The sequence below is a fragment of the Prionailurus viverrinus genome, chromosome C1, assembly GCF_022837055.1.
Source record: "Prionailurus viverrinus isolate Anna chromosome C1, UM_Priviv_1.0, whole genome shotgun sequence".
In the NCBI taxonomy this organism is placed as follows: Eukaryota; Metazoa; Chordata; class Mammalia; order Carnivora; family Felidae; genus Prionailurus; species Prionailurus viverrinus.
The window spans coordinates 189960935-190018355 of NC_062568.1; the positions used below are offsets into that span (position 1 = coordinate 189960935).

At 47.7% G+C, this 57421-nt stretch overlaps 4 protein-coding genes and 1 long non-coding RNA gene across 8 annotated transcripts in view; 2 read left to right on the forward strand and 3 right to left on the reverse strand.

The window, feature by feature from the left end:
* The window catches only part of ZBTB8B (zinc finger and BTB domain containing 8B), a 22898-nt gene extending 15421 nt beyond the window's left edge, over positions 1-7477 (reverse strand). The window contains exons 1-2 of the mRNA XM_047872324.1: positions 7376-7477; positions 48-1063 (exon numbers count right to left, since the gene is read on the reverse strand). Of these exons, the coding sequence (XP_047728280.1) occupies positions 48-1023 (976 nt within the window). The 5' untranslated portion in view covers positions 1024-1063; positions 7376-7477. The remainder of the gene's footprint in view (positions 1-47; positions 1064-7375) is intronic.
* A 6693-nt stretch (positions 7478-14170) lies between these two features.
* On the reverse strand, positions 14171-24985 carry LOC125172342 (uncharacterized). 2 transcript variants are annotated; one of them, XR_007154694.1, is made up of 3 exons: positions 24921-24985; positions 15171-15348; positions 14171-15052 (listed from the first exon to the last, which is right to left on the reverse strand). It is a non-coding gene; the product is annotated as an uncharacterized LOC125172342 (long non-coding RNA). The 2 variants fall into 2 exon arrangements; XR_007154693.1 differs by lacking the exon at positions 24921-24985 and adding an exon at positions 23430-23513.
* Positions 24986-25078: 93 nt separating this feature from the next.
* On the forward strand, positions 25079-50372 carry BSDC1 (BSD domain containing 1). 3 transcript variants are annotated; one of them, XR_007154692.1, is made up of 12 exons: positions 25424-25462; positions 25729-25789; positions 30650-30766; positions 33822-33989; positions 35644-35698; positions 38371-38486; positions 38918-38986; positions 39148-39226; positions 40526-41005; positions 41091-41166; positions 47515-47618; positions 49075-50372. XR_007154692.1 is itself a non-coding variant. In XM_047870263.1 (11 exons), coding segments are annotated over exons 1-11 (1284 nt in total). In that variant the 5' UTR covers positions 25079-25148; the 3' UTR covers positions 49108-50372. The 3 variants fall into 3 exon arrangements, 2 of the variants coding, with proteins under 2 accessions (XP_047726219.1, XP_047726218.1); XM_047870263.1 differs by lacking the exons at positions 25424-25462; positions 41091-41166 and adding an exon at positions 25079-25150; XM_047870262.1 differs by lacking the exon at positions 41091-41166.
* A 397-nt stretch (positions 50373-50769) lies between these two features.
* FAM229A (family with sequence similarity 229 member A) lies at positions 50770-54232 on the forward strand. The gene is made up of 3 exons (XM_047870265.1): positions 50770-53532; positions 53614-53760; positions 53968-54232. The coding sequence occupies exons 1-3, from the start codon at positions 53396-53398 to the stop codon at positions 54068-54070; spliced, it is 387 nt and encodes a 128-aa protein (XP_047726221.1). The 5' UTR covers positions 50770-53395; the 3' UTR covers positions 54071-54232.
* TSSK3 (testis specific serine kinase 3) lies at positions 51192-52784 on the reverse strand. Its single transcript, XM_047870264.1, has 2 exons — positions 52640-52784; positions 51192-51913 (listed from the first exon to the last, which is right to left on the reverse strand). Exons 1-2 carry the CDS (start codon positions 52782-52784, stop codon positions 51252-51254), a joined length of 807 nt encoding a protein of 268 aa, XP_047726220.1. The 3' UTR covers positions 51192-51251.
* Positions 54233-57421: the final 3189 nt, after the last annotated feature.

The window sequence follows — 57421 nt, forward strand, 5'->3', positions numbered from 1 at the left end:
CGCGTGCTAAGTGACCGGCAGAGATGCTGAAGGCGAATGGAGCTCACCTGAGTCCTCTCCATACCAGTCAGTCTGGACATCCATCACGGCACTCATGGCTCCTCCCGCACCCTCTGGTCTTCCCTCCAAACTTCGAGAGAAGTGATGGTCCACGTCACCTTTGCTCTGGACGGCACCGTTGCGCAGGAGTGCCTCCAGGAACTGCTTCACGTGGTAGTTACCATAAGCCAAGTCGATGGCCTGGCCACCGGGCAAACCCTCGTCCATGTGGGCCAGGCTGAGTGGGGTGGCATACGGCTGCAGCTGTTCGCCCAACTCCACCTCCACCTCGTCGGCATCAAACTCCACCTTGGGCTCTATCTGTTTGGGCAGAATAGAGAGGTCACTGTCAGCGGGGCCACTGCCCTGGCCGTCCTTCGCCGCCAGTTCCAGTGGGTGGCAGCCTCTGCAGTCACTGCGAGGGGGCTCTCGTGGACAGTCCACCCTCTCCTCTCCCTCGGCCGGAGAGGGGACCACGCTCTTGGTGTCACAGGCGGTCCCTTCCCTGCCTGAACTGGGGCTTCCGCCGTCCACCTGATGAGCCGCCACCGCCGCCGCGGCCGCCGCCGCCACCGCTGCAGCCACGGCAGCCTCCTTCTCCATCTTCCGGCAGATATCAAGGGACGACCTGATGTAGGCCTTGCAGAAGTTCACCACGTCGTTCATCTGCAGGTAGCTGGCCGCCGACATGACTTCAATCACGTTGTCCCCGCACAAATCCAGCTTCCCAGAGTACAGGAAGTCTAAGATGGTGGAGAAGGCATCGGAGGTGACTATGTCCAGGGAGGCGGTGCTGTGCCGCCCGCTGTCCTGGATGTAGTGAATGAGCAGGGCTCGGAAGTAGCCGCTGTTGGCAAATAAAATGTTCCTGTGGGCCTTGAAGATCCGCCCTTCCACGATGATGCTGCAGTCACAGAAAAAGTCCCTCTTTCGCTGTTCATTCAACTCCCCCAAGAGCTTGGCATGATAGGACTGCATCTCCATGTCTCCACCAGCTGCTGCTGCTCTGGAGTAGCCTGAATCTCTGCCAAGATTGTTTTTTTGAAGTTAATTTACCAATTACTTTTTCCTTTTGTTTTAAAGTTTATTTTTGAGAGAGAGAGTGAGAAAGCATGAACGGGGAGGGGCAGAAAGAGAGGGAGAGAGAGAATCCCAACTGTGCTAACAGCACAGAGGAGGGCTCCATCTCATGAATCATGAGATCAGGACCTGAGCCAATATTAAGAGTCAGACACTGGGGCGCCTGGGTGGTTCAGTTGGTTAAGCGCCCGACTTCGGCCCAGGTCATGATCTTGTGGTTTGTGGGTTTGAGCCCCATGTTGTGGGTTTGAGCCCCACGTCGGGCTCTATACTGACAGTTTAGAGCCTGGAGCCTGTTTCAAATTCTGTGTCCCCCATCTCTCCCTGCCCCTCCCCCCCAAAATAAAATAAACATTAAAAAAAATTTTAAAGACTCAAAATATAGATAACACCCAAATCTAAGACTTATAGTTCAGTCCTGATACGGAACTCAGAGACCATACTTACCAGTCTGGACACACACCTATTACTACTTTATGGAAGCATTTGGTGGGCTAGCCAGCATACATTCATCATTCTTATGGTTTTGGTAGTTTTTCTGGCTTTGATAGAACCACCCTTCCCCCATTCTTCACCAATGTGTTTTTAATTTTTTTTTTAATTTTTTAATCTTTATTTATTTTTGAGAGAGAGAGAGAGAGAGAGAGAGAGAGCGATTGGAAGAGGGGCACAGAGAGAGGGAGACACAGTATCCAAAGCAGGCTCTAGGCTCTGAGCCATCAGCACAGAGCCTGATGTGGGGCTCGAACTCATGAGCGGTGGGATCATGATCTGAGCCAACGTCAGACGCTTAACTGACTGAGGCACCCAGGTACTCCATTGGCCAATGTGTTTTGCATCAAGCTGGCCCCATCCCCAGGCTCTAGATCTAATAGAGGCCACCACAATCAACGTGTCCCACCTTCTGACCACAGTGATTAGCTGAGAGATGGCCATGTGGCTTGGTCAGAGCAATGAAAAGCAATGAAATGTTTACTGGGGCACCCAAAGAAGAGCACTCTCTACTCGGTGGGCATGTGGATGTCAAAGATGCTGCCTCACAGGGGTGTCTGGGTGGCTCAGTCGGTTGAGCGTCCAACTTCAGCTCAGGTCATGATCTCGCAGTTTGTGAGTTCGAGCCCCGCGTCGGGCTCTGTGCTGACAGCTCGGAGCCTGAAGCCTGCTTCCTGAGTCTGTGTCTCCCTCTCTCTCTGCCCCTCCCCTGCTCATGCTCTGTCTCTCTCTGTCTCAAAAATAAATAAGAACATTAAAAAAAAAATTTTTTTAAGATGCTGCCTCACCACCAAGGGAACCGCCCAACAAAGATGACAGTTCAGTTCAGACAGGAACAACAGGTGCCCCGAGGACACCATCTGGGCCCCAACTCATGCTGTGCCAGAGGCCAGTTAAGTCCCTTTTTGCCTTAGCTGGTCTGAGTTGGGTTTTCTATCTCTTGCAACTGAGAGACTCTTAACGGATTGACTCCACTATCCTTGGCCCACTCCTCCAAACTTTAGGTCCTGGCCCTCATTGGTCAGGGGACTAAAAGCCTTGGAAGGTACAAGCCACATCTTACTTCATTTGCTATCCCCCGTAACACCTGGTAGAGTGCTTTGGACAAAGTAGGTTCGGTAAGTAGAAAGGAATACTCCTTTCTTAACTGCTAAGTAGAGCAGGTATAAATCAAGTTTACAATCCTTCTGCTACTGAGAAAGACAGATGCTGACCTTCCCCGAGCTCTCTCTCTTCCATCTTTTCCCATCACACAAACCACAGAGCCAACCTGCAACAGCACTCCAGCCTGGTCTTAAGGGTCAACCTACTTCAAGTTAACACACTCCTTGCTTGCTGACTTAAGGCCCTTGATCTGTAACAGAACTAATTTACTTTCTTTTAAGACTTGCGGACCACTGGCCTTGGGGAATGAAGGACCAGAACTCTCCTAGGCCACAAAGGCCAGCAAGTCTGTTTGAAGCCACCTCAGCTTTCTGATTAGCCCAGAAACATTGAGCAAAATGTTTTTCTTCTTTAAGGTCACGCAAATGACTTTGCTGACCTCCCTTTACACATCTGCAAACCTTGCCCTCCTTTCCAGAAAGAACAGAGTGCTCTTGCACAACCCCCGGGTAACCAGGAACCAGACGTTCTTGCACAACCTCTGAGCACTGAGATAATTCTGTAGCTGGCATCATCAAGTCCTCACACAATCAAGAAATGTCAAAGACCATGGGACTCTGTTAACTGATTAAATCGCTTTAAAAATCCCTGGGTCAGGCAGAAACCTCGGTGTTGGCTTTTGGACAAGAGTCCGCCTTCTCCCCAGGTCCCTGGGCTTCTGAACAAAACTCACATTCTTTTTCAGTCAAAACTCATCTCTTGAGTATTGGCCTTTAGAGCGACAAGCAGCAGAACTTCGGTTTCCGTAACAATCCATTGACTACCCCTTTTCCGTATTGACCCACTGAGCACAGGGAAGTTTCTAGAACCAAGTCCATCATCCCTCTACTGGAATCACAAAAGGCCTGGTTAGAGCTGCCAACCACAACTCACAACTCCTTAGTGCTCTTCCTTTCTACAAATGCAATGCCACAATACCCTAACCAGCCAAAAACCAGGCACTTTCTCCCCACAAAAAAGGCTCTTCCATTGGCAAACTTGATTCCCCATAGTCTGTGTGCTAACTACACGGACTATACTCAATAAAGACCCACAAGAACCTTATTAACTGGCAGTTCACACTTACTTTATACATATTTATAACAAGTGATGCATTTCACTTGTTTCAGTTTAGAAACTAGACAACCAATTAGGGAGAGAAGTAGAGAGGGTCCTCTATAAGATAGTAAACTGACAAAAGTGAGAGTTGACAGCTAGGAAAAGGTAAAAAATGTTTCTTAAAAAAATAGACCCAGGAATTTTTTCAAAACATCAGCCTGAGGCCATTTAGCTAAGCAACATTAAATGCTCCTACATATTCAAAATGGCCTTAGGACAGCACTAAATTATAGCCCAGGGCTATAAGTGATGGGCTTAAGTCCTCAAGAAGATTCTTATCTGTTTATATTCATTTTAAAGCCAAGGAAGTTATATCATAATTTCTGGAATTTTTTCATCCAAAGTAGTTAAAATTAACATTTGCTTCAGAAAGGAAGAAAACTGTTAGATATCTGCAAAATTCTACGATTCCCAAATAAATCAACCCTGAAAGTTGTCACAGGACTAAGGCTTCACTGTCATTCCCACCTCTTCTGACTTTTCCAGCCAAGTCTTCCCAGCAGTTCCTGCTGCTGCCTTTGGCAATCAAAATACGAAGGGAGGGGCACCTGGGTGGCTCAGGTCTTGATTTCACAAGGTTCATGAGTTTGAGCCCTGAATCGGGCTCTACGCTGACAGTGCAGAGCCTGCTTTGGATCCTCTGTCTTCCTCTCTCTGTCCCTTCCTGACTCACACGTATTGGTGCACACTCTCTTTCTCTCTCTCTCAAAATAAATTAAAAAAAAAAAAAAACTTAAAAAATATATAAATGGGGTGCCTGGGTGGCTCAGCTGGTTAAGGGTCCAACTCTTGATCTCAGCTCAGGTCATCAGGTCATGATCTCATGGTTCATGAGATCGAGCCCCGCCTCAGGCTCTGCCACAGCTCAGGGCCTGCTTGGAATTCTCTCTCCCTCTCTCTCTGCTCCTTCCCTGCTCATGCTCTCTCTCTCTCTCTCTCTCTCTCTCTCTGTCTCTCAAAATAAATAAATCAACTTTAAAGAAAAAGAAAAAATATGAAGGGAAAATCAAGATATAGGAAAATACAACATTTCAATACCATAGTTTACTCCCTTCCTCAGAACTGAAAGAAAACCTATCAGACTGGTAACATCACATTTTTCAACTGTCATGTGCTAATATCCACTGGTGATGCAGATGTAACTTGGAACACCATTCTAGAGAGGAATTTTGCAATATTTATTAAAACTTAAAATGCACACTTCTTTTGTCCCAGAAATATCAATATAAAAATTTACCCTTTTGGATGTGTTGCCAAAAAATATCAAATTACAAGTTCAGAGATGTCCATTCACCAGGCTTTTATATGAGCACAAAAGTATAAAGAATGTCCAACAGGGGACAAGTTAAATAAATGAGGTGCAATCACACAGGGGAATACTATGCAGCCACGTTTTTAATGAGCCAGAGTTGTGTGTGTTTGTTATGGATAGGTCATCAAGGTATATTGAGAGAAAAAGACAAGAAGCAAAACAAAATGTACCATATGATTCCATCTGTATAAGCATGATTTTTTTCAATGTAGGGTTACACAAGCAAGAGTTAATAGCAGACACCCTTGAGAAGAGAGATTAAGGGTAAGAAGTATGTGAAGGGATCTCCACTTTTCATTTTCAACCTGTTAGAATGTTTCACTAAGTGCATGTACTGCTTTCATTTTTTTCTTTTTAAACAAAGGGGGTAAAGGAGGAAGGGCAGAGGAATAAGGAGTTGGCCAATCAGGGAGATAAACCGGTGTAGGCCCAACACTTCTTAGCTGAAGAACAGTTTTATCGACAGGGCACTTCCATCTTTCACTGGAAGATGCTCCTTTCCAGCAACAGTACCCCAAACCCATTTCCTTTGGCTTTCTCTCTGCAAATAATCCAGATTCTGTCGGGTCGTGTCAATACTCCTTAACTTGGCAAAAGTCTGTCCACAACCCTTTCCCCAACCCTGTATTTGGCATATAATGTGGAAATCCTTATTCATATCACTTGCCTTTGGTGCCCTGCAACCGTGGGACAGGCTGAGGATCACTACTTCTCCTTGGAAAGAAGTTCTCTGGATCTACTGCTCTCAGAAGTACATTTAGCCTCACCGGTTAGGGGAACCCCCAGCCCTCTGACTGTTGCAATTCAATTCAACAGTTACTGGTTCCATACAAGGCAGGTGCCAGGAATAGAAAAATGAGCCAAGTACACCGTGCATGTCCTCCGGGAGAGAGCAGATGCCAACACTACTCTCTACAGCACACTCCCACGTTCCCCTAGGGAATGCTACCCAGATCACATGACTGCCTTCATGCTGGCACCAAAACCAGCCTTGAATTCCACCCGCCAACTCTGCCAAGACTCCTTCAGTCTCACCAACCTGAGAATAATGAAAACCTCCTCATCCATTGCTAGCATTTACTGAACACCACTCTTCATGAAGCACTGTAGACAGTACTTTACAAGCATTAATTAACTTTTACCTCACAATAACCCAATGCAGTAGATATCATTGTTATACCCTCTTTTTTACGGGAGGAAATTGAAGTTCAGATTTATAGCTAACGTGTGCAAGTCAGGACTGAAACCAAAACTGGTTTGATTCCAGGGTTGACATTCTTTTTTTTTTTTTTTTTTTTTTTAACGTTTTTATTTATTTTTGGGACAGAGAGAGACAGAGCATGAACGGGGTAGGGGCACAGAGAGAGGGAGACACAGAATCGGAAACAGGCTCCAGGCTCCGAGCCATCAGCCCAGAGCCTGACGCGGGGCTCGAACTCACGGACCGCGAGATCGTGACCTGGCTGAAGTCGGACGCTCAATCGACTGCGCCACCCAGGCGCCCCCAGGGTTGACATTCTTAACCGCTATGCCAACCTGACTCCCCATAGGGTTGAGGAAGTCACTCCTCTCCCAACGCATGGAGGGAAGGGGAACGACACGGGAGAAGAGTTTCCATTTTCACAGAAAAAAATTCAGGGTCAACTGCACCTTGGGTTCACCCGCTAAACTGTTCCCAAGACAAGGGGATCTCCACCCCTTCCCCACCTTCCAAAGACAGACGACCCTGCGGAGATCACCGGAACCAGCTCCTGGACCGGTCTTTGGCTCCTGAGGGTGGGAAACAGGGGCCCTACCCGTCTCGTTGCCTCCTGCAGACAAAGTGACCATCGCTGCGGTGGGCATTGCCCCAACCTGGCCGAGCCCTCGCGTCCCAGCACCATCGCAATGGGCGGGCGCCAGGACCACCAGGCTGGACGACGCGGCGAGACAGCCCAATACCAAGGAAAGGGGGACAGCTGCCGCCGCGCCGACGCTCCCCACTCTGGAGGGAGGGAAGGGTCGGTCATCCAGCTCAGGTCTGGGTGGCGGGAGGTCTCGGGAGCAGCCAGGGCCGGGAGGTCCGAGGGAGGCCGACCAAGAGGGGAGCTCTCTGCCCGCTCCCTCCACCCAAGGCGGACCTCCTGGGGCGCCCCGAATGTTCCCCAAACCAATGAAAGAGGTAGCGCGAACCCGCTTCTCGACTCTCACCTTTCAGCGGGATCCAGCCTTGCGGCCGAGCTACCGCACACCGACACGCCCCTCTTTCATTCACCTGTCGCCCCCTCCGTGAGAAGCGAGGCAGCTGACCAATCACAGGGGCTCCTAGGCTCAGGAAGGCGGACCCTTCGGCCAGCGGGTTAGTCAATGGCGCCCGTGCCCCCTCCTGAGGCTGCGCTCTGATGGCGCCAGTCCTCGCGCGGTGACGGGAGTTGTGGTCTCAGCGTTCGTTTCTCCAGCAAAGATATAGTGGACAAAACTACAAGTCCCGAGATGCCAAAAGGGGCAAGAACGGACACTAGCAGAAGGCTGGAGCTCTGTTCGGTCTTCTGAGTCCCACTCGAGGGACCTGCGAAGTGTCGGCGTCTTTGTCCGGAGAGCTGAAAGCACGACGTGCATATTAAAGTCGCCCGGAGAATGAGAGCTCTGACCTATCAGTCCGCACACATTGTACTTGCCGGCGCTTCGCAGAAATTCTGGAAAGAGTGAAATGGTTTCATGTACTCAACAGGTTTTTAACGAACACCCGACACCCTCTTCCCTTGAAAAGCTTTCAGGGTCATGTATGCAAGTGAAACAGTTAAATAGCGGTACCCGGTGCTCAGGAACAGTACTGACATGTTGTGGGACAGCGGTGAACAAGACAAACCAGCTTGCCATTCTCGCGGAGCTCAGTTCTCATAGTGGGTGTATCAGTTTGTGAGCGCTGCTGTGTCAAAACACTACAGGCCGCCTTAAACAGCAGAAATTCATTGTCTCGAATTTCTGGAGGCTGGAAGTCAAGGTGTGGGCAGGGTTGGTTCCTTCCGAGGGTTCTGGAGGAAGGATCTGTCCCAGGCCTCTCTCCTGGACTTGTAGCTGGCCCTCTTCATGTTCACCCACGCTCTCCCTGTATACATCTCTGTGTGTAGATTTCCCCTTTATATAAAGTCACTAGTCATAGTGAATTAGGGGTTCACTCTACCCCAGTACAACTTCGACTCAACAAACGAGTGCATTTGCAATAACCCTGTTTTCCAAATAAGGTCATATTCTGAGGTGCTGGGGGTTAGGACTTCAGCACAGGAATGGGGGCGGGGCGGGGGGGGGGAGTGCAGGCAGAGTCCAACCCATAACAAGGGGAGATGGCTAATAAACAAAACAACAACTAAAAAAAGGAAATATATGAAGTGCATGGCAAAGAATTAAAACAGGTAGACGATCCAACAAAGTGATTTGGTGGCTATGAGGGGCTGAAGGTCAAGGACGGCTTCTCTCAGTTGGCAACCTTCCAGCTGCCATGCTCAGGTTAAACAGATGAGCAATGCAGGCAGGGAAAGAGCTAGTAGGAAGGTTCTAAAAACAGATTGGGATGTGCCTAAGAAATAGGAGGACAGCCACCGGGGTAAGGGAGTGAGAGATAGGCACACCAGCTTAACCAGTGTACCAACTGTGCAGGTCACACAGAGCTCTGCACTCAGAAAGCTCTACACTTGAAACTAGAAATAGGTGGTGGTTGTACAGCGTTGTGAATACACTAAATGCCACTGACTTGCATACTTTTAAATGACTGAATGTGTATTGGGTGGGTTTTACCTTAATTAAAAAAAAAAGTGTGGAGGGGACACCTGGGTGGCTCAGTTAGTTAAGCGTCTGACTTTGACTCTTGATCTTGGCTCAGGTCATGATCTCCTGGTTCATGGGTTCGAGCCCTGCATCAGGCTGTGCGCTCTGCACTGATAGTGGAGCCTGCTTGAGATTTTCTCTCCCCCCACCTCTCTCTGCCCTTCCCATTTTCGGACTCTCTTTCTCTCTCTCAAAATAAATTGATAAACTTTTTTAAAAAAATATGGAGAGAAAGTGATCATGGGGATTATCAGTTAATTCAGTAAATCAGTTAAGTGTAGGTTAATTAAGAGAAGTTCTTCGAATAAATTTAATCTAGATTATGAGACGGGATTGAATTTCTTAGCAAGAACATAGTATTGTCTGCTGAGCTCCAAGAAAGTGTTTCCTCCTCCTTTACATGAAAAATTCCATCCTTCCTTAATTGATAAGATTGAACCTTCATTGCTGAAGAAAACTTAAGTTCCTTCTTGCCCCTTGGCCAGAACCAAAGCCCAAGCATAACACGTCCTGGAGGATGAAAAGCAGACAAAAACTAGGGAAAGGGAGGCCTGCCCAAAGAAAACAATCGCAGGAATCTGCTATTTTATTTGATGAAAAAGCAAGGGACTATTTATGGAGGTGAATTTGGAGGGTACTTAAATAAGGAAAGCCTGAATATAATTTCAGATCAAAATGAATTTATTGGTTTGAATATATTCACTGGAGATTCTGCATCCAGGGAGCTTCCTCTGATGGCTGGCAGCTGTTATTCTAACAATTGAAGTGTTGGTTTATGCAAAACTGGATACAATACTGACCTGTCATTCATTTGCATGACAGTGGAAATCTTTTGCCATAAACCAGAGGAATACATTCAAAGATCTCAGGAGTCAGGATGATTTATTGAATCTGTCTGTGCATCTTGCTGATCAACCCAACAATTATATTCCTTGAAAAGACCCAGAATTCACCTCCTTTACCAAAATCAGAGGACAATTGATGAAGGAAGTGCCAAAATCATTAAAAGGCACTTTACTGACCATCCTCTCTAAGCCAGGAATGATGGCGGATGGGTCTATAATTGAAATGTACTCTCATTTCAGGAGGAGGAGTCTGGAATGATACAGCCCAAGTGATGGCAGTTACCCAACAAATACAAAATGGGAAGTGTTACTAATAAGCAGCAGGGTTGGCATGAAATCAGAGTGGTTTGATCCACAGAGATTTTTGGAAACAACTAACGAATCAGGGACAGTCTACTAAATTCCCATTTAATTTTTATAACAGTAACAGAAAAAAAAAATACTTCCATGCCCAGTGAACAAAGGCCTATCTTGATGCAATAAACAATTTTGTTCTAATTATTTTTTTGAGATAGAGATAAAGTGAGATAGAGAGAAGGAGAGAGAGAATCCCAAGGAGGCTTCACACTGTTAGTGCAGACCCTATGTAGGGCTCAAACTCATAAACCGTGAGATCATGACCTGAGCCAAAGTTGGACATTTAACCGGCTGAGCCACCCAGGCGCCCCAAAAGACAGTTTTGATTTTTCATCCAATGTCCATACTTGAGTAGGTTCAGGTGTGTCGACCACTGAATAAAAAGAAAGTTAGGGGCGCCTGGGTGGCTCAGTTGGTTAGGCAACTGACTTCGGCTCAGGTCATGATCTCACAGTTTGTGAGTTCGAGCCCCGCGACAGGCTCTGTGCTGACTGCTTGCTCAGAGCCTGAAGCCTACTTTGGAGTCTGTGTCTTCACCTCTCTCTACCTCTCCCCTGCTCACCCTCTGTGTTTCTGTCTCTCAATAATAAATAAATGTTAAAAAAATTTTTTTTTTAAGAAAGTTAAAGACCCTTAAGGAAAGACCCAACAATAACCTGCAGGACCATACCATGAGTCTTTCTCCAAAGAATTTGTACTCAAATATTCAAACCTTTTGGGAACAATCAGACAATGGCCACACAAATTCCTGGACACCCAGGATGCTTCTGCGCTGCACTAGAGTGTGGGCTTTACAGAAATGTATGAATCAATGTCTAATCAGGAAAACAGATACCACCCTACATATTTAAAGCAGAGAAGACTTTAATGCAGGGGGTTGGTCACAAAGACATTGGATATACTGAAGAATGTGGGAGAGAGAGAGCATTATCCAGAGCCCAGGAAATTGCTACTGCCCTTGGGCTGTAGCCTACAACCCCACACTCCCTACCGACAATGCTGGAGGACCCAGTGCTGTCAAAGCCAAGGTACCTCCTGAAGCAGAAAGGTTTCTCCCTTCCTCCCATCTTTAAATATAACCAAGTGCCGGGGCACCTGGGTGGCTCAGTTGGTTGAGCGTCCGTATTCAGCTCAGGTCATGATCTCGCGGTTTGTGAGTTCGAGCCCCGTGTCAGGCTCTGGGCTGACAGCTCAGAGCCTGGAGCCTGCTTCAGATTCTGTATCTCCCCGTCTCTTGGTGCCTCCCCTGCTCATGCTCTGTCTCTCTCTGTCTCTCAATAATAAATAAACGTTAAAAAAAATTAAATATAACCAAGTGCCTCCCATTGGCACAACCTAACTGGGACACAGCTATCAATGGACTTTGGGAATTTGGGAAATGTAGTTTGCAAGATTCTGGCCCTGGCAGTCCAAGGGAGATCACAGTGGGACAGGTAAGAGGCTAGGCACCTAGAGAAAATATGAAGTATAGAGAGCCTGGTTATAAATGGAGTTTTGACCAAAGTCCACTCAAGGATAGATCTAGCCCCTAAATCCATCTGCTAGTTTTTCCTCATTTGTATAATTAGACTAAATATCTTAAAGGGGCACCTAGGTAGCTCAGTCAGTTGAGCGACCGACTTGAGCTCAGGTCATGATCTCATCATTTGTGAGTTCGAGCCCCACATTGGGCTTGCTGCTGTTAGGGCAGAGCCTGCTTCAGATCCTCTGTCCCTCTCTCTCTCTACCCCTCCCCAACTTGCGCTTTCTCAAGCAAATAAATAAACATTTAAAAAAAAGAATAAATATCTTAAACTACTGGCAGAATCCTGCATTGGCACTCAGGCCATAGGTTGGTTAACAGCTTTTATTATTGGAAAGACAAAGTGCAAGTCATTGAAGTTCCTGATTCCCATAAAATGTAAATTAAAATAAAAGAGCTTGAGAGCATCACAAAGATTAATGCCACCATTAAAGACTTAAAATATGCAGAGGTGATGATTTCTGTCACATTTATATCGGTGTCCTGGGGCGCCTGGGTGGCTCAGTCGGTTAAGCATCTGACTTCGGCTCAGGTCATGATCTTGTGGTCCATGAGTTCAAGTCCCAGGTCGGGCTCCGTGCTGACAGCTCAGAGCCTGGAGCCTGTTTCAGATTCTGTGTCTCCCTCTCTCTCTGACCCTCCCCCATTCATGCTCTGTCTCTCCCTGTCTCAAAAATAAATAAACATTAAAAATACATATATATATATAAAACAAAGACACAGATATATATAGATATATATATATAAACATTAAACATACATATATATGTTTATATATATAACAAAGACACAGATATATATATAAACACATTAATATATATATACAACAAAGACACACATATATATATAAACATTAAAAATATATGTATATATATAACAAAGACACAGATATATATATATATGTGTGTGTGTGTATATACATATGTATATATATATCTGTGTCTTTGGGAACTGGAAAAGTCAGATAGTCTTGAAGAAGGCAGAAGAATATTGTAAACTTAATCAAATGGTGACCCCAATTGCAAATGCTGTTTCAGATGTGGCTTTGGGGAGGACAGATATCAGTACAACCCCCAGAACTTGATCAGGCCAATGCATTTTTCTCCACTATGACAAAGAATATACGAGAAACAATTAGCTTTATAGTCCTGCCTCAGAGAAAAGCCCACCTGCTGGTCTATGCCCTAATTTAGTCTGCAGGAGCCTTGACCCTACCGTATTCAGTCAGTCCCGTGCGAAAAACCAGAAGCTGCTCCTGGTCTTTCAAACAGATCTCGCTTGCCAGCAGTCACAGCTGCAGAGAGATGGTTTCTGCCTTAGTTCTGCTTTCCCAAGTCTCCTGTGGGTGCATCTACTTGAAGGAATTGGATTTACATCAGAACCTCCGCTGTAAGGGAGCCTGGGAAGTGTTTTTAGCTTTACACCTCCTCAGATAGAAGGAGGACAGAATAGAGGTCAAGATTCCATTCCAAGTTTCTGTCATTTCATCCCACAGGCTCTCATACTGGTGGCCTGATACTGATAGAACCAAAAAAAAAAAAAAAAAAAAAAAAGAGAGAGAGAGAAAGTAGCAGGTGCCAAAGGGTGGAAGATAAATCCAGTGAAAACATAGCGCCCTGCCACTTCATTAAAATTCTGGGTGTCACATGTTTTGAGATACTTCAGGACATTCCCTCCAAAGCAAAGGACAGGTTGCTGCACTTTGGACTTCCCACCTCTTAGACGGAGCCCTAGGGTTTGATGGGCCATTTGGGATTTTGGAAGCACCACCTGGTGCACTGACTGCTCCTACCCATCTGCCAGTCTCCAGCTGTGAGTAAGGCACAGAGGGGGAGAGGGCAGAAGAGGCCTCCCGACCTGGTCCAGGCCATGCAGTGCACATAGTTCAGGATTTCAGCCCTGATCTTTCAGAGTGCCTGAGGCAAATCAGAGTGCTCCCTGAGGCCTACCACAGACACTGATAGAAGGTCGCTGTAAACAGGCCCTCAGGGCTTGGAGGCAAAGCCATGCTTCATTCTTAAGTGAGTATTTTTCTTTTGAGAAATAGCTCCCGGGTTTTCGCTGGGCTCCGGCAGACTGCACACTTGACCAAAGGGCACCCCAGGTGACCTTGTAACCTGAGCTGCCCCCCCCCCCCCCCCCCGCAATGAACTGCCATCTGACCCCTCTGCCCAGCAGTTCCCTCGAGGAAAGGGTCCATATAGAAGCAGGTTGTTCTCAAGGAGATTGCTTGAGAGACTTGGGAACAAAAGGATGGGGACAGAGGAGCAAGGATAGACCTGCTGGAGTGGGCCCAGACCAGTAGAATGTTCCCAGCTATGTGAGTGAGTACAACAAAGCTCCACTGTGAAGGGGAAATTATTAGAGCCTGGTTTTCTGATGACAGATTCTGAAACAGCAAGAAGTGGCCCCAAGGGATAGTGGAGAAGGAGATCCCTCAGCAGGGCAGGACTGTAAGCAGCATGTCTCATTACCCACTTTGCCTGGAAGAAAAGATGGCCCGAGGTGAGGACCTGTACCAGTTCATGGGCAATGACTAATGATTTGAACAGCTGAAAGTCTTACAAGATTGGAAGTTCATGACAAAGAGGCTTGGGAAAGATGAATTTCTTAGAATGGTCCCAGATCATGAGACAGAAGGTATGCCATACAAATAGTCACCATGGGCCTCAACTATGGGGGAAGCTTTGAATAGCAAATAGAATGTTCTGTGGATGTTAACCAGATGGCCTTTTCCCCCAGCCAGTGCAGCTCTTGTTCCATAGGTTCATTGAAAAAGGACCATGATGACAGGAGTGGAGACTAACTGCATGGGCTAAAGAAGACGGACATCTCCATCTGTGGACTTAATACGCAGTCTTGTTATCTCACAAAATATTGTTTCTAACCATGGAAATCACTTTGCAAGACAAGAAGTGGGAAACTGAGCAGGGGATACCCGCAGGATTCATTGGTCTTACCACGTGATCCATTAGTCAGCATTCTACCATGGTGGAAAGGCCTCCTGAAGGTCCACGTAAGGTCCCAGCTGTAGACACTTCATGAACTAGAGAGCCATCCACAGGATACAGTAATGCTCTGAACCAGGGTACGTACTGTTTCTCCTTTAGCCAGAGAGCAGTTCGAGGACCAAGGGGCTGGATGTAGGAGTGGCTCTCTCACAATGAAACCGTTTTACAACTCAAACATTCTTTGCTTCTTGGCCTCATGACTAATGGAGGAGAGGTGTGTTAAAAGCCTGTAGTGTCTGAGGGACGAATGCCTCCACCAAGTGACACAGTTTTCCCACCAAACTGGAAGTTGAAACTGCCACCCAACCATTTTGAACGCTTCATGCTCCTGAACAGACAAGCAAAAAAGAAATCAAGGTATTTTCTGGGGTGACAGTGTCTGGCTATCAAGGGGAAATAGGTTGTTACCACACAGAGGGGGCAAGGAGGCTTAGTGAAAGACTTACCTGTATTCTCGAATGATCCTATTCCTAGTACAAATCCTGTGATCAGAGTCACAGCAAGACTGCTGCAGTTCCATACAAGAGGGTCCCCCAGGGCACAGATCTCTCGGGAATCAAAGCTTGAGTCTCTTCTGTGAGCTAAGAACCTGGCTGTCCCTTACTGACTGAAAGCAGAAGAAACCTGAAATAGATATAGTGAAGAAGCAAAGCCATAAATACAACATCGGCCTTAAAATGGGTTATGGAGGCGACAATTATGGCCTCTACTTGAACTTCCCTCCTTGATGTGTCTATTTACACATTTTAGATATTTCGTCTTCTCCCTTTCCCCTACTATTGTCTCCAGGTGGTTGTGTAGGGAATATTAACTTCACCATTAGTCACAGAGTGCAGATTTTTGAGAAGGGAATTTGAGAAAGCTAGAGAAGGAACATCAAGGCATTGGGGTTCCTTCCTTGGGGAGTAAGGTTGTGTGTTTTTTTAATTTTTAAAAAATGTTTATTCATTTTTGAGAGAGAGAGACAGAGCGGGACTGGGGGAAGGACGGTGGTGGGAGGGACACAGAATCCAAAGCAGGCTCCAGGCTCTGAGTTGTCAGCACAGAGCCCGACATGGGCTCAAACCTACGAACTGTGAGAACTGTCAGCTGATGTCAGATGCTTAACCGACTGAGCCACCCAGGCACTCAGGGTGTTTTTAATTACAGGAGTGATAGCTGCTTTCTGCTAATCGGGAAGCAAGTGTAAATTTGGGACACAGGGTGTATGTATTTGGCTGCAAGTGGGGTATATAGGACAGTTAATGTTTGGGCCCCCCACATTGCAGGGGAGGAAAAACTTTCCCTCAGCCATCCTAGGTTCCATAGTTGGGTCTATGAAATAGACTGATAACAGTCAGATTAATAGGAGAAAAGGAATGCATATTTATTCACTTTTAATATTACATGCAGGTGGGGATCACAGTGGGAGGAAAAAGGAAATACCCCCAAAAAGCAGTAGGATTGGGAGCTTATATACCATCTTAACAGGGAAGGAGAGGAGAGGTATAGGCCACTTAGGGGAGAGAATAAATGAAGGGCCCTTAGAAGAAAACAGGGGAGATATGATGGTTTGCCACAAAGTGTGTCTGGATGTCACTTCTAGAAGTGGTGTCAACTTCTAGTCTCTCCTGTAAAAAAGTCAATCTTTCCTGGTTGATGAAGCTCCAGGGGAGAGGATTTTAGACAATTGAGTTCCTTTTGAAGGATCTGTCATTGAGCAGAGAGGGGAAATTCAGAGAAAGCCTCTCCCCAGATTTGTTGTTTTTTCAGGTGCAAGGTTCAAAATAATCAGTACACCAAAGCATCATATTTTGTGCTGGCATTTCCTGAATTCCTAAAGGGTCCAACCCCAGTCTCCCTTTTGGGAAAAATTCTCACTGTCTGTTGTTATAGTAAGAAGGAAATGCCAGTTTTCACCTCCTACAGCTGTGACCTTCTACAGGAGCAGAGAGGGCTAGATCTTTCCTCTTTCTACTCTTAAGGTACAGCTAGGGAGCAGGCTTCTGATGTACAAGTCTCAAAAACAACACTGAAGATGGCTGGAAAGACCACTATTATATTTATTATTATTATTATTATTATTATTATTTTCTAAATGCAGGACAGAGGCACAGAAAGGGAATGTGGCTGGCTTCCCTGAGTCAAACCACAGTGCCACCTTCGGGAGTCCTGGGGACAGCCATCCCAGGAGTCAAAGTCATCAACTCCTCTGTGGCAACATCCTTTGTTCTTTGTACCACAATAATCTACCTCCTGGGTGATTGTAAGAGTTACATGAGGGGTGCCTGGATGGCTCAGTCAGTTGACCATCTGACTCTTGATTTCGGCTCCAGTCATGATCTCGTGGTTCATGGGATCGAGCCCCATGTCGGGCTCTGCACTGGCAGCTTGGGGGCTCCTTGGGATTCTTTCCCTCTCTCTGTCCCTCCTCTGCTTGTGCATGCTCTCTCTCTCTCTCTCTCTCAAATAAATAAACATTTAAAAACACACCAAAAAAACTTTAAAAAAAAAGTTACATGGGACAACAGTGCCCAGCACACAAAGAATGTCCCTTTTTTGTAAATTATAAAGTGATACACTAAGTATGGGAGGATGGAGAGAAGAGAGCTTTGCTCAAGACCACATGGCACAGCACATTAGGAGTCCAACCAGGGTGTACTGGTAAAAGTTTAACTGGCTTCAGCTGGGGAGTGGGGGACGAACATGATTTGTGGTGTTTGTAGATTTTGATGACATGAACACTCTGACCTTCATCAATTTTTTTAAGTTTATTTATTTATTTTGAGAGAGAGAGAGAGAGAGAGAGTGTGTGTGTGTGTGTGTGCATGCAAGTGGGGTGGGGCAGAGAGAGAGAGAGAGAATCTGTCAGTGCAGAATCTGATGTGCGGCTCAAAGTCACAAACCGTGAGATCATGACCTGAGCCGAAGTCAGATGCTTAATACACTGAGCCACCCAGGCACCCTGACTTTTGTCAATTTTTAACTACCAGTGTGACATCACTGAATGCAAAGTTGGCAAGAAACCTGAACCAAGAAGCACACCACTATATAGTATTTTCACCGTATAGGCACGATAAACATAAGTCACTTCAAAAGCATAAGTGTTCATGAAATAACTATAATTAAATATATAGAAGTTATATATAAATTTAAATATATACAAAAATATAAATATATTTGAAGAAGACACAAAAAAATGGAAAAATATTCCATGTTCATGGATTGGAAGAACAAATATTGTTAAAATGTCGATACTACCCAAAGCAATCTATGTATTCAATGCAATATCTATCAAAATAACACTAGCATCCTTCACAGAGCTAGAACAAACAATCCTAAAATATATATGGAACCAGAAAAGACCCCAAATAGCCAAAGCAATCCTGAAAAAGAAAACCAAAGAGGGAGGCATCACAATCCCAGACTTCAAGATGTGTTACAAAGCTGTAATCATCAAGACGGTATGGTACTGACACAAAAACAGACACTTGGATCAATGGACCAGAATAGAGAACCCGGAAATGGACCCACAAATGTCATGGCCATCTAATCTTTGACAAGCCAGGAAAGAATATCCAATGGAATAAAGACAGTCTCTTCAGCAAATGGTGCTGGGGAAACTATACAGCGACATGCAGAAAAATGAATCTGGACCACTTTCTTACACCATACACAAAAATAAACTCAAAATGGATGAAAGACCTAAACATACGACCGGAAGCCGTCACAAAAGACATGAATAGACACTTCTCCAAAGAAGACATCCAGATGGCCAACTGACACATGAAAAAATGCTCAACATCACTCATCATCAGGGAAATAAAATCAAAACCACAATAAGACACCACCTCACACCTGTCAGAATGGCTAACATGAACAACTCAGGCAACAACAGATTGCCTGATTGGCGAGGATGCAGAGAAAGAGGATCTCTTTTGCACTGCTGGTGGGAATACAAACTGGTGCAGCCACTCTGGAAAATATTAGGGAGGTTCCTCAAAAAATTAAAAATAGAACTACCCTACAACCCAGCAATTGCACTACTAGGTATTTATCGAAGGGATACAGGTATGCTGTTTCGAAGGGACACATGCACCCCAATGTTTATAGCAGCACTATCTACAATAGCCAAAGTATGGAAAGAGTCCAAATGTTCATCGATGGATGAATGGATAAAGAAAATGTGGTATATATATACAATGGAGTATTACTCAGCAATCAAAAGGAATGAAACCTTGCCATTTGCAACTACATGGATGGAACTAGAGGTTATTATGCTAAGCGAAATTAGTCAGAGAAAGACAAATATCATATGACTTCATTCATATGAGGACTTTAAGATCCAAAACAGATGAACATAAGAGAAGGGAAGCAAAAATAATATAAAAACAGGGAAGGGGGACAAAAACATAAGAGACTCTTAAATATGGAGAGCAAACAGAGGGTTACTAGAGGAGTTGTGGGGGTGTGTGGGCTAAATGGGTAAGGGGCATTAAGGAATCTACTCCTGAGATCATTGTTGCACTATATGCTAACTAATTGTGACTAATCTTGTCACGGGTAGGGATAGCAGAACTGGCCCTGGGGGCACAAGCCCATAATGTGCCAGTGCTGGTCTGCTGTGAAACATACAAGTTCTGCGAGCGTGTGCAGACTGATGCCTTTGTCTCTAATGAACTAGATGACCCTGACGATCTGCTGTGGGAGTGAGGAGAACATGTGGTCCTAGCTAACTGGCAGAACCACCCGTCCCTACGGTTGTCGATTCTGGTCTATGATGTGACACCCCCACACCCCAGAACTGGTGGATCTGGTTATCACAGAGCTGGGGATGATTCCTTGCAGTTCTGTACCTGTTCTACAAGTCAAGAGTAGTGACCAGTGAGTGGGGGAACACAGGGTCAATATATGACATATGCCCTAAAAATCAATTAATCAATCAATAAAAATAATTATATAGTGATGAGTTTGGGGTATTCATTACCTTTGGTTTTATATAACTTATTTCATATACTTTTTATATCATTTAATTTTTATAATGGCTGTGTTCAACAATCAGCTCATAAAATTCCTAAAATTTTTTAATTAAAAAATTTTTAATGTTTATTATTTGAGAAAGAGACAGAGAGCAAGCAGGGGAGGGGCCGAGAGAAAGGGAGACACAGAATCGGAAGCAGGCTCCAGGCTCTGAGCTGCCAGCATAGAGCCTGACGCGGGGCTCGAACCCACAGAGCACGAGATCATGATCTGAGCTGAAGTCAGCCGCCCAACCAACTGAGCCACCCAGGTGCCCCAAAACTCCTAAGTTTTTTTTAAGTTTATTTATTTTGAGAGAGAGAGAGAGAGCAAGCAGGGGAGGGGCAAAGAAAGAGGGAGACAGAGAATCCCAAGCAGGCTCCTCGCTGTCAGCTCAGAGCCTGACTCTGGGGCCAATCTCTCGCAAACCATGAGATAATGACCTGAGCTGAAATCAAGAGTCAGTTGCTTCACTGACTGAGCCACCCAGGCACCCCTAAAATTGCTAAAATTTTAACAGTCAGCTCTAGAAGACTGAACCAGAACCATTCTGCATGCTTTTAGGCATGCGATATGCTGCCTCTAGCAGCAACTTCGGCATTTTTATTTTCCACTGAGCCCCACAAATTATGTAGTGGGTCTGCTGCCAACACTGTGCTGGAATCTCCAGTGCAGACCCAGGGTGGATTTTGGAGACTTCACCTCCCAGGATCATCTGGGGCCCATCTGCCTTCCATAGAAGAAACCAAGCTTCTCCAGAGGAGCCAGAGGGAATCCTAAGACTGCCCCCTTCCGTGCCTCCTGGAGACGGAGAGCCAGCTTCTCCTGAATGAGTCCACAGCACCACCTGGTGGTACCTGGGTGTCAGGCTTTCCTGGGAGCCACAGCCGGGAAGATCCTGGGACAAGAAATCATCAGCCAAGAGGGGTCGAGCAGGGCAGAAGGGGGCATGTCAGTCAAAGTGATGAGGGAGCGTGGGGCAAGCTGAGGGCAAAGTACAGGCTAACAGCAGCCCTCCCACCCCCTGTGCAGGTGGGATATGTGTGATATTCCTTAGACACTCCTGACTGCCTAACAACAGAAAAGAACAATCTTATCAATAGCTGATCTCCAGAAATCTACAGACTCCATTTTCTGGAGACCTAATATCACGCTCATCAAGATGTAAGGGGGTTTAAGTGCTTGCCATGGTGATGTGGGAAACTAAGGCAAATGAAAAATTAAATTCCCTTACTGCCTACAGCTCATTGACTAGTTCTTGAAACAGCAGAGTGACCTCCCTCTAGGAGCTCAGCTGCCTGCATGAAATTTTGCTACGGGCAAAAGGGAATTTTGCCTTAACATTATCCTAACCTCCCAGGATCCTGCCAGTCTCCTTAAACACACAAAAAAATTCCTTTACAAACCTCCTTTATCTTTAACCCCCAAGTATATGTTGGCAATTATACTCCAGGCTTATGGCCGTTAAAAAAAAAAAAAAAATGTTTTTAAATTTTTCAATTTTAAATTTTTTTTAATTTTTAAACATTAAAAAAAATTTTTTTAAATATATGGTATGTCAGATGGTGGTAAGTGATGTGGAGAAAAAAATTTAAGCATGGGAGAGGAATGGGAATGTGGGGGTGCAAGTTGCAACTTTAAATGTGGTCAGAGTGGGTAAAAGATGATATTTAAAAAAAATTTTTTTTAATGTTTATTTAGTTTTGGTAGAGAGAGAGACAGAGACAGAGACAGAGCATGAGCGGGGGAAGGACAGAGAGAGAGGGAGACACAGAATCCGAAACAGGCTCCAGGCTCTGAGCTGTCAACACAGAGCCCGACACGGGGCTCGAACTCACGGACCGCGAGATCATGACCCGAGCCGAAGTCGGATGCTCAACCAACTGAGCCACCCAGGCGCCCCCAAAGATGATATTTGAGTCAAGATTTGAAGGAGGTGAAGCAAATGGGTATTTGGGGTAAGAGCTTGCTTGCTTGCTTGCTTGCTTGCTTGCTTTCCCTTCCTTCCTTCCTTCCTTCCTTCCTTCCTTCCTTCTTTGTTTATTTGTTTTTGAGACAGAGTGAGTGGGGGAGGAGCAGAGGAGAAGGGAGACAGAGAATCCCAAGCAGATTCCACACTGTCAACACAGAGCCCAACGCAGCCCATGAAAGCCCATGAATCATGAGATCATAACCTGAGCAGAAATCAAGAGCAGGACCACCCAGGCCCCCCTGGGATAAGGTCATTCTAAGCAGAGGGAACAAGAAGTTCAAAGGTTCTGAGTCAGGAGAGTGCTGGCAACTTTGAAGGAACATCAAAATGGCCAACATGGGGGAGGCGCCTGGATGGCAAAGTCGGTTGAGCATCTCACTTCAGCTCAGGTCATGATTTCACAGTTCGTGTTGAGCTCCACACGGGGCTCTGGGCTGACAGCTCAGAGCCTAGAGCCTGCTTTGGTTCTGTGTCTCCCTCTCTCTCTGCCCCTCCCCTGCTCATGCTCCGTCTCTTGCGCGCTCTCGCTCTCTCTCAAAAATAAACAAACATTTAAAGAAAAATTATTTTAATGGCCAATATGGTGGTGCCTGGGTCGCTCAGTCAGTTAAGGGTCTGATGTCATCTTAGGTGCCCCGGGTTGGGGCTTTCTGCTGTTAGCACGGAGCCCGCTTCATATTCTCTGTCCTGCTCTCTCTCTGCTCCTCCCCCACTTCCCCACTTGCACTCTCTCTCTTTCTCTAAATAAATAAATAAATAAATAAATAAACAAACAAACAAACTTTAAAAAAACGGCCAGTGAGACCGGAAGAGGGTGATTAAAGGGGCCAGCAGTTTGAGGGCAGATCAACTACCTAGGGCCTTGAAGGAGATTGTGAGGACTTAGCAGCTTTTCCTCTGAATACAGTAAATAGATATTGGAGAATTTTGAGCAGAGGGGGATCACGATCTGACTTATAAATTTTTTAATGTGAGAAAACACATGGAACATAAAACTTACAATGTAACTATTTTCAACTAAACAGTTCAGTGGCATTAAGGACATTCATACTGTTGCACACCCAAAACCGTCATCCATCTCAGGAACCTTTTTATTTTACCACACTGCAACTCTGAACCCACTATTAAACAAGAACTCCCCATCCCTCCTCCCTCTAGCCCCTTGTATCCACCACTCTACTTTTTGCTTCTGTGAATTGTGACTACTCCATATGTTATATGAGTAGAATCATACAATACTCATCCTTTTGTGACTGGCTTATTTCACATGACATAATGTCTTCAGGATTCGTCCACATTTTAGCCTGTCAGAATTTCCTTCCTTTTTAAGGCTGAATAACATTCCCTTGTAAGTATACACCACATTTCATTTATCCATTCATCTGTCAATGAACACTTGGCTTTCTTATACCTCTGGGCTACTGAGAAAATGCAGCTGTGAATACTGGTGTACAAATATCTGTTAGAATTCCTGCTTTCAATTATTTTGGGTATATACCAAGAAAGTGGAATTGCTGGATCATATGGTAATTCTGTGTTCCGTTTTTGCAGGAATCACCGTATTGTTTTCCACGGCAGCTGCACCATTTTACATTCCCACTCTCTTATATTTTTTAAGAGATTACTTTCAGGATGAATTAAGGCTATACGAGAGGAAGGCAAGAGTGGATACAGAGATATCAGTTAAAAAGCTCTTGCATTTATCCAGGTGAGAAACATAATGGCTGGGACTTACACAGCAGCAGTGGAGGTGGTGAGAAGTGACAGGATTCTGGTGTTGTTTCAAAGGTAAAGCCGGGGCGCCTGGGTGGATCTGTCAGATAAGCATCCCGCTTTGGCTCAGGCCATGATATCGCGGTTCAGTTCGTGAGCTGGAGCCCGTGCTGTGCTGACAGCTCAGAGCCTGGACCCTGCTTGGGATTCTGTGTCTCCCTTGCTCTCTGCCCCTCCCCCGCTCACACTCAGTGTCTCTCTTTCTCAAAAATAAATAAACTTTTTTTTTTTTTTTAATTTAAAGGTAAAGCCAACTAGATTTGCTGAGGAATTAGCTCAGGTCATGATCTCCCAGTTTCATGAGTTCAAGCCCTGCGTGGGGCTCTGTGCTGGCAGTGAGGAGTCCGCTTGGGATTCTCTCTCTCCCTACCCCCCCTCTCTCTGCCCCTCCCCCACTCACTCTGTCTCTGCCTCTCTCTAAATTAGTTAATTAAAATCGTGAGACTTGATGATATCATCTGGTGAATGATTACAGACATCGAAAAGGAGAAGGTCAAGGACTAAGTCCTTGGACATTCCAGCGACAAGAGGTCAGTGAAAAAACAGTAGAGAACACCGAAAAGGAGACGCCAGCAAGGTAAGAGGAAAGTCAGGAGGGCATGGTGTCCTGGAGCCAAGTGAAGAAAGTAAAAGTTTTAAAAGGTAGATGGGGTGCCTGGGTGGCTCAGTCAGTTAAGTCTCCAACTTTGGCTCAGGTCATGATCTCACGGTTTGTGAGTTCGCCTCTGTGTCTGGCTCTGTGTTGACAGCTCAGGGCCTGGAGCCTCCTTTGGATTCTGTGCCTCCCTCTCTCTCTCTGCCCCTCCCCCACTCACACTCTGTCTCTCTCAAAAATAAACATTAAAAAAAACCTTTTAATAAAATAAAAAGTAGGAAGGTGATCAACTGTGTCAAGTAAGATGCTAATGGTCCAAATACGAATTGAAAATTGGCCATGGCTCTTAACATCTTAACAAAAGTTAGGTCAACTTATTGTGGGGAGGCAAAAACCTGACTGAAGTGAATTCAAGAGAGATTGGGAAGAGAGGGGAGTTGAAGACAGCGCGGGTGGGCAAGTCTTATAGGAGTTTTGCTGTAAAGGGAATTAGGGAATGGGTGTCGGGTCAAGAGAGGGTTGACATTTATTTCCATGCTTTTAATGTGGGAGAAATACCATGTATGACGACAGGAACAATCATGTAAAGAGAAAAAACGGAATGGCTGGTGGGGGAATTACTAAAGCTACGCCCCTAAACAGACAAGAGGCCATGGGATTTGACAGGTAGCAGATGCAGAAAGTTTCTGTCCCTGTCTCCCTTTCACAAGTCAATCCACATTCAGCTCCAGTTCAAAAAGTTCTGATTTGGGCTATCAAAAGTTGAGATAGGTGAATGTGTGTCTATCTCCCTAACGTCCTCAGAGCCCCTCGAGAAGCCTCATGGAAGTTAACTGTGATGAAATTTTCTCCACACACCTGCAGACCGTAGCCCAGGGCTCCGCTCTGCGCTTGTTGGATTAGCCCGAAGAGACCCCAAGCAGCTGTTACGCGGCTTGTTTCATAAAGGGGGGTGGTCCTAGACCTGAGCTCTAGGGTCCAGACTTTCGAGCTCCAGCCCCGCTGCCTCCCTTTCTCCGCTCCGCTCCCGCGCCTCCGCGGTCCAGCTAGAGGGACGAACGTGGCCCTTAGCAGCCACCGTATCCGATGTACGTTGATTAAAAAGTAGTTGTTGTAGGGGGGTAGGGCTACCGCTGGGGAGTGGACCCTGAGAACCGAACTGAGTGAGGATTGGGCCAAGAGTCCAGAGGCGGAGTTGAAGGGCGAATTGTAGACGGACACTGGACGGAGCTCAAGGAGGCGGGGCCCAGTAGTGGACCGGAGCGGAGATTGGGCTGGGGGCGGTGTCAGCGCGAGGATTGGGCCGAGCGCTCCGGGGCGGTGCCTGAGGGGGCGGTGCCGTGTCGGAAGTCAGAGGTCAGTAAATAGTGGTGATGTCATGCGGGCAAGATGGCGGAAGGGTGAGCCCGTCATCCTGCTCTCCGGCGTTGGGGCCTGAATTCTCTGAGGGCCGGGGTGCTGGGCCAGGGTCCCCGTGGGGAGCAGGAGGCCAGCGCGCGAGTGGACGGAACTGAAAAGGCGGGGTGGAGTCGCAGTGTGAGGGGGGTGGGGAAGCGGTCTGCCAAGTCTCGGCCCGCGGACCACATCTCAGGGGGAAACTGAGACCCGATCGTTGCGCGGGCAAGAGTCGCACCGCAGGGCCGCCAGATGTGTCTGTCTTCCACAGGGAGGACGTGGGATGGTGGCGGAGCTGGCTGCAGCAGAGCTACCAGGCAGTCAAGGAGAAGGTAAGCCGGGCCGGCGCCCTTCCTCCGGCAGGGCCTCGCTCCGCCTCACTGCAACCAGGTCCGAGCGGCTCCGCCCGACCTACGTGGGCGCCAGGCCTTCGAGATGAGGCCCACCGAGCTCTACTGTTACACCTTATCGGTGTAAGGGAGGACTGACCCCGACTCAGGCCAGTGTGACAGTAGCCACGGTGAAATACATGTTGGTTTAAAGGCTGGCGCGACCCTTTTGTAGGAATCCATAGGAAGAGCAGTTTATTCCAGCTCAGGAAATTCACAGCTTCGTAGAAGAGAGAACATTTGATCTAGGCCCTGAAGAAGAACGCTAGCGATAGAAACTTAACTGCTCTAGTCATCCGGGTATTAGAATGGCACAGCCAGCACTCTGTGACAGGTCCTGAGGATAAGCTGCAATCCTGGGCCTCACGAAGCTCAGTCTAGCAGGGAGGCAGCAATCCCTGTGGGATGAGTGAGGCTCTGCTCCACCAATGGACAATGCTGTTGTGTGTTTCTGTTCCCTTCCGTGCTAGTTTGTCAAAGCGGGCCCCAGTGAAAAAAGTTAATTACCGTTTACCTCAGGGAATTGGGGTGAGTCCTGCTTCAGGGCAGACTCGGGAGGCTTCTGATTCTGGTTAAATCAGTCCTCTACTCTGGGAGCATTTTAATACCTCCTTTAGCCTATACAATCCTGGACAGCCTCTCAGCTACAGCCTAGCAAATCTAAGAATGCCCTGAGTTGTTTACGTTGTTGATAAGCACGAGGAGAATTTCACAAGGAAGTTTAATTGAAGAGACCTCAAAGAAGGTCACTTCCATTGAGCGATCTCTTGGAAGGAGAGTCTGACGTTCATTCAGCAGGTGTGCGAGGGGCTCCTGTGTGTTTCTCTCAAGGCTGGTCTTACCATAACTCATGAAAAATAGATAGTTGGTTAGCTTTCTATCTTCGTTCTTGGGGAACTCCCAGTTTGAAGCAGGGGTGTGGACGTTGTTTCTGCCTTTGACAGTTACCCCATTCAGAAAGAGGACTTAATCTCCCTCTCAGCTGCTTACTGTTAGACCAAGTTGAGCAAGTTATTTAACCTTTCTAGGCCTCAGTTCCTCATCTGCAAAATGGGAGTACTGATTATACCTACCTGATAGTATTGTAAGGGTTGAGTGATAATGTGTAAAGCACCAAGGACAATGCTTAGCACACAGTAAATAGTATATAAGCTGGAGTTATTTTTATTAAGTCCTGAGGAGGGTGATGGGGAAATCCCTTAAACACCACCCATCCATTTTTACCTCCATTTTCTTTCTTTTTTTCTTGGTCTTGCAGTGCTTTCCTGGCCTTGCCTCCTTCCCCCTTCCCATCCTGGCTCCATCTGGACCACTCAATTCCCAGGACCCTCAGTTCCCTTGCACCCCTTAGCGTACTGCCCTGGAGACAACAGTTTGAGATGGTGCTATAATCTACCTTCCTGTGCATCTTACCTCATCCTATAGTGTACATGTGTGCTTGCATTTACCCACAGACAGCGATAGAGAAAGTCATATTGCTCTTTGGCCCAACCACAGATTCACCAACCTTACTCAGGCCTGAGCAACACCCAGCAAGCTTTTCCAGTCTCTGATATGCTTTTCTTCCCCCTTGCCTTCAGAAACTTTCCCCAGACCTAACTCTTCCTCAAGTCCACTGTTCAACTGCTTCTTCTTTTACCTCTGGGAGACAACCTCATCTCCTACTGTTTATAATTTGAGATCAACAGCGTGATCTCTCATGACTCCGTCCCCATCCCTGCAGCTACCACATACAAGCTTATCTGTAAACACACTCAGCTTCACCTACCGCTTGCCAAATCCAGTGGGTGGTTTTCAGCCCTTATCTTCCTGGACCTTTCTGCTGCATTTGACACTAGTGATCACTCCCTCTTTCTTGAAACTCTACTCCTTTGGCTTTGTGGCATGCTTCTCTCTCACTTCTCCACATCTCCAGGCTTTTCTTTCCCGACTGTCTCATGACTTCCCCTTCCTGCGCCTTAAAAGTGTAGTGTTTGAGGGGTCTTGTCCTCCGCTCACTGCTCTGTTCACTCTACAAACGCTTCCTGGGTGACCTCCTCCATTTCCATGATGGAGTGACTCCTAGTCCTTTACTCTGAACTTTAGTGTTTGAGAATAGCTGCTGATGGACAACTATCCAGATACGCCACACATGCTACAGGACCGAAATCATTGTCATCACCCTCTCTCTAAGCGGGCTTCCCCTTTGGCATTTTCTCCCTCAGCTGGCAGCCCTGCATCCACCCAGGCACCTAGTTTAGCAGCCAGTGGCCCTTCCTTGACTCTTTTTTGCCCTCAGTCAACACATCCATTTAATCACCAAATCTACCTTTTTTGACGAATATTTCTTGAACCAGTCCCATCCTTTCATCCTGACCAGCACTGTCCTTATTCATATTCTGTTTTCTTTTCCGGACTATTGCAGCAGCAGCCTCCTGACTGGTTTTCGTCTGTCTTCTACTCTTGTCACTTTTGGACCCGTCCATGGCACTCCATGCCAGTGACTGGAGTGACCTGTGAAAAAGGCAAAGCTCATCATGTCCCACCTCCTTCAAACCCTTGGTGGCTCCCCATTACCCTCAGGGCTGACCAGGCCCTCCATAGTTGCCCCTGGCAACCTCTCCAGCTTTATTTGAAACCAGTTTTGCTTTACCTTTTATGTTCGTTAGGACTGAAATGCACATGGGCTTCGGTAAGCCTTATGCCCTACTATGCCCCAGGCAGGCTTCCTTTGCTGATTCCTGCTCATTCTTTAGGGCTCAGTCCAGGCTTCCCTTCACCAAGTCTTTCCAACTTCCTGATAATACACTGGTCTCCACTCTGCCCTTGTGTATCAACACTGTTCTATGAACATTTTGCCAGTAGACTACGGTCTTCTTGAGGGCAGGCACCATGTCTGTTCATATTTGTCCCCTCAGAGCTCACAGTCTAGTGACAGCCATTTATCAAATGATCATGCTAATGGTTATTTAAAATTGCTCCGGTACATGTAAATTTAACAAGCAAATTTAAGCACCTGCTCTATGCCACGTTCTGTGTCACATGCTGGGAAAGCATCGGTGAACAAAAAACACGGGTTCTGTGCTGAGGGAACTCAGTTTATCCAGGAAGCTAGACTTGGAACAGGTAATCCTAATCTACAGTATGACAAATGTTAGAGAACATTCAGGTGCCCTGGGAACATGAAGCAGGGACCCAACCTAATCTGAGGTGGCATCAGGGAAGCTTCTCCAGGGAAGTGACATTTAAGCATAGATCTGAAGGAGAAACCAGAATTAACCAGTTGAAGGGGTTTATTTGTTGTGTTTTTTTCATTTATTTGTTTGGAAGAGTTAGAACCATATGTTCTAATACCATGAAGGTAAGGAAGATGCTAGAGCATCTGAGAAACGTGCGGAAAGCCAACTAGAGCTCAGTGAGGGACGCAGTGGTAGAGGATGAGGGCCAGAGATGAGATTATATGGGCCTTGTAAGTGAAGGGAAAGATGGTATACTTGCTCATAGGACACTATGGGCACTGTAGAATGTAAAGCAGGAGCAACCTGGTCTGCTCTGACTTCCAAAGCTCCCAGCAGTGTCACAAGGAGAAGGCAGTAGAGGTATCTGATACAACCTGCGAGGAGTCCATTCGACAGAGCAGGCTGGCCTGGACCAGGATGGAGAATGGCAGAGTGGATGGAGGTAGAGCATAAATGGCCCCTCCACTCCAATTAGAGTCCTGAGTCTGAAATGGAGACATGATTCCCACTCCCAGAGAAGCTTCTTGCTGATAGATGAGACTACCCCATTTCATCCCAGGCTGATGAAAACCAGAAAAAAGTCACCAGAACCCTCAAAAATGCAAAAAAAAAAAAAAAAAAAAAAAAAAAATTCAGGTGACTCTCCATGTGCAAAATGAGGGGGCTTGCCAGGGGAGCACAGAGGTAGTTTGGGAAGGTACCCCAGAGTGGGTAAGGATGAAACAAAGCAGGGCAAGACTCAGACCAGGGCTGAGGGCCTGCTCTCTCAAACCTGGTCTGAGTGCAGGGTGAGCAGCCGGTCGGCCTGACAGAAGCAAATATTCATTCTGCCCGAAGGATCTCTATGGATGAATAGAACCCTAGAATGGTAGAAGCAAGACTTCGGAGGCAATCCAATCCAGTATTTCTCTCAACACCCCCTTTGTGGAATGTAAAAACCACACACCTTTTTTCGGGTATTAAATTGCCAAGAATCGCTCATAAACGCTCTCTCAATTATTAATGTCACTAGTACAACATGTTTATTTAGTTTTTCAGACAAATAAGTTCACATACTGCCTCATATTTCAACTGAACTTCCCTGTAATAAAAAATAAATAAAAATAGAAACACTTTCCCTTGATAAAAAAAAAAAAAAAAAATCACACACCTTTTCTTCAGGTTACTTGAAATTTGAAACAAATGTCATGACTTAAAGGATTTCAGAGCAATGCATCAGAGTCTGTTTCGTTTCCGGACTGTGTGCACCCCCTTCCCCAGTCTGCTCTTGAACCACCGATTTAGTGTACCTCCCTCAGGAGAAAACTGAAACTAGATGAGAGTTACTTGTGGCCACAGAGCTTATAAAGGTCAGGACTGAGTCTCATCCCGATTCTCAGAGCTGCAGGGAGTCCCTTTGTACTCTCTGCTGTTCGGTAATCCCAGGTCATGGGATTGGGACAGGCAATCATTGTTTCTGTGCTGAGGCTTCCCATGTCACTTGAGGTTTCCATGTGTCTGTCTGGGATAGAAGCAGCCCCGGGAACAGGAACAAAGGGTAGTGGAGCCAGCTGGCTCTGTCATCCCTCTGTTGTCTTCCCCGTAGTCCTCCGAAGCCTTGGAGTTCATGAAGCGAGACCTGACAGAGTTCACCCAGGTGGTCCAGCATGACACGGCCTGCACCATTGCAGCCACAGCCAGTGTGGTCAAGGAGAAGCTAGCTGTGAGTACTCCCTTCACGCTCTGAGTGACTGTCCTTCACAGCCTGATACCCCAACCTTTCTACTATTAGGTGATTGTTTTTCCCCCATAGGCTCCCACTTTGAAAGAAGTATGTCTGTCAAGCAAACAAGCTATATAGAATAAGTATTAATAAGCTCTCCCATTTCTGTATTGTTTTAGCAAATGTTTTCCTTCTGGCAAAGTCATTCACTGTAGACAGTTTAGAAAATACACGTAAGTAAAAGAAAAAGAAAGACCTAGTTCCATCTCCCAGAGGTAACGACTGTTAATATTTGGGGAGTATGTTCCTCATTCTTTTTCACTTTGTCCACTTTCTTTTTCAAAACTGGAATCAACTGAATATCACGGTTTATAACCTACTTTCTGGCTTAATCATTGCAAACCTCATTCTCCAGCATCATAAATGGCTTGTTATTTTGTTCTGTAGGTTTAACCAGTTCCTAGTTTCCTATTTCATTTTTTTCTGGTACTGGATAAACAGAGCTACAGTAAACATTCTAATTGCTAAATCTTTGCCCTTCATATTTTCTTTATAATAAAATACTAGAAAGGATCATACGGTGAGTACAGTTGTAGGCCTTTTAATATTTATTGCAAAACTACCCTCCAGAAAGGTTGTGCCAACTTCTATTCTTACGGGCCCTGTTTTTATTAATCAAAGATGTGTGGCAGAATCTTCTTGTGAGATAGGATTTAGATTCTAAAGTGAGTGTGAAAAGTGAAAATAGTGTATGGTTGGCTATCCCTGCAAAGCTCAAGCTTCCGATGAAGTATAATATATAGGTTTTGCATGAACAGTTTCTCCTTTAGTATTGGGGAAATTGCACTTTCTTCATCTGATCTCCAGCTGAATCAGTTGCCTTGAGATTAGAAACCATGTTATGAAAAACATGTTTTGGAGTTCTTTTAACCAACCTTAATTTTGTTGACTCCTCTTGTAAAATACTGTCTGCAGGCTAATCACAGCTACTCATGAGCATGAGCAGGAGTGACAGATAGTAATCCTGCTGAACTGCTAGGGTCCAGCCAGCAGCAGAGACACCACTCATTTTTTCCGTTTATTTATTCCTTTTTAAAATTTTATTTTTATTTTTTTTAAAGTTTACTTTGAGGGGCGCCTGGGTGGCGCAGTCGGTTAAGCGTCCGACTTCAGCCAGGTCACGATCTCGCGGTCTGTGAGTTCGAGCCCCGCATCAGGCTCTGGGCTGATGGCTCGGAGCCTGGAGCCTGTTTCCAATTCTGTGTCTCCCTCTCTCTCTGCCCCTCACCCGTTCATGCTCTGTCTCTCTCTGTCCCAAAAATAAATAAACGTTGAAAAAAAAAATTAAAAAAAAAAAAATAAATAAAAATAAAGTTTACTTTGAAAGAGCACAAGTGAGGGAGGAACAGAGAGAGAGAATCCCAAGCAGGCTCTGCACTGTCAGCACAGAGCTCAGTGTGGGGCTTGAACTCACAAACTGTGAGATCATGACCTGAGCTGAAATCAAGAGTTGGACGCTTAACTGACTGAGCCACCCCAGCGCCTCTTTTTCTTTTCTTTTCTTTTCTTTTCTTTTCTTTTCTTTTCTTTTCTTTTCTCTTTCTTTGTTTCTTTTTTCTCTTTTTCTTTTCTTTCTCTCTTTCTCTTTCTTTTCTTTCTCTTTCTCTCTCTTTTCTCTCTCTCTCTCTCTCTCTTTCTCTCTCTCTTTCTCTCTTTCTTTAGTGTTTATTTATTTATTTTTGAGAGAGACATCCAGCAAGCAGGGGAGGGGCAGAGAGAGAGTGGGAGAGAGAGAATCTCAACCAGGCTCCTCACTGTCAGTTCAGAGCCTGATGTGGGGCTCCATCTCAGGAACCGTGACATCATGACCTGAGCCAAAATCAACAGTCGGTCGCTTAACCAACTCAGCCACCCAAGTGGCTATTTATTCCTTTTTTTTCATTTGACAAATATGATTGTATATCTGTGCTAGCATGTGCCAGGCATGCTGATAGATTCCGGGTGTAAAATGCTTGGATAGCCTAATCAGGAGTAAATGCTATGGTTTCCGCGAGGTTTTTAGAGCCTGGCCCTGTCAGCATCCTATTTCTGCTTGTTCAAGGATATCCCGGCCAGTGTGGCTCAAGCTTGGTGTCTCACTTGCCCCTTCTAGACAATGCATACGTTGGCCCTCAGCTGGTCCCAGGTTTGCGTCTAGGCAAGGATATGTGTTCTCATCCTGCCCATATGTCCCCGGTCTTTCATAGAGAATGTTCTACTTCCTGAGCAACAATGATGATGACATTGTGATATTACAGTACTGCTAGTTAGTAGATGTTTGTTTTATGCCAGGCTTGTACATGCCTGATCTTTTTTATTTTTCACAGCAGCCCTCTGAGGGAAGTCTGTTTGTCCTAATTTTACAGATCAGGAAGCTGACTCAGAGGGGGTTAGGTCTCCAAAACTAGTACCTTTCCCACCACTCCACCCACAGGTCCCCTTCCCCACAGAGTGTGTACAGCATGCATCCTATCCTGCCCATTTTTTTAAATGTTTATTTATTTATTTTGAGAGAGAGAGCAAGTGAGCATGAGCAGCAGAGGGGCATAGAGAGAGGGAGACAGAGAGTCCCAAGCAGGCTCTTTGCTGTCAGCGCAGAGCCCACCTCAGGACTCGGTCCCACGCACTGAGAGATCGTGACCTGAGCCGAAATCCAGGGTCGGATGCTCAACCAACTGAGCCATCCGAGCATCCCCTCTCCTGCCAGTTTTTGATCACTATGACTAGCCTTGAAATTTTGATGAAACAGCGAGTCAGGGAGTTCTGCTCTGACTATATAGGCCTACCGGGGTCCTGTTCCACACCCTCTTCTGGTGTCTGGGGACCGTGGCTACTTCTGTCCTTCTCCAACCTCAGAGATGGGGTAAGAGGCCATGAGCACTTCCCTGGTCCCTACACAGGGATGCTTTACCCCTGATGCTTCCTTTGCCCCTGACGCTTTACCCCTCAGTAGCCCAAACTCTAACTTGCAGCCTGCTCCTGGGCCACTTGTTTCCTCTTCCGCTTCTCTCTGCAGACTGAAGGCTCCTCGGGGGCAACAGAGAAGATGAAGAAGGGGTTGTCTGACTTCCTAGGGGTGATCTCCGACACCTTCGCTCCCTCACCAGACAAGACCATAGACTGCGATGTCATCACCCTGATGGGCACACCCTCTGGCACAGCTGAGCCCTATGATGGCACCAAGGTATTCATTAGCAGCCTCCCCTGCAGGTGCCTAACAGCACTAGATGCCATCTTCCAATGTGCACTCATAAAAGCAGTATGTGTTCAGGCCAGAAAATAAGTATATGTGTATAACTATACTGGAGAATAGTACTAATCAAGAAGATAATTATCGCTAAATCCATAATCCCATCACTGAAAGAGAACCACTTATTTCTTGTTTGGCTATAACCTTTCATTTCTTTTTGTTTACAAACATTGGTAAAGATAGTTTGAACTCTTTCGTTTTAACAAAAAAAGCACTTTATACATCGAATTTTATAACCTGCTGTAAAAACATATATAAAAAATATCAGCATCTTTCTTACCATCCTTTTAATTATTTACATTCTTGCAAGTGAACAGAGCATAATTATTCCAGTCATTTCTGTAGTGCTGCTCTTGGGGAGTCCTTTCAGCTTTCAGCCTTGATAAGGAATGCTGTACAGGTATGATCTTCTCCCCGTTTGGGTTAAGGCTGATTTCCAGTGGGAATCAACGTATGGGGGGAGGATGTCTTCAAAGCACTTAGATCAACAACAATGGTAGCGTATTTCTTCCACATTTTATCTTCTCACATTACTTCTTCACAGTTCATGGAGTGTTTTCTCCTAAATTCACAGCGTGATGTCACAGCAGGTTGGCATTGAATTTCCTTTCCAAACCTACTGATTTGTCAAGCATATCTGCCAGCACTAGTATCAATACCACCACTTAGTGGACATTTGAGTGGGAGTGTGAAATTTCCTAAATTGTAGGATTTTAAATTCTAACAGCTGTAAGTCACCAAAGCCACTTGCTGAAGCTCTAACGCAGACAGCTGGCCTTTGCTCCACGTAACATTGAGGAGGGGAGGTGGGGTCTTCTGTTGACCAGCTAAAGTTTGCCACTCCTGTGGCCTTACCAGGAACGTGGCAGATAATTCACTCGGCAGACTGGCTATGGAATTAAGAAATTCTTGGGGCGCCTGGGTGGCTCAGTCGGTTGAGCGTCCGACTTTGGCTCGGGACCTGGTCTCACAGTTCGTGAGTTCGAGCCCCGTGTCATGCTCTGTGCTGACGGCTCGGAGCCTGGAGCCTGCTTCCAATCCTGTGTCTTCTTCCTCTCTCTCTGCCCCTCCCCCACTCGTGCTCTGTCTTTCTCTGCCTCTCAGAAATAAAGAAACGTAATAAAAAAAAAAGAAAGAAGTTCTTGATGAATGCTTTTAATTTGGGGAGATACATTATTTCAAATTTTGCCCATGAATTTGGACTTTATTAGTGTATTTGCACTAATGTTTTTCAGGTTTCACGCAATTCAAAAGCATTTTATACATACAAGTTTATAGCCTGCTTACACTGTATCTTAATTCCCCAGGTGGAATACTAGGGGAGACCATTTTTCCAGGAGCCTCAGTTTTTCACTCCTAGCCCAGTATTCCCCTTTCTAGCCATGGGCAAGCCGACAGGTGCCCTGTGGGGTCTGGCAGCCAGCAGGGGAGAGGCTGGGTTGAGGCTGATTTCCAAATGGGAATAAATGTACAGGGGAATGATCAGTCTCTGAGCACCTAAATCAACAACAATGGTAGACTATGCTGTCAGAGAGGGGGTGCTTTCTCCACCTAGCACTCCAGAATTTCTGTTCTTTATTTCTTACAGGCTCGCCTCTACAGCCTGCAGTCAGACCCGGCAACCTACTGCAATGAACCAGATGGTGAGGGGGTAGCGGTGAGGGGGAGGCTTGCAGGGAAGGGAGACCACGGGAATCTGGGATGAGCACCCTGTTGGTCTCTAATAGCAGTGGCCCAGCACCTCCTGTGTGGAGAGACCAGAGTGGGACTAGAGTGTACCTTATGTGTGGTAGGATGGGTTGACAGTCCCTTTTCCTCCCTGAACCCAGACTGTGTTCATCTCTGCAGTCTGCAGAGACTTTGCTCTGCTCCCTCATTCTCAGCTCAGGCTCCATCCCAGCCCTGCTGCCCTGCCTGCCTTCTCTTTGGCGCTTGTTTGCCAAGCCCCTCTCATGCAGCAAGCCCCAGGCTGGGAACTGGAGCTCAGAAATTACTCAAACCCTCACCCCAGTGCAGACCTCCAGGAACCTGCTGTTAAGAAAGAGAGACAGGAAACAATGAATAAAGCAAGGATAGTAGAGGTAGGGGCAGTAGGAACCCAGAAGGGAAGCACCCGGTGCAACCTGGGGAACCTAGGATGTGACACTTACGTTGAGTTTTTAGGGATAAATTAGAAGTAAACTAGTTTGGGGGGCGCCTGGCTGGCTTAGTTGGTGGAGGTTGCCACGCTTGATCTCAGGGTTATGAGTTCAAGCCCCACATTGGGCGTGGAGCCTACTTTAAAAAGAAAAACAAGTAGACTAATTTTGTTTTTAGCAGTGGGGGAAGGTGTTCAAGCATGGCAGTAGGACATTTTAAGGTCCTGCATTTGAGAAGTCTAGATTAAGGGGTGCATGTGAGGGAGGGATGGCAATGAGAGCTGCTGGTGGGGGCCGGACTGGAAGGGCTTTGGGTGCCAGACCATGCAGTTTGAATTTTTGTCCTAAAAGGCTCAAAGTAGTGGTTCTTAACTTTTTTTAGTCACAAAGGCCTTTAAAAATCTGTTGAAAATGACAGGCCCTCTCTTCACAAAATTTTATTTATTTATTTATTTACTTACTTACTTAGAGAGAAAGAGCACAAGCAGGGGAGAGGGGCAGAAGGGGGGGGAGGGAGAGAGAGAGAGAGAGAGAATCCCAAACAAGTTCTCCATTCAGTGCAGAGCCTGGGTTCGATCCCATGACTCGAACTGAAAGCGAGAGTCGGACGCTTAACCAACTGAGCTGCCCAGGCACCCCTCTCCACAAAATTTTATAATGCCATATGGGAGGTCTTTGACCCTCTGTGAAGCCCATGCTTGGACCCTAGCTTAAAAAGCCCTCCCTCCAGGGGAACCTGGCTGGCTCAGTCAGTGAAGCAAATGACTCTTGATCTCACGGTCGTGAGTGCGAGCCCCACATTGGGTATAGAGTTTACTTAATAAAAATAATAATAAAAAATTAAAAATAAATAAAAAGCTCTCCCTAGAGAACTACTGAAGGGTTTTGAAGCCTGAGGTGATCAGATTTTATTTTGTTTTATTTTATTTATTTTATTTTATTTTATTTTATTTTATTTTATTTTATTTTATTATTTTATTTTATTTTATTTTATTTTATTTTATCTTATTTTATTATTTTGTAAAAGAGCCATCAAGCACAGAGAAAGATGGGCAGACTGGGTAGGAGGCTTGGCAGGAATCCCCACGTCAGAGGTAAGTCCAGAACCCAGGGAGTGGCAGGTGGAATGAAGAATGAGGTGTGGAAGACACCGAGGAGGTGGAACCCAGGGCGATCAGATAAAGGAGGAGTCCAGGACAGCACCCAGGGTTCTGGTGGATAACTAGGTGGGACAGTTTAGGGATGGAAGAAAATGAGCACACGTTGCATTTGCTGCACCTGAGCTGATAGAAGTTTCCAGAGGACACCTGGACCCCTGGCTCTGGAGCCCAGAAGGGTAGCCTGGGCTGCAAAGACAGATTGAGGAGTTGTTGGGGGAGGGAGAGGTTAAAACTTGTGGCTTAGTAGAGGTTATCTTAGGAGAAAATAGAGAATGGGAAGACATAAGGAGAGGAAAAAAGAGGAGCCACTGAAGACTCACATGGAACAACTGGAAAGGTGGGAGGGGAATCACAGAAGACTGAGAAGCCAGAAGAGAAGAGGGCGTCACGAGGACGACAGTGGCTCCCAGGGTCAGAAGCCGGACTGGTCACATGAGAGAGGGCAGAGAAGTAGGCTTTATTTTTGTTTTTTAAGTTTATTTATTTTTGAGAGAGAAAGTGTGTGTGTGCATGCAGGAGTGGGGAGGAAAGAGGGAGAGAAAAAATCTCAAGCAGGCCCCGTGCTGTCAGCATGGAGCCTGACAGGGGGCTAAATCCCACAAACTGTGAGGTCATGACCTGAACCAAAATCAAGAGTCAGACGTTCAACTGACTGAGCCAGCCAGGTGCCCCAGGAAGTAGCCTTTAGACTGGCAACATGGGGGTCCCTGGGGACCTGAGAACAGTTTCGGAGAGGAGGGCGTTCAGTAGCCAAGTGCAATGAGCTAAAAAGCAAGCAGCATGAGAACGTGCAGATAGTAGCCCGTTCTAGAGATCACTTAAATGCTATGCCGTGATACCAGTGGGGCCTACCCACCCCTTCACCCTTCCCGACCTCCCACCTTTGGCCAAATGGCTTTGAAAAAAAACCTTAAGCTTTCCTCACTGTCCATGTCCAGGCTTAGATATGTTTTCTGTAGGCCCGGTGTTCTTTCTCCAGACCCAAAAAACTGACCATCAGTGTCTGTCCCTCTGCAGGGCCCCCGGAATTGTTTGACGCCTGGCTTTCCCAGTTCTGCTTGGAGGAGAAGAAGGGGGAGATCTCAGAGCTCCTTGTAGGCAGCCCCTCCATCCGGGCCCTCTACACCAAGATGGTGAGGGCCCAGCTGGCAGGACTTTACCCAGCTTCAGCTTGAGGTGTCAGGAGGTGGGAGGCACATATCTAGCTAGAGTCACTGCAGTTACCTGGCCCAGAGAGCAGTCTGAGACCCTCTAGAGCCAGACCAGCCAGGTCCTGAGCCAAGACTCTTCATGGGCAAAGCTGATTCGCCAGGCTTCTGGCAATCAGGGGAAAAATGGAAGGGCCAGCAAAACCTGATGGGAATTCTTTTCTCTCTTCTTGGCCAAGCTAGGCCAGGAAAGTGGGTCTGGGGATGGAAGGGTGTTAAGTGCTTTGAGGAAAACCGCTCAGCCAACAGAGCCACATCTTAAATCCAGAGCAGCTGGGAGCAGGCTGATAAGGCTGGGGACACAGACCGTACACAACCACGCCCAAAGTCTCATCTCCACTGTCCCCTCCCTCCAGGTCCCAGCAGCTGTTTCCCATTCAGAATTCTGGCATCGGTATTTCTATAAAGTCCATCAACTAGAGCAGGTATGCTGGCCTGGCCCGGGGAGGTCCACTCAGCCCTTGGGGAAGTAGACTGGATTTTGTTGAGGGAAGAAGGGGCACAAGGTACCAAGAGTTCTGGGGTCAGGGCCGGGGTCTGGGGAGAGTGAGCCCTGACTGCTTCTGGCCATCTCCCCCACACTCAGGAGCAGGCCCGGAGGGATGCCCTGAAGCAACGGGCAGAACAGAGCATCTCTGAAGAGCCTGGCTGGGAGGAGGAAGAAGGTAAGAGATATTGAAAGGTGATGGGCAAGTAACAGGTCCTGTGCTGCCTGTAGGGACCATCTGGCCATCTCTGAACACCGGAGAGACCTGGCATGCAGGGAAGCGTAGGGCATGTATACGGCGCTTGTCCATGCTGAGGATAGGCTGAACTAAAAAGGAGAAGTTTGCCTGGGCTGGCGGAATTCCCGGTTTAGGTAAGGAAATCACATGTGTCAGTAGCAACAGATTCCCCTGCCAGCCTATGGGCCAGCCACTTCACAGTCACCTAGGAGGCTTATCAGAATTCAAGATTCCCTTTCCCCCATTCTAAATGAGACTCTGGGGGTGTGGCCAAAGTTGTACTTTAAAAAAATTTGGGGGGGTGGGGCACCTGGGTGGCTCCGTCAGTTAAACACCGACTTCGGCTCAGGTCATGATCTCACGGTTCGTGAGTTTGAGCCCCGTGTCGGACTCTGTGCTGATAGCTCAGAGCCTGGAGCCTGCTTCAGATTCTGTGTCTCCCTCTCTCTCTGCCCCTTCTCCACTCGTGCCCTCTCTCTCTCCGTCTCTCAAAAATAAATAAACATTAAATTTTTTTTAAAAATTTTGATGTTTATTTTTGAGAGAGAGAGAGGGAGAGAACGTGAGTGGGGGAGGGGCAGAGAAGGGGAGGTGACAGAGGATCCAAAGTGGGCTCCATGCTGACAGCAGAGAGCCTGACGCAGGGCTGGAACTCATGAACTGTGAGATCATGACCCTAAGCCGAAGTCAGATTCTTAACAGGCTGAGCCACCCAGGCGCCCCCAAACTTGCATTTTTAACAAGCTCCCCTGCTAATGGTTCGTGCCTAGCCAGGTTTGGGAACCACTCGCTTAAGAGCTCAGCCTCCTCTACCTGGTAGCTCAACTTTGGATAGTATGTTGGAGCCACCTGTATGCTATTAACACATTTATTAAGTGGGGGTAAGTTAAAGAAAAGTTCAGTGTCTTGCCCGAGATCATACACTGAGGATAGAGCAGAGCCCAGCCTGAACCCAGAACTGACTGTCAAGTCTTAGCTTTCGAATCTATAATACCGTCTTGGGCTGTGCTGCCAGAAGTTGAGTGTCCACAAGACATATGCTAGGCCTCAGCGTAGGAGAGACTTTGACCAGCAGGAAGTATCTGCAGAGGAACCGTGATGGGGAAAGGGTGAGGAAACTGCACCCTTTAGTCTTGATCAGAGTAAGCTTTGGTGCGAACCTGAGAGCTCTTCAGAGCTCCAAGGTTGTCTTGGGGCTGACCAGGGTACATACCCCTCTTTCCTGTTCTCTCTCAACAGAGGAGCTTGTGAGCGACTCACCCACCTCTGCAAAAGAGGCAAAGATTCCTGTGGCCAAAACCTCCACATCCCCTGAAGGAGGACCTGGCCCCCTGAGCCCCTGTGAAGAGAATCTGATGACTCCGGCCGAGCCTCCAACAGAGGTGACTCCCTCAGAGAGCAGTGAGAGCATCTCCCCCGTGACCCAGATCGCCAAACCTGCCACTGCAGCTGAGGCACCCGTGTTGCCCAAGGACCTGTCCCAGAAGCTGCTAGAGGCATCTTTGGAGGAACAGGGCCTGGCTGTGGATGTGGGTGAGACTGGACCCCCGCCCCCAGCTCAGTTCAAGCCCCACACCCCTGCTGGCCGCCCCAGTGGCCCAGAGCCTAGGCCTCCAGCCAGAGTAGAGACTCTGAGGGAGGAGGTACTCACAGACTTACGGGTGTTTGAGCTGAACTCGGACAGTGGGAAGTCTACGCCCTCTAACAATGGAAAGAAAGGTAAGTCGAGGCCAAAATCCCAGGGAGCAGGGGGGAGGGGGACAAGCAAGAGTTGTTACCCCATAAGGCAGACTTGTCTCTTTAGGATCCCAGAAGCATTTGTGGTGCCAGTTTCCTCACCCTTTCATTTGTGATACTGATGATGGTGACAGCTGCTATCTGTTGAGTATTTATTACCTTATTTCATCCAAGCTGTACATATGCTCTGAAATAAGAGTGCATCTTACAATCGTTGGAGTCTTAGGTCCAACAGAATAAGGTTTATGCCATGTCCTGGGCTTAGTGTGTTATATTGCATTTAATTTCTTATTTCATCTCACAGCCCAGTCAGGTCGGTATTATTGCCTTCTTTTATAGATGAAGAAAACGAGGCTCAGAAATGTTAAGTAACTTGCTCAAATTCACATGACCAGGAAGTGGCAGGCCCAGATTCAGGCCCAGGTCTCTGACTCAGAGCCTATGCCCATAACTACCACACTGTCCGTTTGGACAATTAAGCCTTACCCTGGGTTGGAAATCCCTGTGTCATTGATTGTCAGGGGTCCTCACCCTTTTGACCTCAGGAAAGTCATTTAGCCTCCCTAAGCTTATCCCATTATTAGGAGCACGAAATCCACGTGTTTTTTTAAACACATACAGTTTAAAAAAGAATTAAATGAATCCTCATGAACTTGCTGTGACCCAGCTTAAGTTTTAAAGCTTTAGTTTCTTATCTGTATAGTGAAATTTGAGACTGGAGACTCTGAGTTTTTGTCAAAGGGGAACCTCTCTAATTCTGGGAAGGAAAAGACAGTAAGAGCTCCGGGGTTGACTGTTTTGCCACATCCAGAATCCCTCTTCAGAGATAGCTGATTGTCACCAGGGCCTCTCCTGAAACACACACACAGTACCAGTCAGCCACAAAACTTGCCCAGCAGGTGAGCCCTGGCCTTCTGGTGCTGAGAGACTGGTTTCCTGCAGTGGAAGGGAAACTGGCCCCACCACACCCCTCCCCTTGCTCCCTGATGGAAACCACAGGGTTTCCAGTTTCCAACACAATGCTTTCCTTCTGGCTCTGATTCAGTGAGGTCATCCATTGAGCTCCTACCTACTCTTTATGAGACACTGAGGAGGGAGGGGCAAAAGCTTCAGTCTTTATGATGAAACATGAAGCTGTATGGGGCAGGCTTGATGCTGGAGGAGTTCAGAGAAAGAAGGAAGGCTCCAGGCATCAGCGGTTGGTTTACTGAGGAGACAGGCATTGTATAGGAGAGGTGAAGAGTTGAGGGCAGCTGCGGGGCTCAGGGGCCTACAAAGTCCAGATGGCAGAGGCCATGGGCAGGAGAAGTGGTGAGTAAAGCCCACTTTGCTGTATTATCTCCCAGGAGAGGGAGGAATAAGAAGGGTAGATGGGTTAACTCAGAAGCAGAACTTAAGAACTTAAAATCTTAGCCAAACTTGGAACGTTGGACTTGGTGCCATAAAGCGGCAGGGCGTGCTGCTCACAGTAGATGCCTGACCTGTACAAAGAGCCTCGCGTACAGAGGCTAAGGGCTCAGGCTCTGGGGTTTGAACAGTTCTGGGTTCAAATCCCAATCTTGCTCCTAAGCCATGTGACTTCAGAAAAGTTACTGATCTTCTCTAAGCCCCATTTATTCCTCTACAAATTGGGGGTAATTGTTTCACAATAGGTCCTCAATCAGGGAAGAAATATGAGTAGAGCCCTGCTTTGGGGAAATGATGATGATAAAAGGTACTATCTCTGAGCACTTTCTATATGTCTGTATCACTCTGTGCTAACACTGGATATGCATATCACAGTCCTCACAGAAGCCCAAGAGAGGTCTGTGTGATTTCCCGCCCCCCTCCCCTTTTTTTTTTACTGGTAGGAAACTTGAGATCAACCACCCACTCACTAAGTATTTAGAAAAGCATGAAAAAGTACTTTGGGAAAGTGGAAGAGTAGGTGAGGGACCCAAGAGGTGGTATGGAGTTGCTGGCTGGGTGGTACTAAGGGCCCGTTTGAGAGAGCAGTCATGAATTTTAAGAGACACCAGTCAGCACTGGTGTACTTTTGTCCAGCTACAGTCAGTAGCTAGGTGCAGGCACAGAATAGATGGGGAGCTGGATTTAACCAGGGTTCAAGTTTAGCCGGGGGAAATCAGTAGAGGAAAAGAAGAAAGTCCACAAGTATATGCAAAAAAGTGATCAGAATTGTGGCTCATGGAATTGGAGCTGGGAAAGGGAAGGAGAGACAGTGAAACAGTTGGATTAAAGAGCCATAGGCTCCAGGGCACCTGGGTGGCTCAGTTGGTTAAGTGTCCGACTTTGGCTCACTCAGGTCATGATCTCATGGCCTGTGAGTTTGAGCCCGATATTGAGCCCCACATTGGGCTCTGTGCTGACAGCTCAGAGCCTAGAGCCTGCTTCCGATTCTCTGTCTCCCTCTCTCTCTCTGCCCCTCCCCCCTCACACTCTGTTCCTCTCTCTCCTTCAAAAATAAATATAAAAAAATTTTTTTGTTTTATTAAAAAAAAATACTGTAGGCTCCATTGGAATTGGGCTGTGGGAGAGCAGGGTCAGAAAAATGAGTGGTGGGTTGAAATGGGACAAAATGAGATTACGGGGGAGCTGTGGCATAAGCTCTTCATTGCTCTGCTGCCTCTGACACTCGGGGGTTTGCAGGAGGGCTGGGTTATCGCTGCCGAAGACCCACCACAAGCAGTCACTTAGTCGGGAAAGATGGGGCCTTGGACTGACAGGAGGACAGTGGGAACAGAGTAGAGAGAGTGAATCTTAAAAAGAAATAATGAAGGCTTGGAGACGGTGAGTGACTCCGTTTTTCTCTTAGGTCTACATCTTAGATGACGTAAGAGAGACTTGGTCTCTGGACACAGCAGAGTCTCTTGGGGTAGGCTAGCCACACAGTCTCCCACAGTCCAGGGGCAGTGGGGCAATCATTGTCCTTGCAGAGCTGCTTCCCACCTGCATTTTGACCCAAGAGCCATTTAATCTAAGAGCCTGGACTTACCCTGCTCAGGTTCCCTCAGCAGGAGGAGGGGAAGGAGAGACTGAGACAGGCCTATGGCCTGCAAACCAGAAGGTGCCCTGGGCTGAAGGCCCTACTTCACCAATGACTGACTTGAGAGTGGCTTTTGCCTCCATTTCTTCTCTGGGGAAGCAGAGATCCAATTAAACAGAAGAAAATGAGCTGAGTGACAACACTATGAGGTTAGTAATCACCTGAAAACTCCCCTTTCTTAAAAAAACAAGCAAACTCCATCAGGAAATCTTAAATTGTTTTGGCATAGCTCAGTTCTCCGCCACATGCACAGTGTAATGGAGATGTTAGTACTCTTGTGTGAGAGGACAAGATGGTGGGAGGAGGCACATGGCAGAGACAGCCCTGGTTCTCATCTCTGCCACTCAAAGCCTTCATTTCGTCATCTGAAAACTGGGACTGTTAATACCCACCTCAGAGGGTGGGTGTGAGGTGCTCCAAAACTGTAAGCTGATACTCTGTTTTCCACCCCTGGAAGGACTGCCCTAACATTTAAAGCCTGAAAAAGAGGGCAACCTGAGGTTAGGGAAAGCGGTCATGGCCATGGCCACACCTCTGAAATGAGGAATCAGCCATAACTCACAGGAAGCCAACACTGACAGCCAGCCAGGTGTGTGCCACCAAAATGTCCTGAAGGCATAGAGAGACTTGGATGCGGAGTCCGAAGAACCTGGTCTTGGTTGCCAGTCTGCCCTGACTAGCCATGGGACCACGTGCAAAATTACTGAACTCTGAGACCGTGCCTTTAACGGCCCCCATTTGTTAAATCCCCACTATGTGTATGTGTGTTACGTGCACTTCACATCGACACTTCTAATCTTAACACTGTTGGATCTCAAACTGCAGGCCCAGGCCTACAAAGAATTACCCGGGTATCTATTTATAATGCAGAGTTCTGGGCCACCACTTAGACGTTCAGAATCTGAATGAGGGGGAAGGGGAGGCAGGTATCTGCATAATAAGCTCCTCCTGTGGTTCTCTGCAAAGAGGGTGGTTTTATCCTTGTTTTATAAATAGACTGAAGCCCAAAATAACTTACCCAAGACTACACAATAGATAAAAAAAAAAGTAAAGATTCCATCGAGGTCTACAGGGCTCCAGAGACCCAGGATGCTTGTGGCTAGGAAGTGAGAACAGAGCAAGACCCCTTATAAGGAGCACAGAGGCAGTGCTTAGGGGAGGTCTCAGAGCCTGGGTGCCTGGTGAGGAGCAAGCTGTACAAGAAACAAGGACGTGTTTACAGGTCGTGCCATTGGGAGATCAGGGACCTACTTTTTTCAAATATGCTTTTAATAGACAAAAAAAGTCACAAAGTAGTATGTGTTCATTATAGAAAAAAAAAAATACCAAGAAAATTACCCCATGACCTCATCACCTGGAGGTAACTATTGTTAGTATTTTTGTGGGTATTTTACACATCTTTTCTCTGTGTACAAGCATCTGTGAGCATATTTTTTTTAATGCTTATTTATTTTTGAGAGAGGGAGAGAGAGCATGAGTGGGGAGGGGCAGAGAGAGAGAGAGACACAGAATCCAAAGCAGGCTCCAGGTTCTAAGCTGTCAGCACAGAGCCTGATGCAGGGCTCGAACCCACGAACCGCGAGATCATGACCTGAGCTGAAGTCGGATGCTCAACCAACTGAGTCACCCCAGGTGCCCCTTTGAGCATATTTTTTTAATGGACTTATAATACATATACTTTTTTTCTGCATATTCTTTTTTAAAAAAACTCTTTTTGTAGTTTTCTTCTTAGTAATAACCTTCACATGGACATTTTTAAAAAAAAATTTTTTTTTTTCAACGTTTATTTATTTTGGGGACAGAGAGAGACAGAGCATGAATGGGGGAGGGGCAGAGAGAGAGGGAGACACAGAATCGGAAACAGGCTCCAGGCTCTGAGCCATCAGCCCAGAGCCTGACGCGGGGCTCGAACTCACGGACCGCGAGATCGTGACCTGGCTGAAGTCGGACGCTTAACCGACTGCGCCACCCAGGCTCCCCCACATGGACATTTTTTTATGTTCCCTCTAAGAAGTCCTACCCAAATAACGAATGTTTAGAGCAGTGACTGCTAACCTTAGCAGGCATCAGAATCACCCAGAGCAGGGATGAGTAGACTTTTTCTGTATAGGGCCAGATCACAAATATGTTAGGCTTTGGGGGCATACAGTCTGTTAGAACTACTCAGCTCTGCTGTTGTAGCAGGAAAGCAGCCATAGGCGATATGTAAACAAATGGCAAGGGCTGTGTTCCAAAGCTGAATTTCCAAAAACAGGCAGTAGGCTGGATTTGGTCCATGGGCCGTAGTTTGCCAACCCTGGTTTAGAAAAGGGTCCATGAATATCTGTTGGGTGCAAACTCTGTATTCTAGGCACTGGGCATACCTAAGAAAGGAAAACAAAGAACCCTGCCCTCAGGGAGCTCACATTCTAGTTCCTCTATTATTGACAATAAGCATATTAAGTCTAATGATGTAATATGTTCGAAAGTGATAAATGCAATGGAAAAAAGAATAAAGAGAGCAGAGTGCGGAAGTGGGTTGCAGTTTAAAGCGGGATGGTCAGGGCAGGCCACATTTAGATGGTAGGATTTGAGCAAAGGCGTGAAGGAGGTGAGGAAATTGGCCTGTGGATGTCTGAGGAGAGAGTTCTAAGTACAAGGAACAGCCCATGCGAAGGCCCTAAAGCAGGAATGTGTCTGGTGTGTTTCAGGAGTAGCGAGGTCAGTGTAGGTAGCGTGGAGTGAGTGAAGAGGAAGAGGTTCATTGTTTATGTCTTCTAGAAGATTTCTGTGGCTCCTGGGAGCCTCTGGGCCAAAGTGCTTCTTCACTATTTAGTAACTTACTTTTCCTCACTTAATCATTTTAGATTATTTTGCCATGCATATAAGTGCTCTACAGCCTAACATTTAAAAGCCACATAATGTTCCATCATGTGACTATACCATTTATTTACTTTTGTAATTCCCTGTCAGTGGACTCTCAGGTTTGTTTGTTTGTTTGTTTATTAGATGTTTTTATTTATTTTTGAGAGAGAGACAGAGCATGAGTGGGGAAGGGGCAGAGAGAGAGAGAGAGAGAGGGAGACACAGAATCAGAAGCAGGCTGCAGGCTCTGAGATGTCAGCACAGAGCCCGGTGCCGGGCTCGAACCCACAAACCGTGAGATCATGACGCAAGCCGAAGTCGGACGCTTAACCGACTGAGCCACCCTGGTGCCCCAGGTTTTTTTTAATTTTCATCACTATAACCGCACTACAGTGAACATCCCTTTGGCTAAATCTTTTACTGAATCCAAGATTTTTCCTTAGAATGGATTCCTAAAAGTGGAATCACTGAGCCAGAGTGACAACAGAATGTGAGAGCTTTGATGTATATTTGCCAGGCCCTTTTGAAGAGTGCCATAACCCCCAGCTACAACCTGCTCATACATACCCCTTCCCACCTTTGACACTGTGGATCATGGTTCCAGGCTCAAGCACGGACATCAGTGAGGACTGGGAGAAGGACTTTGACTTGGACATGACTGAAGAAGAAGTACAGATGGCACTCTCCAAAGTGGATGCCTCTGGGGAGGTGAGTGGGCCTGGCTGGCCACAGGGAAGCAAGCCCAATGATCCCAGTGTTTGAGGACTCCTCCCATCAAGTGCAACTGTCCCCTCAGGGTGGATCCCTGTTCCTGAGATGGCAGCTTCAGGCCCTGAATGGTTTCCGTCAGCAGGCTCTGTTTCCCCTCAGTTCCAGGGTAGATGGTGAGAGAGTACCTGACATTAGCTCTGCATCAGAGTCACCTGAGGAACTACTAAAAAATGTAGACTCCAAACCCTGCCCCAGATCTTCTGATTCATGGTTCCCAGGGATGGGACCTGAACAGATAGATTCCTGGCCTTGGAGACAAAAGATAGTGTGATCTAGGGCGAGTCACTTAACCTGAGCCTCTGTTTTCCCATCGAAAACAGAATTGATCTTAGAAGCACATAAGCTGTGAGAGGTAATGCATGTAGACATGTTAGGCATCGTGCCTGGGACATGTGAGCTCTCAGTGAATGTTACTGAAGCCACCACAAAACCCAGTCCAGTTAGAAGCTCAGAGGCCTTATTACTCTAACTCTTTATTACCTGCCAAAATCAAGAAGGAGTCATTTTTGAATGAAAGGCAGGGAAAAAAGCTCTCACAGCTAAGTGGCAAGAGTGAGGCTCCAACCCAGACATATAACATTCAAGTCAGTGTTACTCCCACTGTTACACAAGAATCACATGATTTCTTCTATCATGTAGCTCATAAACCTGCTGTAAAGAGGTAAACAGATTAGAAAGATAGGCAGGGCCTCGTTTTCCATATGGGAAAACTGAAGCCTGGGGAGAGGTAGAGACCTACCCATGAGTACTTTGCTTCTATGACCTCACTATACTCAGGGTAGAGAAGCCCATGATCCCCTATCATGCCACAGGGGCTTAATGCCTTCTGGGTCTTTGCGACCCTCTGTAAAACCTGGCCACCATATACCCAGGCAGTCATTCTACAACCCATCATACCGGGGATCAGCTGACAGCAGGCCGATAGAAAGTTCCCTGGAGAGACTTCAGCTGAAGTTAGGGCACTGGAGCCCCTGATGAAGACCCTGTGAGCACCTGCAGTACAGTGCCACCTTGCTTCTGATCACGGGGCCACTCTCAAGTTTTCCTTAAGGGATTGACTGAGTTGGTTCCTGGAAGCAGGATGTCCCCTCCCAGTGTCCAGTGTTGGCTGATGGAAGCATTTCCTTTGGGTCTGGAATGATCAGAGCAGCAGCCCCACCACTCGGACACAGGGCAGCTCTGCTCCCAGACGTGTTCCTTAAGACAGTGGTTCACTCTCCTAGGGGGCAAGGTGTGGCCCAAGGGGTGGGGGGCGGGGTGTGCAGGGAGTTGGGGGAGGATGTTTAGGGGAGGGCTATCTGGAAATGGGGGCAGCAAGGGGAGGCTGGGTCCAGGCTTGACTCAGAGGAGTAAATATGTGTTTGTGCTCTCCGTTATCCCCTCCTGTCCGCAGCTGGAAGATGTAGAGTGGGAGGACTGGGAATGAGGGGCCAGAGCGCGCAGCTCCCCCGCCCACAGAACCTCCCACCCCCTCGCTCACCTCAGCCCAGCCCTGGAAGACACTGACTGAGAATGTCCCCCCAATGGCTTCTGTCAACCAGACCTCTGGGTGGCTCTTTGCTGGTCTTTTGGGCCTCTGCTTACATCTGGGAAGGGGCTCACTGAATCCAAACCAGGAACTCTGACTTGTGCCAACCATAGGATGACTCAAAGGGGAGGAGCCCTACCCCCCTCACCAGAAGAGCCTACATTTCTCTGCTGAACGCCCACTGTTCTTGGGGACTCTTGCTGGGAAGTCCCAAGGGGTAACTCTAGCCCTTCTATCTGTGCAGGACCTAAGCACCAGTCTCTTGGAGGAAGCTGAGAGAACACTCTGTCCACCCAAAAGTAGGCAAGGAGGGCCATCCCACCTGTCCTAGCTTGACAGGGATGGCAAGCACATTTTGGTTCCTATCCCAGTGAGTGAGAGGCATTCGTCTCTGGGAAATTTGCCTCTCTTGGGAATCTCCCCTTCCCAGGCATTTTCCATTCCCAGAAAGGTTCCTTGTGGTTCCAAATCTAGAGACCAAACCCCAAGTTCTCACCTCTTCCCTTTCGTCCAGCCCAGGCTGGTATGTCCCCAATGCCTCTCCCAGGGCTTCTTCATGTCAGATGCACCCAAGTCCTTAGCCCAGCTGTGCCACCTGCAAGAGTCTGCTCTTGCATTTCTTCCCCTCCCCAAGAAGGGAGGGGGTCACTTCAGGCCCTTCTGTGCATTGCCTGGCGGGATACTTTGTCCAACCAGCTACCCACCTCGACCCCCCTGTAGCTTAGGACACAAGCCAGCTACCGGCGGTACAGAGCAACGATCAAAGCTGAGTCCTTACAACTCTGGTAAGCCCAACTTCTCCACCTCAGCCCTTCTGCTGCTTGAAGGGATATGCTGGGGGTGAACTTGAGACTCTTATCAGGCTTCTGCAAAAGCTCTTCTTCCTGAAGATAGACCCGGTCTTTGTGGCTCTCACCCTTTGCTCTGGTAAAGCTGTTCCTCTCTTGGAGGACTGAGGGGCTGCAGGAATCCCTGGAGACCCTGGTGCTTCATGATGCTGCTCTGGTGATTCTTGTACATAATCTGGTGTATTCACCAATGATTTAAAGGGATTGTGGTCAGGTACGCCAAGAGAGTGGTGGTCAGTTCCACTTGAAACCTTCAGTGAGGGGGGTGGGATGGAGAGAATCTTTTTTTTTTTTTTTTTTTTTTTTTTGATGGGATGGGGTTTTTCTCTTTGTAATTATTTCTTTAGTTTAATTAACTTTTTGGTTGTTTGTGCAATATTATATATTTTAAATTATAATGCATCTCCCCAGAGTATTTTGTAGCCAGGGAAAGAAAAAAGGAAAACAACAAAAAAAAAAAAAGATTCTAACAGCTGTTAGTTTTGTAATTAAAAAAGAAAGAAAAAAGAACTTTGTCCTGAACCTTTTCCAGACTTGCCGTTAACAGCATTAAAGAGATTCAACAGAAGCTGGAAGGTGTCTGGGGGTCCGTTCTTGTCCCCAACAGCAGTTGCCCTGGAGCTGGGGCGGGATGAACACAGTGCGCAGGGTGGCTTTCTGCTTGGAGCCCGGGGAAGGGGCAGGGATGGTGGAAGTTGGGGGGAAGTCTGGGTCCTGAGGAAACCCCTGGTCCTCATCTCAGACAGCTTAGACTTTGGGATGAGGCAGGGATAGGGCTCCCAACAGGCCTCTTACCAAGACAAGGAGTCAAGAGACCACTTCTGCATTCCCAATGCTTCTGCTTTTATTCGGAAAGGAAGTTGCAGCAACAGTGGTTCCAGCTGCTCTTGGTCATTTTTCTCCTCTCCTCCCCCTGTACATGTATGATTCTGGGGTCTGTTTTTAATTAACTTTAGTTAAAACGCCTGTGTGCAAATCACTTGTTAGCTGTAATAAAAGGGAAGTCTGAATGAGACCCTGTGGTTCCACGAAGATATTTCAAGGGAAAGAGAGAGAGAAGGCCAGGGAAGGTGTAGGTAAGTTTTAGGACACAAGTAAACTTAAAGTGTAAAATATATATCACCATTTTAGAAGCACGTTTTTGGGTTTGCTTTCTCCCCCTGCTTTATTGGGGAGGACTTGCCATTGCTTTTATCAAGTGCTTGCTAGCCATGGATGCCAACTAACTTCTTCGATTGAAGGCCGGAGGATCATGTCTGGTTCCAGGAGCCGCTTGAGCAGGTCCTGGCATTCGGCTGAGATGCCCAGATGAGTGGGGAAAGACACCCCCTTCTGCTGCTGCCACAGCATCTTGGGGATGTCTGTGTCGTCAAAAGGTAGGCTGGCACAGAGCATGACGTACAGGACCACGCCCATACTCCAGACGTCGCCCTTCTTGCTATCATGAGGAATACCCTGCAGCACCTCGGGGGCGGCGTAGGCTGTGCTGCCGCAGAACGTCTGGCTCAGCTCTCGACGTGACTTGGGCAACACCTTAGCGAAGCCAAAGTCAGTCAGCTTCAGGTTGAAGCCCTGCAACAAGGCGTTCTCACACTTGAGGTCCCGGTGGGCCACACCACAGCCGTGGCAGTAGCGGATGGCCTCGACCATTTGACGGAAGAGGGCCTTGGCCTGGCTCTCGGGAAGTGGCCCCCTGTTCAGCACACAGTCAAAGACGTCCCCGCCTTCAGCCAGCTCCATCACCAGGTAGATTTTCCCATCAGCAGACTCCAGCATCTCATACACCTGAATGATGTTCTTGTGGTCCAGGGTACGGACAATCTGGAGCTCCCGAGGCAGGAATCTCTGGATAAATTCTGAGGAAACAAAGAGAAAAGAGATGGGATCTCAAGTCCAGGAGGGCATAACCCTTCACTCCTGTCCCCTCCTTCCAGTTTCTCCGCCCAGCATGTCTGGGTCTTGTGCCTTGGTTCCCATTAACAGTCTTAAATGTCTAGCAACTTGGACGTTGCAAAGAATGTTCACTGCTATTATTTTTGTAGTTAATATATTCAAAGGAACTACTCCAGGCCATCCTCAAGGACTGTTGTAAGCCACCTGTGAGACCATGGATATCAAAGTGCTTTGGGGATTTTTAGAAAAAAACCACTGAATCTCAGTTATGAGGCCTGATTTGCCATCTCCTCACACCCCTGCCTCCTGACCCACGCTTCTTCCCATGAGCCCGGTCTTCCTTTTTCCCATCCCTAACTGCATTGGCAACAGCTCCTGCCCTCCACCAGCCCAGGCCATGGTCTCTCTGCCTGTCTCTGTCCCCCTCCTAGAACAGGGAAGGCCGGCAGGCTGGGCTTCTGGTTCTAAGGACCCTTCACTAACTGCCACTTAAATTTTGGGTTTTGGAGGGTGTGATGTTCCTGGACTCACAGCATCCTTTTGTTCCCCGCTGACCTCCACCAGAGCCACAAACTCTTGGGATTCCTTGATTGCAGACTAAAGGGGAGGTGGGGATGTTCTTTCCCACTGGTGGAAGTGTCCACCCACCTCAACCAGCCCTCCCTTTCTCCAAAGGGGCCCCAGCTCACCTTCCGGCCCTCCCATCTTGTCTATAATTTTAATTGCCACTTTTGTTTGGTGTTTTTTGGAAAATGCTTCTTTGACTTTTGAGTAGGTCCCTTCCCCAATGGTCTTGCCCAGCTGGTACCCATTGGAGAGCAGAAAGTCCTCCATGCTGTCTAGCGCCTCCTTCCTGTCACCCTCTCAGCTCATGCTGCCTCTGTGAGGCAGCTCTACTCCACCATCGCCCTTGGCCTGCTCCTTTTCCCCCCAAGGACTTCATCCGCAGCCGTCCCCACGCTAGAACATTCTCCGTCTGGGCACAGCAGCCACGGGTGGTGGGGAGGGAGAGGACCAGACATTTTAAAACTCCGGCCCAATTGTGATGTAAATGCTGTGTGACCCTTTGGCCAAAATGGGCAGAGCCCTTACCTGTCCTCACCATCACCACCACCAAATCCAGTATGGGCTAAGTCCCTGCTGCGCCCCCGCCCCCGCGCCAGGCAAGGAGTCACAGCCCCCCCGGGGGCGCCCCGGGACGTCTGCGCGTCTCCAGGGATGACGGGCTCCTTTTCCTGGACGCCGCCTCGTGGCTGCTTGCCGCCGCCTCCTGCGCCCGGATCGGACTGCGGGGAACCTGCCCGACCCAGTGCCGAGGCGCCATGGCAAAGGCCCTCCAGCCCGGGCTCGCTGCGGCGCGGAGTGCCGGGCAGCCCAAGAAGGCTGGAGGTTCCCGACGGGAGGAACGGGCTCTGTGAGGTCAGCGCGCCGCGGCCCGGATCACAATGCAGCCCGCCCCCTCGACGCCCGGGCCGTGGCGCGCCGCAGACACCTGCCGGGCTCCGCCTGGACCGGAGCGTCCTCCCGCGGCCAGGGGTCGGGCAGCTGCTTCCAGCCTGGGACCGGCCTCGGCCTCCGGCAGGTGAGCAACGGCCCAGGGGGCGGGCGCGGGCAGGGGGCGCCCGGCGGCCCGGGAGCGTCCTGACCGCCACTGCCCGCGCAGAGCGCCCCGGGGCCTGGACATGAGTGCCCAGGAGCCCTCGCAGGGTCGGAGATTCCCCATTGAGGCCGGAGACTCCCCTGGCCTTGCCGCTGCCCCCGAGTCCCAGGACAGCCCGGAGCCGGTAGCCACGGAGCACAACCCGGTCAGGTGAGACCGGCGCCTTCCCGCGACCCCCTCCGCCGCCCCCGCCCTCTCCGCCGCGCGAAGCTCCCGGCGGCCCGAATCCACTTTCCCTCCCCAGGTCCCCGCCCCCGCGTCGGGGCCCCGCAGCCTCGCCGGAACCCCTTCGGCGGGGCCCGGGTGCACTCCCTGGGCGCGTTCCCAGCAGCATCGGCCGGGTTCCGCTTTCCCCAGGCCGCTTCGACGCTGCCCGGGCTGCCACTGCCTGACACTGTTGCACGTGCCCATCGACGTCTACCTGGCCATGGGCGGGAGCCCCCGGGCCCGCGCCACCTGAGGGCGCCTGCGCACGGCGGCTCCCCGGGAGCCGGGCGGGACGAGGCCCGCCGCGGGCCACCACGCTGAGGTCGCGCGCGCCGAGCACGAGACAATGATGCACATTTTAAAATAAAAGAATGATGCACATTTTAATAAAGCACAGCATAAACTGTTCTTTCCACTCCAGGCTGGCCGTGTATGTCTATCCCGTCGATCGGCCCGCAAATTGCTCTGCCCCATCCAATGGCACCTTCCTTTCGGCTGTCTCCTCCCTTTGACCTAGCCGTAGAGGTCCGCCCTCCCAGTCCGCGCCAAGCCTTTCCCCCATTTCTTACTGGTCCTGACCCCTTCCAGGGCAACCTTATTACCCCCTGCCGTCGTCCTTCTCATCCCTCTCCTTGGTTCTCCATTGAAATTGGCATAGCTGTGCTGCGTTCTGGGGGTCCCGAGAAGCTCTGGACTGGAGAGGTTGGACAGACAACTTAGAATAAAGAGAATGGCCGCCCACACTTGGCCCATTTAATTCTCCCAAGATGGAATTAGATTTTGCTACCTGCTGTTCTGTAACCCTGGGCACCTCTGGCTTTGTTGGAGGGATTAGGGGCCTCCTAGGCCATCTAGAGCTTTGATTTCTCCTAGGAGAGGTGGGACCAGAAAAAGATAGGGAAAGAAATCGTTTGAAAGACTTTGATTTCTGGGAGCCTGGGTGGCTCAGTCCGTTGAGCATCGGACTTTGGCTCAGGTCACGATCCCATAGCTTGCGGGTTCTAGACTCACATCAGGCTGTGCTGACAGCTTGGAGCCTGCTTCGGATTCTGTGTCTCCTTCTCTCTCTCTGCCCCTCCCCTGCTTGTGCTCTGTGTGTCTCTCAAAAATAAATAAACATTTAAAAAAGAAGAACTCTAGGAACCACAGCAATTTTTTTTTTTTAAAGAAAGACTTTGATTTCTCATTTCTATTTTATAGGTGAGGGAACTGAGCCTTGAGAGACTTTCCCAGGGTTCCCCCAGATGATAGGTGGATAGGCTAGCACACTCCTCAGTATCCTCTGACTTAATACTCTAAAATGTACATCCATGGGGAGGGTGGGGGGAAGAGGGGGTCCATGACCCAAGGCTGCCTGGAAGTGTGACATTGAACTGAACAAGTATTTTCCACTTTCCAATTTTGTTTTAATGAGCCTGGATTATTTTAATATTGGAAAAAATATACGTAACCCAAAAGTCAGGTTCAGTCTCCTGCCCCCTGAAATCAAAGTACAAATGACTTAACACCCCTACTCCACATGGGGTAGAAGTCTCAGTCCTCCCTAGAGTACTTCAGAATTCCACAGTCACCCAAAAGGACCACCATTGCCGATCTCCACACAATTTCTCTCCCAGGCAGTCCCAAATGTAGGAGACTTATTACAAGAGAACAGGATGTCAGTATATTACACACCTGAAACTAAGTACACTGTAGGTTAACTAGCTGGAATTTAAATTAAAACTTAAAAAAAATGTAAATACATTATTATTTTTTGAAATTTAATTTATTTTGAGAGAGAGAGAGCACAGATGGAACAGAGAGAGAGCGGGAGAGAGAGAATCCCAAACAGGCTCTGCACCAACCAGCACAGAACCCGATGCGGAGTTCGAAACCATGAACCATGATGAGATCATGACCTGAGCCAAAGTCGGGATGCTTAACGGACTGAGCCACCCAGGTGCCCCTAAAAAAGATATACATTAGAAAAAATAATAGTAATAAAGAGGAGAGAATGTTTGCCAAGAAAGGGTCTACTTCGAAGTGAGGACTTTAGACTTGACCATCCACTGCCTGGTCCTTCAAACACCCTAGTTCTTAAAAGCCCTTCCATGCCTCTCTTTCTCTTTCACCCACCAGGAGAATCCTTGGCTTCAGGCCACAGTGCTGGTTTCACTCTCCCCTTTATTCCTCTTCTCCTCCACCCTAAATTCCTAGAGAGCCCCCAGGGCTCTCAATACTCTCCATTAAGTGGAGTAATCCAGCTGTTTCCATCCCCAACAAACTCCAGGCAGGCCCTACTCAGCCTAACAACCCGGGCTGCGGCTCTGCAGAAAAAGGGCCTTCTTCCCTGGAAACAGTACGCCTCCTCCTTAGGAGGCCACTGTAAGTTTAGAGAGAAAAAAATTATTGGCCTCTGTATTGATAAGGTCTCTCCTTTGCAGGCAACTAAAGTTAACTTATGCCAAAAAGGAATGGATTGTTTCAAGTGGCTGGGGAAGGATATAAGCTTTCCACATACCTAAGCTTAAAGGAAGAACTGTAGGAACCAGGATGTTGGCTGGGCCCACTAGGACTGCCCCCTTTTGTTCCTCTCTAATCCCTGATTATCTCCTCTGGGCAGGAAACATGGCTGCTGCTGTTTGGAAATCTGCAATTGGAAGGGAGAGTGCTTTCTCCCAGTCTCAGTTTACCTGACCTTGGGAAGGGCAGTGACTGGCCCTTCTTAAATCACATGCACACTCCTTTGGCCAGTTACCATTATCAGGGTAATGGGAGATTATAACTGATGAGCTGGGCCAGCCATGAGCCTACCCTGGAGTTAGAAGCATGGCCGGCCAGGTGACTGAGAGCATCACCAGAAAATAATGGGCAGAGATGGAGAAAAATTCCAGGAGCAGAGAGAGCTTATGCAAAGATCAGGTATACCTGGAGGAAAAGAAGCCTGAAAAGAAGAGATAGAGAGTGGCGGGAGCCAGGGTGACAACTCCGTTCTGTGGCATTGAGGAGCCTTGGACAGTGTGACCAGGAGTCAGGCCACCGGGTTCTAGCTCAGGCCCTGCCCCTCACTCGGCCAATACAAATCTACCAGCCAGGCCTGTGCAGGGCACTGGGGATTCAGAGTGAACTTGAAGGACACAGATACTGGCCCTTTTGGAACTCACATAGCCTAGCAGGTGGAAAGCCTCACTCAGGCAAGTCCCTTCTTCACTGGCTTAAAAAAAAGAAAAGAAAGAAAGAAAGCGGGTGGGGAGTGCCTGGCTGGCTCGGTCACTCTTGATCTTGGGGTTGTAAGTTCAAGCCCCACGCTGAGTGTAGAGATTATTTAAATAAATAAACTTTAATTTTACCAAAAGGCACCAACGGATCTCTATGGACTTTGCCAGCCCCAAGACGCTAAATCCTTCCTATTTTCCCTTCTCCCGTCTTCTCGATCCTCCTTTCCTTTAAAAAAGATTTGCTGGGGCGCCTGGGTGGTTCAGGTCACGATCTCACTGTCCGTGGGTTCGAGCCCCGCATCGGGCTCTGTGCTGACTGCTCAGAGCCTGGAGCCTGTTTCAAATTCTGTGTCTCCCTCTCTCTCTGGCCCTCCCCCGTTCATGCTCTGTCTCTCTCTGTCTCAAAA

Excerpts from the sequence above, each read along its gene's own strand:
- BSDC1 (XM_047870262.1), top strand. Across the intron at positions 38,987-39,147 it reads AAGTCCATCAACTAGAGCAG|GAGCAGGCCCGGAGGGATGC; the intron begins GTATGCTGGCCT and ends CCCCACACTCAG. Across the intron at positions 39,227-40,525 it reads TGGCTGGGAGGAGGAAGAAG|AGGAGCTTGTGAGCGACTCA; the intron begins GTAAGAGATATT and ends CTCTCTCAACAG.
- TSSK3 (XM_047870264.1), bottom strand. The coding sequence starts at position 52,784 with ATGGAGGACTTTCTGCTCTCCAATGGGTACCAGCTGGGCAAGACCATT. Across the intron at positions 51,914-52,639 it reads CAAGATGGGAGGGCCGGAAG|AATTTATCCAGAGATTCCTG; the intron begins GTGAGCTGGGGC and ends TTGTTTCCTCAG.
- FAM229A (XM_047870265.1), top strand. The coding sequence starts at position 53,396 with ATGCAGCCCGCCCCCTCGACGCCCGGGCCGTGGCGCGCCGCAGACACC. Across the intron at positions 53,533-53,613 it reads CCGGCCTCGGCCTCCGGCAG|AGCGCCCCGGGGCCTGGACA; the intron begins GTGAGCAACGGC and ends CTGCCCGCGCAG. Across the intron at positions 53,761-53,967 it reads ACGGAGCACAACCCGGTCAG|GCCGCTTCGACGCTGCCCGG; the intron begins GTGAGACCGGCG and ends CGCTTTCCCCAG.